This window comes from Aedes albopictus, chromosome 2 (genome assembly GCF_035046485.1).
Source record: "Aedes albopictus strain Foshan chromosome 2, AalbF5, whole genome shotgun sequence".
Classification (NCBI taxonomy): domain Eukaryota; kingdom Metazoa; phylum Arthropoda; class Insecta; order Diptera; family Culicidae; genus Aedes; species Aedes albopictus.
Window position 1 is genome coordinate 114,125,485 of NC_085137.1, and position 72,089 is coordinate 114,197,573.

At 39.1% G+C, this 72,089-nt stretch overlaps 1 protein-coding gene across 1 annotated transcript; it reads right to left on the reverse strand.

Moving 5' to 3' along the window:
* Positions 1-7,224: 7,224 nt before the first annotated feature.
* Positions 7,225-45,876, reverse strand: LOC109420718 (pupal cuticle protein 20). The gene is made up of 4 exons (XM_029852990.2): positions 45,807-45,876; positions 29,001-29,217; positions 7,992-8,193; positions 7,225-7,820 (listed from the first exon to the last, which is right to left on the reverse strand). Exons 1-4 carry the CDS (start codon positions 45,813-45,815, stop codon positions 7,355-7,357), a joined length of 894 nt encoding a protein of 297 aa, XP_029708850.2. The 5' UTR covers positions 45,816-45,876; the 3' UTR covers positions 7,225-7,354.
* Positions 45,877-72,089: the final 26,213 nt, after the last annotated feature.

Below are 72,089 nucleotides of genomic sequence, written 5' to 3' on the forward strand. Positions count from 1 at the left end.
TCAACTTGCTTTTTTATTTTTTCGGTCATCTTCAGAAACATTTCGCCACTCGTTCGTCTTCCAAGGCGGTACTCTCAATTCCTGAAACACCTTAAAAGTGTATTGTATGTATACGTTACATACATTACGTTTCATGTTTTATTAAAGCATTTGCTATGACGAGGCCACAGCCAATTGGTTTTTTTCCACGAAGCTTCACCACTTTTCATGTTTGAACAAATGTTTAGTGTTTGAATAATTTTTATTTTTCAAATTCTTTTTATTTTTGTAAATTTTAGCCTTGAGACAAAACTCGAAGAATTGTCCCATTTTTTGTATTTTTGTTCAATTAATTTTTATTTGTGGATTTCAACGATGGCTAATTCCTCAAACTTTGTTTTAGTTTTTTTTACTAAATAACGGCATAACTGATTCCTACACACGTTTAGACAAAGGATCAAGGTATCTCCTGATTTTTTTTCCTGGTGGAAAATGTTTATCAGTTTTCTAAAAACCATACATTTTTTTTTAAATATCGTATAACCTTTCAGGACGCGTGCCTCCAAGCAGCCAAAACGCAGCGCTCGCGCTGTATACGACGAGTTTGTTTTGGGAGTGTCGTACTTTTCACACCAGCGCGCGTCCTGAAGGGATAAAAATGATTTTTGTGAAATAGAAAACATTTTTTGTCAAGAAACTAAATCAGTAGATACCTTGATCCTACCTCTAAATGTGTTTTAGAACCGACTTTAAAAACATTGCTCCGTTATTTTATATAAAAAAGAACCAAAAAACGAGGAGAAACATTCTAAACATTCTTAAAGCTCTAATTAAATCTTCACGTTAAGGTTTTATTCATTTTCCCTTTGCCTATTCTAAATCTGGCAAAATAACAACGCCGTTTAGCTGCGACCACCAAATCAATCTTGTATATGTAGTTGTTTTTCCAACTTCAGCATAAGTCCTTTAGCTTTCAAACTACTGATAACCACGTATATTTTCCTTTCACTAGAATGTTATAATAACTCTTGGAGCTTGATCTTCTAAGCGATCGTTTAACATACATACTCTCTACCCTCAACTTAGAATAACAAATGTGCAAGAACGGATCTACGCTTCCATCACCAAAAGGTTAATGATATCGCGCTCCTAATGCATCCGATCGTTTCGTACAGAAGAGACGATCGACCGACCGGTAGCACAAACCGTAAAGGAGGTAGCTACTGGTGGCAATAAATGCTAATTGATATGACAGCCGACATTATGTACATGAATAAGCATGGAAGCCTACCAACGAACCAACAAACAACACCAAATAATGCTGTTGGTCGTGAATTGTTCTTTCGGAAATGTTGCGACAACGGTATGAACAAATTGATTTATGTCGAACGAAGGTAAGTTCTACATGATCTTCGGGTTTCTCATTACTGAATGTTTAGTATAAGTATGCGGGATGGAATGGCATGATACGGTACATTTTGTATTTGCATAATTTGTACCAGCAAATTATTGCTTGCCTTCTGTTTAACCGAATTCGTGCTAAAGATGGTTGAAGATCATGATTTGTTTATCTGAACATGCATTTGCATTTTTAATATTAACATCTTTACTGATATACCTATTATTGCACGGAATCAACTCGCTCTCCATATTCTTCTTCTTTTTGGAATAACGTCCCACCTGAAACAAGGCCCACTTTTCAGATTGTGTTCAAATGCTGCTGAATAACCGTGCGTTTACCGCATCGGCTTTAGGACAGAAGGTTGAAGGACAAATGGTCGAAGGGACAAAAGGTCGAATAAACAAAAGGTCGAATGGAACAGAGATTTATGTAGACCAAGTTACCAGCTGGTGTGTCTCACTTATAAGAAAAAAAAAATTCTGTTTGAGAGAAACATTACATTAGTGCTGTTATTGAAAGCATATGCATTTCAGCCACTAACATTTCTATAAAGATTTTTTCCTTCTTTTGTTTATAGGCTGTTCCTTCAAGTTGTGTTAATGAAGAATTTAATGGCAATTTGGTTTGATTTTTCGTTCAAGAGTTTTTCCTTCTCAATTTTACAGGCTGTTCTTTTAAGTTTTGTAACTGATAGTGGATCAAAATTCAACTATCGCGCAACAATGACGACATTGTCGCAACCTGATTTTGTTGCGACATTCTACCCAATGTGACATAGGTTTGTCCCAACTGGAACAGAATAAAATAAAGATCGTGCACCACGAGTTAAGAGATTTTTAAGGCTTGCATTGTGATTGATTTTCGAGCGGTAACTTCGAGTCGGTAAACACTGTAACGCTGCTGAAGATGTATCATCAAAAAAGTTTGATTTTGGGATGGTAATAATTGATTATTAACGAGTTGAAAAGTACGCAACAAATTCAGCTTCCGTTTTGTCTGCTACAAAAATGTTCGAGATCATGTCATCATCTGTTACCAGTTGGGATAAAGAGTAATCGCTACGTCTTCTTTTTTGCTTGTTTTGTGCATCTTTTGTCTGACAATTCTCTTCACTGAAGGACCTTCTGGATGAATCCTCAAAAGGAACTGTTAAAGATATCTTGAGAAGAAACTCCTTAAGTATTTTCCAGATGTTATTTCTAGAGGTACTCCTTGAGAAAAGTATGTACTGAATGAATGCCTTAATGGATATCCTGAAAAATCTTTGAAAACTGCGGAAATAAAAATGAAGAAATTCTTGGAAGAATTTCTTGGCGAAATCTGCAACAAAGGGAATAACTAATGAAATCTTAAAATCTATCTCCTGAAGAACTCTTCAGTTGTGACACCTGGAGCAGGGGAATCTTCAAAAGGAGATTCTGATTTTTAGATGAAGAATCCCTCGGGAAGAACTTCTTTTGTATCTCCTGCAGATATCCCTAGAATGAACTCTTAGAGAAATGCCCAGGGAGAACTCCTCAAAACGATCTCTGGAAGGAATCCTCAGAAGAAACTCCTGGAAGAAATTACTGAAGGAACTCCCATTTAAATCCCCAGTGGCAACTCTTGAAGGAATCCCCAGAGGGTATTTTCGAAAGAATTACAAGAAGCAACTTCCTGAAGGAAATTCCTTTCAATTCCCTAGAAGGAATTCTCTTTAGTTAGGAAACACTCCTGCAAGAACTTCTGTAAAATTTTCCAGGGCAATTCCTGCAAGAAGTTCCCCAAGAATTCTTAATTTCCTTGTGGGAAACTCCCAGCAATTTCTTACAGGGAATCCAGCAGTTCTGACACTTTTTCCCATCGCCAATATCTTCAAAAATTCAAATTCAAAAATTCCAATTTGTGAAATTTACTTGACCGGAGCACCCACCAACATCCAGGGGAAGCATTTCCTATCCGGAAAATCCTTCAGCAGTTCCATCCGATAATATGCAGTCAGATTCTATACTGTTGTTGAATTTTGCTCCTGCAATAAATGCGGGGGGGATCCTCCAGCAGTTGGTTACTCGATTTTCCCTTAGGTTGCTCGTAGCTTGGTCTGTGCCACGTGCAGGTAGGAATAGTAATTGCTGGGCAGAGGCTAATGGATCTCAATGGGATCTGAGTTACATAAAATACCCAGCCTTGCGTAACCCTGAAATGTTTGTATCTCCCTGATTTTACTATTTGCTATCGAAATGTTGGACTCATTCAACTCTGATTTCATCTCTTTGGCAAAAATTTCCGAAATGGAGGAGAACGTGTCTCTGGAGCCGCCCTAATGATACCAGATCTTATTGTCTATCGAGAGAATATCAGTTGAACCGGTCCGATCACCGTCGGTTTCGGAAAATCTGCATAAATAGGCTATTTTGATGGGAGATTCATTAGTTGGAGCGGAAAAGTGAAAGAGACACGTGTATGGATTGCTTTCGGGGATTGTCGTTCGGATGACAGTAACTGAATGAGATCATTCTGATTTTTTGTTTGACCCTTCGAAATCATCTCAAAAATATCTACAAATTATTCCTGCAGCTCTAATAATAATATTTTAACTTGGATTTTCTAGTAGCATTCACTCACATTTTGTTTTCTTGAATTCCAGTGAAATTTGCATTTGGAAATTTAATTTGAAAGAATTTCTTGCAGTATTTATGGTGGAGCTTCCGAAAAATGATGTACAGATTAAAATAAACAGAAAACTTGCAGACGTTTTCGGTAAAGAAAAACACATTTGACAATTTTAATAATCTATATTCATAAACAGGAAAAAATATCAAGTGGGTTTGAGAAAATTACTTGAGCAAAAATTGTTAGGCAAACAACAGTAGCAATTCTTGTGTATAATCCAAAGCCAATTATTCGATAGACAATATGCTTGGCCAGAATTTTATTTAATCTTACAGAATTTTCTACAAAACCTTCTACAAATTCGTGTGTTTTCTTATGTTATATACTATGTATTAAAGTGGATTTCTGAGTGCACACCCCGTTTATCTTTACCGTTACTCTACTTTAATGTTCTGTCCTCGTTTAGAAATTATATAAATAAAAAGATGTGACGATTCCGTCAACAATAAAAACTTGCTGTTTGTAACATCAATAACATTTGTACAGCACTTCGGCACGTTTTAGTATCCATGGTTTAAAATTAAAAAAAATGGTACATGTACACTCCCGATCAAAAGTTTGGGGTCACCCCCTCAAAAACATGTAATTTTTTTAAGCCCATATCTCCGCCAATTTGCGTCCAATTTTAAAATCCTAGGTTTCATTCAAAAGATAATAAGTCAAAGAAACTTTGAACATGATTTAAAAGAAACTTTTTCAAAAAAACTTCGTATGTAAACTTAACCCAAAGTCGCCAATTTAAAAAAGAAATGAATATAAACTTACGGCAGTGTCGCTGGAAATTGGGTTGACCAAATTTAAAGATGAGAGCGGTAATGTAACCTATTTTCTATTAGTTTTCAACTCTTCATGTCATCGACCAAAAGTATGGGGTCACCCCTTAATATGATGCATCAGCCTAAAGTTTGGGGTCACTATCGTAAAACATGGAAAAGTGATTTGGTGATATCTTCGTCATCTATAGTTCAATTCTAATTCTTTTTGGCTCATTTCAAAGATAATTAACTAAATTTACGTTTGATGCCTTTAACTTAACGTATTTAACGATTTTTGTATATAAAAATGTAATGTAAAGTTCACACATTTCACTACATTTAAAAAATGAGGCAACTATACGTTAAGTTTTAGTATGTAAATTTCAACAAATATGTATGGTTCAATGTCTATGCAGTAAGTACCATTCATTATGTTTCAAATAAGCCAAGAATAATTAAAATTGGATGAAAGATGACAAAGATATCTACAAATCAATTTTCCATGTCTTACGATAGTTACCCCAAACTTTTGGCCGATGACATCAAGGATTAGTTTACTTAATAACTTTTTTCTAGATTTTTTAGCTAAGTTCTGTAAAAAGCAGCTGAAAGCTAATAGAAAATAGGTTATATTACCGCTCTTATCTCAAAATTTGGTCGACCCAATTTCCAGCGACACTGTCGTAAGTTTATATAATTTTTTTAGAAAATTTGGCAACTTTGGGTTAAGTTTACATACATTTTTTTTTTGAAAAAGTTTCTTTTAAATCATGTTTAAAGTTTCTTTGACTTATTATCTTTTGAATGAAACCTGGGGTTTTGAAATCAGACGCAAATTGGCGGTGATATGGGCTTAAAAAAATGACATGTTTTTGAGGGCGTGACCCCAAACTTTTGATCGGTAGTGTATTTTTTTAGCAAATTTTGAAGAAAAATGCTTAAAAAAGACCTTTTATCAGCACAAAAAAAGTCCTGCCGTTAATATAAATATGATATTTCAAAAACGAATACCCTTAATGAATGCCTATAGGTCCATAGAAAAATACAAAAATATTTAAAAAAATCAGAAATTGCAAAAATATTACGAATAAAATATTTTTTTGAAAATTTTCATGAAAAAGGGTCATTTTTTAAAAAATCGCCCTGCCGGAACCTCTAAACATTTTTTTTAGAATTGTTCTACAAAAATGCTTCAAATATGCATATCTTTCATTTGAGGGTTGAGCACCTTGACTTTTCGAACATCGTTTTTTTTGGGACAGTCTAGTGTCCACTCATTGATTCAAATGTAATTTTATAATTTCAAATGGATAATAAACCCACACTTGTTTACCAATTCCAACTCACTGGAGCAAAAAAAATGGTTTAATGTACGTTATGCAGTTTTTACTTCACTATAAGTTGGTAAAAAATATAATGCATTGATAGTTTTTTATTATTTTTAGGCTCTTATTACTGGCTATGTTTAATACAAAATAAAGATTTATCGCTACCCATCATGTTGCGTATGCATGTCAGCTCTAGCCCGTATCAGAGCCGACTGTCGATGATAGTGATCGCAACTCGAAATTGGATCGTCCCGTTGTTGCTGCGGTGTGGTTTGGACCTGAACAATTGCTTTATACGATTCATTCGATATTGGAAATTCACTTTCACGTTGTCAAAATGAACGTTAGCTTGCGATCGGTTTAAACATCGAGTATTCTATATTACATTTCCGAAAGGAATTTGTTGTTAACTAATTGTGATTGGTCAACCTCAAGTCCGTTGTCCGAACGGGAAGACAATCCGGAACTTTATATGAACTTTGTGAATCTTGAAAGTGTAATTTGTCATAGATAACGGAACTTTTTGTTATTTGGAAATCTCCTTAAGGACAAACGTTTTGAAATCCCTCTTCAACAGTGCATGAGAACTTCAGACGCACAAATCTCAAGAAGCAAGCTTCAAACAACAGTGAATTTTATTATTCTGTTCTTGCTTTTCGAATAAGAAGATCAGGTCCGCTGGTTTTGTTTACGAAAAGATGTGTGCACTCGAAACATGAGTAGGGGCCAAAGTCGCCTGATAATAAAATCAGATAGTCGTTGATTATAATTATTGATAGTCAGTTGCCTATGGGATCAAAACTTTCAGTATAATTTCCTAGAAACAACACTGTAGTATACTTCTTAGGCGCAAAAGTTGATCATGAAAGCTTTGAACGTGGATCAGTAGCCATAAAGGCTCATTTCCAATTCTTGCGCTTCAATAAGGTAGGATTATAGCGCAGCCAACTAACACAACCATCACCAAGCTTTCATTCATAAATGCGGCGCTGACGGATCAATGAACAGAAAAAAACGCACCAGACCAGACATTCGTAAGCTCTCATCTTGCTACTCACGGCTCGTTACGATCGTTTCAAGTTCAAAGCTATTAAGACAAACAACCAGCTTCGTTCATTCACACATCGTGACTTTTATTTTTCGATTTATATTTGCTCCGCCAGTTTGCTCCATATTTACAGTTCTCAAGCGTATTGCCGTTAATCACTCATAAACAATTGACTAAATGCTAAAATTGTCTAGTACTTGTAGCCCGACTGTGGACTGAACGATCCACTTCCCGAGGGGCGTCCAGTTCCGGGTCGTGCATTGGCCAGTGGTCCTCCCGATGGATAGCCAGCTCCCTGGGCCGGTCCCGAACCGGTCGATGGATATCCACCTGCTCCAGCACCACCTCCATGTCCGCCGGATCCTCCGTGACCTCCAGGTCCTCCGGCACCAGCTCCGGCAGCGGCAGCACTAGCATGAGCAGCAGCATGTTCCTGTTGAGCCTTCAGGACTTCCTCCGGGATGGGCGGTGGAGTTGGCAGATGGTCTCCTTGTGGCACAAATCCATTTTCATCGGCAACGTAGGTCAACGAGATGACTTGTCCTTCCGGAGAAGTGTACGAGAATGAACCCTGAACCGTTTGGATTTGGTTTTCCGAACCCTTGTTTTTCACGTCTCCTTGCTCTTGAGCTTTGATTCCATTGCCCGTCTCGTAACTGGAAAGAGAGTTTGGATTATTTTTAATGTACCAAGTTTCACCCAGTTGTTGTCTCTCGAATGATTTTTAATAAATCGATATTACTAGTTTATACAACATAAAATAACATACATAAAAAGCATAGTTATCGGTCAAATATTACATAAAATTTCAATGGTATTCATCCTACCTAAACTTGTAGCTGCCATCTCCGTTGTTAACATTTTCGTAGGAAATTATCGGAATTGGTGGCCCAGCTGGAGCTGCTGGAGCGGGAGCAGCTCCTCCGAATCCGCCAGATGATGGAGCGCCACCTCCGAAGGACGATGGAGCACCACCACCAAATCCACCAGCCGGTGGTCCGTACGCAGTAGATGGGCGAGCAGGAGCACCTAAATAGGTTGAGATGCATTAGTGAGAACGATATGCAGAAATCATACTAGATTGACGATGTTTCGAAATATTTTCGATCAATAATGTGAGTCCATTATATGTGGTACACTTTGCTCAATTATTGGGGTCTCCAGTCAGCCTAGTGGTTAAGGCCATGGATTGCCAATCCGGAGACGACGGGCTCGATTCCCATTCGGAAAAATTTCCTCGACTCCCTGGGCATAGTGTATCATTGTACTTGCCTCACTATATACAGTATGCGGCAGGAAAAAATGCGAAAGTGTTTTTCAACTTCAAACCTCATTTTCGTCCATTTGAAGTTAACCAATCTATGTTTAAACGTTACAAGATCTCTAATAGGCTACTTTTCTGACAAGTTAATTAAAAATTTTCCCATTTTGGTCACTAACCTTTTCAGGGCGGTGCCTGAATTTGAAGACAATCAAAATTTTCAAACCGCAGAAAAGCACACAGGTCGCTAAATTTCGTATCTGATAAAACAAAATTTTTATTTTTCTCTACAATATCATCAAATATATGTACTTATTTCATCTAGTATGTGAAACTATATTTCTCTGGATCAGTGTGGTCTGGTTGTTCATCGAATTTAAGCTAATTTTTTTAATGTTATAGTCATTTTGTTTAATGACTATTGGGCGCGCAGTTTATTCATACCCGCTTATTAGGCTTACATTATCACATGTTAAACATCAAATATGTTTATTTTTATTTTGCAGTGCTAGAATATAGACATTGACTGATACACTGTCATGAAAAAATAGTCATATCTATCCCATATTTAGCGTGTAATAGTGCCTTGAACTTTTCGCATTTTTTCCTGCCGCACCCTGTACAAATTCATGCAATGGCAGGCAAAGAAAACCCTTCAATTAAAAACTGTGGAAGTGCTCAAAGAACGCTAAGTTGAAGCGAGGCAGGTCAAGTTCCAGTGGGAACGTCGAGCCATAACGAAGAAGAAGAATTCAAAAGATATACGGTGTCAATTATACAGTAGTATTGTTTGTAATTGCTTATTTATTTACAATTATTTACAACAGAAGGATGCATTCGTGTTGGATATGTAGTGGCAAATTTCAAGGTAATTTTTTAAAATACACATAAATTCATTCGAAAGAAAAAATATTGCGTGGTTAGAGGCAAAGTATTGGTGGTTTTTTAATATTCACGCAAACAGTTATGAACAATTCTCGAAGTAATAATAACGATTTCAAACGATGAGCGATAGCTAACGTACTTCATATATGTAAAAAAAAATGTTTGTGCATAGGCTCATAGACGGGAGGAGACGGTATTATAAAGTTTTAGAGCTCAGTTGGCTCCAACTCCCCTAAAAACTATTTTTTGTTATTTTTAAATTAAAACAACTTTTAAATAAGTGGTTATTTACGAAGCTGTCTAGTATTAGCTCTGCATCCATAAGGAACTAGAAATTTAGGGCCCTTGATGCCCTGAAATAGGTGAAATGAGAGAAACAATACACAACGTGAAAATACTACATGGAATGGCAAACAAATAGTTTGTTTAAAAGAAAGGTTCCATAAGAACTGATAAATGGATGATCCATGTATGGGCGACATTTCTGACTCATTCAAAACTTTTTTCCAGAGATTCATTTGCAAATTTTCTTTGAATATCTTTCAAAAAGTCCTTAAAAAAAATTAAAATTCTTCGCATAGCTACAAAATTCCTCCATTATTTGCATCAGCAATTTCTCAAAATTATCTTTTTCGAAATTTCTTTCGAGATTTTAACAGAAATTTATAACACAATGCCTTTAGAAAACCTTTCATCAATTATCTCATCAATTCCTCCATAGGTTTCTTTGGAAAACTACCAAAGGATTTCTTCTGAAATTCAGCTTATAATTCATTTTGAAAATCTTCCACGGATTCCTTTTCTATATACCTCCAAAATTTCCTAGATATTTCTTTTAAAAAAATACGATTTTCTCCTGGTAATCCTCTGGAAGAATTTCTCTGAAGATTCTCTTAGAAATTTCTTCAAAAACTTCTGTAGAAAACCCTCTATGAATTCCTTTCGAAATAAATCCACGGATTGTTTCCATGAACTGCTTTCAGAAATATCTCTATGGATTCATTCACAAATTCCTCTAACGATTCTTTCAGAAAGTCAGAAAGTCAGTACTCCAGTAGTTTCTTCAAACATTCTTCCAGCGATTCTTTTAGAAATTCCTACAGTTTTTTCCTAGAAATTCACACAGAAACGTCTTCAGGAATTTCTTCACAAATTTATTTGGAAACAGCCTTCATGGGATTTAATAATGGATTTCTCCGAATTTTTTCTGAAAATTTCGCAAGAGATTTTTTTAGAACTTCAACTATGGTTACTTTCAAGAAGCCTTTCATGTATTTTCATGTAGAAACCATGTGAAACCTCTCATCTATCAGCAAATTTTCAATCAATCTTCTCCTTTTTTAATCACATGGATGATTAGTTTCGAGCGTTCGTGGATTGTGCACCTATACGGGTCAGCCGGCATCAGCGGAGTAGATACTCTGGAACCACTTTCTTGCATGAAGCTCTGTGAAAATACACCTTTTAGGAGAGCTTTTGAGAGAGAGAAAGAGAGATAGTGTTTCAGGGTATCCTAGGGAGTCCCAAGCAGCACCTGCAACATCATCCAAAATGTTGTTTTCTATGCTTTGGTCTAAAAGAATTGCAATAAAAGCGCACGCAACTTCCATCTTGTCAGTTGAGTTGCATTTAAACTCCGAATATCGTTAAGTTGCAGCTTTGTTTCATAGGAATTACAAATAACATCGTATTTAACATCGATTTATGGAGACGGAGCTTACATATTCCTCACAAGTGGCAAAACAGTCAGCTTGCACTAAATGTGCTATGTAACACACATGAAACATCTTACTCTGGTTTGTTTGTTCAGATTAGGTTCCAAATGTGTTGCGGAAAACTTGCGCGTCTTTTCATTTTGACAGCTTTCTAACTTGTGGCAAAAACGGTACAATGAAGTAACGCGTAACTTCAGTAGCTTTTATGGTGCATTGAGCAGCAAATCTTTCACAGAGCTTCTGGTGTAGTGTGAAAGGTGAGTGGTTAATACTCCTGGTGTCCATGGTTCGGGCCTGAATATATTTTTTTTTTTCATTTTTTTATCATTCCCCCTAGCTCAAGTTACACAACGATTTAAAATTTGCGCTTTTTGCGTTTCAAAGAAGAAGCAATTGTGTTCTGTTGTCCTTAATTTGAACAGTGAATAAATTGCACTGATGTTGCTGGTACTGGCTTTGAAACAAGTCGTGTTGCTTGGGGTTTCAGGGGTATTTAAGGGGCGTTTTAGGGGGATTAAGGCAACCCCAAAGATGTTTCAGAAGGTTTTGAAGGTATTTCAGACATGTTTCAAGGCGTTGAGGAGGCGTTTTAAGTGCTTCGGAGCGGCCGCTAGGAGTATTTCAAAGGATAGCAGATGGTTTCAGAGGGTTTGGTAGTATATCAGAGGATTACAGAGGGTCGTAGGTTTCAGTGGCGTTTCACAGGGTTTTAACTCAAGAAACATAACTAGTTGAATAAGAGTTCCTAAAGCTAAAGTTTGCTTAATAGTGATTTTTTCAACTCTTGTACAACAAAAATGTTTATTGGGAAGTGATTCCATGAGTTTGAGGAAAAGGTCAAAAATAAAAATGCTTCAAGGATTTTCAGGGGCGTTTCATAGGGTTTCGAAGGGCTTCAGAGGCATTGAAAGAGTTTTCAGGAAATTTAAAGGGGATTCAGAAGAGACATGCAGGTGATTTCTAAGGTGTATCGGGTTTTTTGGATATGTAAAGATAAACCCAGGGGTGTTTAAGGAAGCTTAAGGGGCATTTCAAGTGGCTTGGTGTTGACAATAGCATTGCACTGTTTCAGAAAGTTTCTAAGGACTGCTTTTGAAACCTCATGTGATTTTTAAAAGGTCTATGGGGTTTCAAAGAAACTTGAAATGGTTTCAGGAAGCGTTCAGAAGGGTTGCAGTGTAACTTTAGAGTAGCATTGGGCAAGTTTGACTGAGACATCGATTTTTGTGAATCGATTCGAATCGGACCAGCAGAATCGATTTACCGATTTAATCGAATGCTTTGAATCGATGTATTCACATCGATTCGATGTTATAAAATATTGCAAAACCATGAAATGGTCCAATGGTCCATGGAGTACAAGTTGAAGTATTTGACTAAATAAAACGAATGTCAAAAATTGAGATTCATCAATCCGTCTCTGGATGACTTCCTGGGTAAAAGCGTGGAGGAAATCCTAAAGAAATTCCTGGAGGTATTCCTACAGGAATACCTGAAGGAAACCCTGAAGGAATCCTGGAGGAAACCCTGAAGGAATCCTGGAGGACTCCCTGGAATAATTCTTGGATAAATGCCTAGAGCATATTCTGGCAGAAATTTCGAAGGAATCCCTGGATGAACTTCTGGACGATTCTCTAGAGGAAATCTGAGAGGAATCCCTGGAGAAGAAACATCTTGAGGAACTCTTGGAGTAATGCTTCAGGAAATTTCTGGAGAAATTCTTGGAAGAACTTCTGGAGCACTATTAGGAAAAATCGCTAGAGGAATCCCTGAAGCAATTTCTGGAGGAACCTCAGGAGCAATACCTGATGCATCTTCTAGACAAATTTCTGGTAGAATCCCAAGTGGAAATCTTGGAGAAATCCCTACAGGACTTCTTGAAGAAATCCCTGAATGAATCCCTGGAGGAATCTCTGAAGGAATTCTGAGAGGAATCCCTTTAGAAATTTCAGAAGGATTTCTTAAAAGAATTCCCAAGAACTGTTTCTGGAGCAATTTATGGACGAACCGTCGAAGAAATTTCTGGAGGAATGTCTGGAAGATTCCTAAGAGGAGGAATTCCACGGAGTCATGTCAGTCGATCCTGAGCGACCATTTCAAAAATATCTGAAACTTTGCACAGTTTTTCAATTTCATCTAAATCGCCATTTTTCGATATCAAACCTTCATATTCACTCACGACTAACTTTTCAAAAGGGTGTATGCGAAAATAGTTCAAAAATATTCAAAAAGCTGTACAGCAAAAACGGATTGTTCGATTGTTATGAATTTTTCAGCAAAGTTAGATAACTAAATGATGATTCCTTAGAAAATATACACTGTAAAAAATTTCTTTTTTTACATAAAAAAATATGATATTTGTCACAAAAACTCAAATATCTCAAAACCCTATCTTTTTACCAACGTCAATTTTTTAGGGGAAATGGCCCATTATATCAGCTATCTACCATAAAATTTTGGTGATGGTAAACTGATAAACAAAAAAGTTATGAAATTTCAAACGTTTCAGATTTTTTACATTTAGTAACAAAAAAAATTTTTTTCTGTGTAAATTATTTCGAGAATTATATTTTGATGCTGATTTTATTGTAAAGGCTACCGCCTGAATTAAACAAGTTGTTTCCATGATATTTTTGTTTGATTATTCATAATTACTATAGTATCTATTTGAAACTTAGACACGATCCAGTGTTGCGGTCAAAAATATTGAGAGTGTCATACTTTTTATTGTACGTGACTGGTGAAAAAATCCCTTGATAGTGTTGAAAAGCTGTTGATTATAAGAAAAATGGAATTAAACTTATTTTTAAGACGAAAGCTGCATAATAAAAGTTTTATATACGCGTATACGTCTAGTTTATCTGCAAAAAATACCACTTAGAGAACAGACTTTATGATCGGAAGAATGCGAGTAACTTCAACAACAACAAATGCATGAGAGGTACATACCACAGACAAATAGACGAAACGCCTAGAACAATTTTCGTGAAAATCCATCGCCCAGTTCACACTACCACCACCTGGTGGAAATGTTACACGAAACACTGCGTTGTGCAATATCGTCATCAGAAGGCGCTAGTGTGAAACGTCAAACGCAAAGAAAAACGATGGGCACTCTTCTGGTTATGAAAGCCACAACCAAGATTCAAAATGATCGTTAAAGGCGTGGTCAATGAAAATTTCGTTAGTGTTACGTTTGTTTGTCTGTATACATACCATGACAATGCTCACGAAAAAGCAAAAAAATACTACCGCTATGAATATTAAAAATTTTATAGTAAATTTTTTCTTCAGCCAAGCACCGCGAAGCCATGGCAAGTGCACCGCAGCACTTCAAAAAGTCTTGCATATTCAAATTTAAATTTAAATTCGTTTCCCATTTCATGAAAAATAACTCGAATTAATTAGAACAACTGGACTATTGGAAGGTGCATCAAGGGATTGAGAATACAATTTCCATTATTCCAGCCGGCGAGTTAAACTCGGATCCAGCAAAAATCGTCTCAGATATTCGCAAAGAATCATGGAACAAATCTGCCAAAATCTTGGCCAAAGCTCTCTAAATAAATATTATTCTTTTTTTCCAAGATCTCGTAATGTATATTTACAAGCACCCTACAAGGCATCTCCAATGTATCTTCAATGAATGCGTCAAAACAATGTCAGAAGAAATCTTACAAATATTTCTGTGGTTTTGCTTAATACCAGAGAAGGAACTATCACTGTTCTCAAAATCAGTTAATCAAGAATTCTACTGATAACGTATTTATGATTTTCATTGAAATCTCCTTACGAATTGACAAGAGCCTGGAAGGAATTTATCAAAAATATTGTCAATATATGCCAAAGTTCTGAAAAAAAAACAAATAAAATAAAATAATCCATGTGTCTTGCTAGAAATTTTTAAGAATTATGGTAAAAGTCTTGGAGAAACTTTTATGAAAAAACCACACTAGAAATAATACAGTAGAAAGGACTTCCCCGAGGTTCTTGAAAACAAAATACCACTAATTCAGCTGAAGATTTCATTAAGCGTTTATAATGATCTTGTCTGTAAGTTTTCAGAAACATTCCTGAGCAAGAAATTATCCATGTCGAATAACTATGTCACTTCACTATGCTCCGATAAGTGATGAAAAACGTAAGACAGTGCCATAATTCGTGGAAAAAAATAATGACGAGTGTATGCACCTTGGAAATGCTGTGAAAAATACGACAGCCTTTTGACGAATTTATAATTGTTTTTTTACCAATAATGAACTTGTGCACCGTTTAGCGATTTATTTTAAAAAAGTGCACCGTGAGCCGAAATGTCTGAAACCCCCTGATCTAACGAACAACATGAACAGGCGCTTTCTCAAAGGTCTTCAACTCAAAGCTCTCTTGTAGACCGTTTGATGAAAAAAAATGTTCAAAAGAGTTACGAAATCTCACCGAAAGCACCATAGATAAACTGAAAGAGATTGGTTATGCGTTATGCCCAAATTGAATACAAATTTACGCATTTGCACGTCCTGCCGTCTAGACTTTGACAAACGAGCCATCTGTATATCATCGGTAAAGCAGGGCGCAGGAAGTTCGAAAACGACAACAACTGAGAAATTGCCAGAAGTGCTAAGTGCAGAGAGTCATGCCACCGTACCATCAGCGACATCTGTTTAAACAATTTAATCACGCCCCTTTTCAGAAATGATTTGAAATATACTTCAACTTATGTACCCATTTCAATATTTTTAACGTTACAAAACACGCTTTCAACATTCATCTTGAAGAAGAGGGAAAACACTTGTCCTCAAATGTAACAGCAAATTAATGAATAAACGACTAATGCGCGGAGGGCGTGATAAAATCGGAACATTACTGTACATATAATATACATAATACAAAATAAAAAAAGCTTGTTTTACTCACGCAACGCCATTAACAATAAAATCAGCATCAAACTGAGATTTCCGGCCGAAAAAATTTACACTAAAAAAATTTATTACTAAATGTGAAAATTGTGAAATGTTTGAATTGTCATAACTTTTTTGTTTATTAGTTTATCATCACCAAACTTTTATGGTAGATTGCTAATACAATGGACCGTTTTCCCTAAAAAAATACGTTGGTAAAAAGATAGGGTTTTGAGACATTTGAGTTTTTGTGACCAAAATGATATTTTTTAATGTTAAAAAATATTTTTTTTTCACAGTGTATATTTTTTTTAGGAATCACCATTTAGTTATCTTACTTTGCTGAACAATACAATCAGATCATCAAACTGCGATTTCTGATCGAAATAATTTACACAGAAAAAAATATATACCAAATGTGAAAATTGTGAAATGTTTGAAATGTTATAACTTTTTTGTTTATTAGTTTACCATCACCAAATTTTTATGGTAGATTGCTAATACAATGGACCGTCTTCCCTAAAAAAATTACGTTGGTAAAAAGATAGGGTTTTGAGATATTTGAGTTTTTGTGACAAAAATGATATTTTTTAATGTTAAAAAAGATGTTTTTTCACAGTGTATGTTTTCTTAGGAATCACCATTTAGTTATCTAACTTTGCTGAAAAATTCATAGCAACCGAACGAACCATTTTGGCTGTGCAGATTTTTGAATATTTTTGAACCATTTTCACATACACCCTTTTGAAAAGTTAGTCGTGATTCAAAATAAAAATTTGATATCGATAAATGGCGATTTAGATGGAACTGAAAAACTGTGCAAAGTTTCAGTTCAATAGAAAATCATGAATTAAAAAAATTCCTTAATTTTGATGCTGTTGCTTGGAATCGCTCAGAGGAGAAATTTCTGAAGAAATTCCTGGAGGAGTTCCCAGGGGAATTCCTGGAGGAAACCCTGGAAGAAATCCCGGAGGAATCTCTGGAAGAATTCCTAGAGGAATTTCTGAATAATTTCCAGAAAGAATTTCTCAAGGAATCCATGGAGGATTTCCTGGGGAAATTCCTGGAGGAATTGCTGAAGGAATTTTCGAAGGAATTCTTGGAGGAATTCCTGGATAAATTCTTGGAGTTATTCTTGGTGAAATTCCTGAAGAAATACCTGGAAGAATACCTGGAATAATTCCTGGATAAGTTCCGGGAGGAGTTTCTGGGGGAATTCCCGAAGGAATCCCTGGGGGATTCCTCAAAAAATCCTTGAAGGAATTCCTAGATGAATCTCAGAAGGAATTCACGCAGGAATCGCTGTAAAAATTCTTGGAACAATTCGTGGATAAACTCCGGGAGAAATTTCTGGAAAAATTTCACAAGGAATCCATGAGGATTTTTTGGAGAAATTTCTGGATAAATTGCCGTAGGTGTTGTGGAGATATTCCTTAAGGAATTCCTGAAGGAGTGCCTTGAAGAACACCTGGAGAAATTCTTGTAGACATGCCTGTAGGAACTCCTGGAGGAATCTCTAGATGAATCCCACGAGGCATCCCTGTTTGGGCCCCTCCACTTTAAAAAAAAATGTACTCTGATGCTCAAGTTCACCCCCATATTTTGATTGGCATCCAAAAGTGTTTTTCGACTATTTTCGAACTTCAGAAAATCATAACTACACTAAAACTTGTCAAAAATTAATTCCTTCAGCATAAATTGAACACACAAGATTCCTCCAGGAGTTCCTCCTAAAAGTGCTCCAGTTTTTCTTCGAGGAAATCCTCCAGGGATTCATCATACAATGTATAGTATGGTGAAACTTTCAGGCAGAATTCCTGGAGGAATCTTTAGAGGAATTCCTTGAGGTATCTCATGAGGAATACCTGTAGGAATCTCTGGAGGAATTCCTAGAGGAATCTCCAGAGATATTGCTAGAGGAATTCCCGGACTAATCCTTAGAACTTTTAGAGGAATCCATGCAGGAATTCCCAGAGGAATCCTGGTGGAATTGGGGTTTTAAATTAAGAAAAATGTACCGATTTTTTTATTTTATACGGAAGAGCACCCTTTTCTGAGCCACTATGATTTTTTTTCAGATTTTTAGAGCTTTATTTTGGTACCTGAATCAATTTCAAAGAGATTTTTTGAAATCACCTTTTGACAGCTGGGTGACTGTTTGACAGCTCAACCCAGTACAAAATGCAACGAGGGGTGATTCGACAAATCGCTCCCATACAAACTTCAAATTGATTTTTAAATAGGTTCCCGGGCACCAAAATTAATGAAAATTTGGATTTCGGCTCAGTTTCGCATGCAGATTCAGAATATGGAATTATCTCAACACCGCAAAAGAAGCCAATTTATGGAGGAATCTCTTGTGGAAGAATTGCTGAAGAAATCAATGGATCAATTTCTGGGGGAATTCTAGGAGAACTTTCTGAAGGAATCCCAGAAGGAAGTACTGAAACTAAACTTCCAGAAATCCTGAAGGAATCCTAAAAAGAGTAAGCAGAGTAATTTTTGGAGCAATTCCTGAAGCAGTTCCTGAAGAGTAGTGTGCGGTAGTTCGGCAGCAGCAAAGTTTCGCGCGCTCGCTTTGCTAGATTTTTGCGATTTTTTTTCTCTGCGGGGCTTCGACGACGGGACGCCAAGCAGTCAGTAGTGTGCGGTAGTTCGGCAGCAGCAAAGTTTCGCGCGCTCGCTTTGCTAGATTTTTGCGATTTTTTTTTCTCTTCTCTCTGCGGGGCTCCGACGACGGGACGAGTGTGCGCGCGCCGTGGTTCGAGTCGGTTCCGAATTTTTCGCTTCCCATCGGCGCTAGTTTCCAATACACTTTTAGTTGATAATAAATATTTTCTTTCATTTTTTTGCATTTACACAAAAGAGTGAAAAATGTTAGTTCGGGTTCGCCGGTCGAGAAAAAATCCGGGCGCCGACAAGTGAGTCGCGTTCAGTGTATTTCTGTGTGGAATAGACTAAAGGTTTCTGCTCCCTAGTGGAGTGGAGACGCGCGATAGAATTTTCTTTTTGGCTAGTTTTTGCGTCGAAAAGTGGTCGGTTGTTAACGGTGGTTTGTGTATATTGATCCATTGTCAAATCATATCACCAACCATAGGTGACTCCCGGACTGACAATGTACCTTACCCTACTAACAAATAATTCCTTCCTGAGACAAACGTGGAGATGCAGCGAGTCGCGGTCTTTTTAACAACGTTTGTCTTACTAACATTCCCTTCCATCCTCGATGACCGTAAGGACGTGGCCGGCGCCGTTATTGACCTTATTAATGTTGAGAGCTCTCGACTTGTGTACATTGAGAATAGTAAGCTAGTCCCAAGCCCTATTCATTGGTTCCTTGTGCAATTTCGATTGCTCTGGTCAATCACGGAGTAGCAACTACGAATTGTGCGGTCATCTATGCTCATGCTCATGCTCATGCTCATGCTCAATTCCTGAAGCAGTTCCTGAAGAAACCCCGAGAGGAAGCTTCAAAGCAATCCCAAGAGGAGTTCTTAAGGGAATCTCTAAACAGTTCCTGGAGGACATTTAAGATTAATTCCTTTCCAAGGAGAGCTCTCAGAGGCAGATTCAAAATAATCCTGGAAGTTGTTTCCTAAAGAATAACAGAAGGAATTCCCAGGTGAATCCATGAAGGAATCTTGGAGAAATTAGTAAAGAAACCCCATGATGAATCCCGGAAGCAATCACATGAGGAATTCCTTCGGGAATCTCACGAGAGCTTTCTTAACGAATTCCTGGAGAAATTTCTGTAGGAATTCCAGGATAAAAATTTGATGAAATCCATATCCGCAGTAATTTCTGGACGAATTATTGAAAGAATACTTGGATGGATTTCTTATGGATTTTTTAAGAAGTTCCTGGATTAATTTTTGAATAATCTCTAGTAAAATTTTCTAAAAAAAAATCATGAAGATATTCATGAAATGCAGAAATGCTTCGAATAATTCCACATGGAATTATTGGAACAATCTCCAGCGAAATTCTGGAAGGAATATACTATGTAGAAATCCTTAAAGAAATCTCTGCCGAAATTTCTTGAAGGATCTCTGGAGAAATTCTGAAGGAAACCTCGAAAGCAGCACTTGAACCATCACTGAAGAAACCTTTAAAGATATCCCATGTCAAATTCTCGAAGAAATGTATGGTAGAATCCATAGATGAATTCTTAAAGAAATCTCTGGAGGAATTGAAGATGGAATCACTGCAGCAAGCAATTAAAAAATCATGGAGGAATTGCTTATACTCATATGGTTTACGAAACTAGAAACAAATCTTAAATACTCATTTCGATTCCATAAAACTGCAATGCCTATTTGCATATTCACATATCGGGCACCCATGTTGCTTAAAAGTCATCTCAAGTCAGCCCCCTCCTCGGCGCCCTCCAGAAGAAATCCTAACTAAGCCAATGATTTTACGACTCTGTGTCGAACATTTATATAACGTTGAAACAATGCATTCTGAAGAAAAAAAAAATTTAATATGTTTGAATCGAAAGAAAAATCGAATGTAAGGAATCGATTCAGTCGATTTTGTGGAACAACAACATCGATTCAAAAAATCGATTAATCGAAACAAAAACATCGATGATGCGAACATCGATTTAAAATTGCCCAACGCTACTTTAGAGGTATTTCAAAAGTCGTTGAAGGGGTTTCAAGAGGAATCAAAGGAACTTCCAGGAGATTCCGAGGGATTGAAGGAAGCTTTAGTGGTACTTAAAGGGGAGTTATATGAGGGAGTTTTAGAAGCTCCAGGCGGTTTCATGGTGGATCCAGAGGGTTTCATAGAGTTTGAAGAGTTCTTGTTTGGGGATCTAGAGGTTTTCCAATGGTCTTTATGATATTTCAGAAACGTTTCAGAGATTTTCAGATGGATCCATGGGGTTTCATTGGGGCTCCATGGGGCTCCCTGAGTGTTTTACTGAAATCACTGGCTTTTTGGTATTTTTTTACCCAAATCGTACAGTACGTTAGGAAGATGTTGTCAACGTGATGCAATAGCTAAGAGTGTTTTAGAGCGGTTCAGAGATGCTCTAAGGGATCTCAAGCAAGTTCTAGCGGGTTGCATAATGATTTCAGTGTGAGACTTCAGAAAGTTTTAGGCTAGTTCCAGGGTGTTCGGTGAGGATTTAATGGGGTTCCAGGGAAATTCTAGGTGGCCTCAGAGGGGTCTAGGAAGAATCGAGAGGGTTCCAGGAATTTAAAGAAATTGTTGCGGGGGTTTCATGAAAAAAAAACCGCATTTCATTTCATAAATCTGACCAAACTCCACTGAAAAACGACCTTGAAACTTCATGAATTACTTACTATAGAAACCCCCTTAAAACTCCCCTGGAATTTCACTAAAACACTTTGAAACGCTTCTCAAACAACAAGAAAATGAAACCCATTTAAAATTTCTCTAACTCTACATGCTCCCTAAGACTTTCTGAAACCCCTCAGAGACCCCATTTCTACAAATGCTTAATCAAGGGTCATCCTGCATTATTTCTATCTGAAAATTCAGAAGGAAACTTTATCAGATATCGAACCACTATACACGCAAAAAAAAAGCCGTTCCGATATACGTGAACTCTCAGTCACGGCAGCGGGAACTATGCAGAGCAACGATAACAACAATAAGAAATGTGTTGTGACTCCATACTCAATAAATAGACGATACCCCTAAGAGGGTACTCAGAGCTCTAGAAGAGAAACGAGAGATCGAAGCATCTCAACGATTGTAGAACGAGAAATAGATCAGATATTTGTTAACCACGAACCAGAACGGTCTTTTTATTTCTTTCTTAAAAAGTCACATAAATCGCCCATCTTACGCGTTTATAACAGTGGCGTACGAGGATGAACAATTGTGCCATCAAAATGATGGTTTGGCCACCAAATCCTCATATAATTTTGTTTTATTGACAGCGTGCTTTATTCAGTGCAATTAATTGTGAAGAGCAATTTTGTGTTTTCAGTTTGTATGGCGAGAATTTGTGTTTGATTTTTTGTGTAACCATTGTGCTGTGGCATTTTTTTACTCAAACACGATAGCCTACTTTTTGTGGAGCTTTTATGACATAATTATAAATTTGCGTAAATGTGTTTTTTTTTCAATTTTGTGCGCTTTATTTTATTCCGTGATGTTTGTATGCTGATTGCTATTTTTTCGTCATGATACAGTATGACGTACTTTTCACGGCGGCGTGACTTTTGTGTGCGTGTTTTACTTGATTTTTGGATGTTCAGGTGGTCTTTTTCAAATCGACATTGCATTTTTCCCTGACAAAAGTAATATTTTCGTGTCTAACGCACATTTTTTGTTTCGGCTTTATAAAAATAACCGAAATGTATAGAACACACCATTTTAATACCAGGCCATTTTGAACCGCTAAAGATTTTTTTTGTCCAGATTTTTTTCTTTTGGCTGGATTTTGTCTGTTTTTGTTCTATTTTTTTATTTGAGCCATTTACTCATGGTGAGCATGAGCACCTGAAATTATTTCAGAGTATAGGCACGACAACGACGTAACCAACGCTGATCAGTTTTGAGTACTTGAGAGTTTCATGTTCTCGTGAGATTTGTGCCTATAGCCCAGCCAACAGTATAAAGACACATGTGTATGCAGTGCATTTTCATCGGGAGGCGAAAGAGAACTCATCTGATCACCAGCACTCACCGGGTGATAGCAAAGTGGCGATGGGACAGTCGTAACAATGTGATCTCTGCGAAGAGAGCGATCAACACAGTGATAGTAAAGGGGAAACAAACATTTTTTTCTGGCTTGGCTGTGTGAGTCAACGTCGGTTTCTTCAGCTACCCCGGACGAATGCAACTGCAAAATTTGCATTATTTTTTATCACTGTTACGACCGTCATCTACTTGTGCATTTGTTCCCATCGACCTTTTCCATCTGAAGGCACCATCGGCAACATTTGGCCACCGTACTGTAGTATATCTAGACCATTTATGGCAAATAGTGTTGCCTTATCTAATAGGTAATTGTGACAGCCTAAATGACAATTGGCTATTCTATGATTATAGCAGTCAGGTTGCTCAGCACATGCTGACTCCCGTTCGGTCTCTTTCCTGACCGACCGTCGACAAGTGCAGACGCACATAAAGAAACTATTAGAATAATAAATTAATTAGTGATTAACGAATTAAAGTCTTTCGCGTGTGTCTTTATTGATTACTTCCTCCCAGCATTTCAAGTTGGCGACGAGGGTAAAACCAAGTTAAAAACGTGATTAATTACGCGTAGTCGTGGTGTGAAAATTTTCGTAGTGTGTTGATCGGTCGGTAACACGTGTTCGTGAACCTAACCTCAAACGCGGTCAGTCGTCATGGCGAATGAGGCTGGAGAAAATAGTGGTGCGGTGAAAGTGGAAGCAGGCGGTGTGATTCCTGTTGTTCGAGCTGGCATGTTTGGCCAAATCGAGCAATACGTCGTGGGAGAAAACTTTGAAGAATACATCAGCCGGTTGGAGATGTTCTTCTTAGTGAACGACACGCTGGACAACCGAAAAGTCCCCGTGTTAGTAACGGTCGCTGGACCAAGTCTGTACACGATCGCTACCAGATTGTGTGCCCCCGATGATCCTCGTACAAAGTCGTACGCCAATCTAGTTAAACTCCTGAAGGATCACCTAGGCCCCACCACTAACGTCGTCGCAGAGCGGTATAAGTTCAGGAAATGTGAGCAGCTTGCGTCCCAAAGCATCACGGATTTCATCATCAGCCTGAAAGCAACCGCGCAAACCTGTGAGTATGCAGCGTTCCTGTCGGACGCACTGCGAGACCAGTTCGTCGCTGGTATCCGTGACCAGAGCCTCCGGAAGAAGTTATTAACCGAACCGGGTCTAACCTTCGAAAAAGCATGTTCGCTTGCTCGAAGTTGGGAAGCCGCTCTGAGTCAAAACAAAGAAATGTCAAGTCAGTTGCCGCAAAAAATCGGATCGTTCCGAAAGGAGGTCATCGTTCACCAGAAATCGAAGCCCAAGCGAAGTTATCCAGGAAAGGAGGAGAACAAGAGTCGTCCGATTCAGTCGTCGAAACCATGCTTTCGGTGCAGTCGTCTTCATGACCCAAACACGTGCCCAGCGCGGAGCTGGACGTGCTTTTCGTGTGGAAAGGAGGGTCACGTGTCAACATGTTGTCGTTCGAAAACCAAACAAACCAAGAAGGCCGGAGGAGGTAATCGTGTCGCCGAGATGGCCGAAGCCGTCGAAGTCCTACGTCTAAACATGCTCAGTGGTCCAATTGAGCCAGCAGAGTCGAAGTCGTCGTCCCCCGAAGCCAAGTCAGCCGAGGAAAACCATCGTCAGTCAAATGTCAGTCTGGGTCTGGCAGTCCTGGAGCAGGCAAGCAGCAGCCCCCCTCCCGGATCGTTAAACAAGGTGGATTCACCGGAGTTCGTGTCGCTGGAATGCGATGGTCGTCGAATTGAATTCGAAGCGGATTGTGGAGCATGTCGCAGCGTAATCTCTGTAGATACGTGTCGAAAGTTCTTCCCCAACCGTAAGGTAAAAGGTACCTCACTGGAATTTGTCTCCGTTTCAGGTCAGCGAATCAAGCCTCAGGGTACGCTAGAGGTCAGCGTAGCTGCCCCGTCTGGAATCCAGGGCCAGCTGGAGCTGGTGGTAATCCGGACCGACAGGGAAGTCAACCCGTTGCTTGGTCGTGACGGTCTCGATCTGGTGTTTCCGGACTGGAGACGAGTATTTTCTGGCAAGTCTGTAAGTACTTTCGAACATTCCTTCGAGTCAGAACTCAAAACGCGATTTCCGAGAATAGTTAGCGAGTCCGCGAATAACGTCATAACCGGTTTCACCGCGGAAATAGTTCTAAAGCCAGATACTAGTCCCGTCTTTCATAAAGCGTATTCAGTCCCGTTCCTATTACGCGAAAAAGTAGAGCAGGGTTTAGAGAAGTTAGTCGAAGATGGCATTTTAGTCCCCGTCCGATCGTCACAGTGGGCGAATCCGATCGTAGTTGTCCCTAAGAAGGATGGTTCCGTGAGAATTTGTCTCGATGGTAAGGCAGCGTTGAACCGCTATACCACCGTCGAACACTATCCTTTGCCCAGAGTTGACGATATTCTCGCAAATCTTACCAATTGGAAAGTTTTTTGCAAGATTGATTTGTCCGGAGCTTACCTCCAAGTACAATTGTCTGAGTCGTCACAAGTCCTTTGTACGATTAACACCCATCGTGGTCTTTTTCGGTACACGCGAATGCCATTTGGTATAACTTCTGCCCCCGCGATTTTTCAATCCATTATGGATCAAGTCCTGGATGGTTCTCCAGGCATAGCTTACCTCGATGACATTATTGTTGGTGGTGCAACTGTCGATGAGTGTCGACGTAACTTGTTCATGGTGCTTCAGAAACTGAATGACCATAACGTGCGAATTAATGTTCTGAAATCGAGCTTTTTCAAAAGCGAAATCGATTATGTCGGGTATAACATCCCGTGTGATGGTATTCGTCCTAGTGAAACAAAGGTGAGAGCTATTTTGGACGCTCCTCCCCCTCAAAACGTGTCTCAGCTTCAAGCATACCTTGGACTGTTAAACTACTACCACCGCTTCCTTCCGAATCTGTCGATTCAACTTCGTCCGTTGTACGATTTACTACAGAAAAATCGTAGATTCCTGTGGTCATCACAGTGTCAAATTGCTTTCGATAAAACGAAAAGGTTGCTCGTAGACAATGATCTGCTTGAACCATACGACCCCTTAAAACCGATTACGTTAGCTGTCGATGCTAGCCCCTACGGTGTGGGTGCCGTTTTGTCCCACGTTGTAGAAAGAGTCGAGAAACCGATATGTTTCGCTTCTTCTACACTGACCCCAGCACAGACTAACTATGCTCAGGTCCACAAAGAGGCCCTTGCGGTGATATTCGGAGTCACCAAATTCCATAAGTACATTTATGGTGCCAAGTTCAAATTGATTACCGACAACACCGGTATCAAGGAAATTTTCAACCCCTCGAAAGGCATTTCTGCCATAGCCGCTGCTAGATTGCAGCGTTGGTCTTTGATTTTAGCCAGTTACGATTATACAATCGAACACCGTCCTGGCAAATACATGCATCATGCAGATGCACTGTCACGTCTTCCTCTACCAAGTCTCACAGAAGTAGAGCACACTGATTTAGGGTTAAACAGTGTGTTCTCGAGTGGTACAGATGTAGTCAATCTTGACGTCGTCCGTAATCATCAGAAATCGGATCCAATTTTGTCCAAAATTTTCGAGTATGTTTCCCATGGTTGGCCTAGCAATCTGAATCCGTTGTACAAACCGTATTTTCTTATTAGAAATCACCTAGGCATTGATCGAGAAGTGTTATACTTCGATAATAGGGTTGTTGTCCCGGATAGCTTAAAGCTCGCAAACGTAGAACAGTTACATTCAAATCACGATGGTGTGGTAAGAATGAAAATGCTGAGTCGAATGTATGTCTGGTGGAAAAACCTTGATAAGGATATTTCCGATTTTGTCCAAAAATTCCAAGTTTGTCAGAAACGACAACCTGTCCCTAAAGAGGTCGTTGAGTCGAAATGGCCAAAATGTGAACGCCCGTTTCAAAGAGTTCACATGGACCTATTTTACTTCGAAGGTCACACGCTACTGATATTCGTCGATAGCTATTCGAAGTATATTGATGTTCGATTAATGAAGGGTTCAAACAGTCTTCAGTTGATAGAGCAGGTCGAATCATTCTTTGCTAATTTCGGAATAGCAGAAGAAATCGTTACCGATAATGGTCCCCCATTCAACTCGGAGCTTTTTGTTAGATTTTTAGAAGCTAATGACGTCAGAGTCTCAAAGTCTCCACCTTACCACCCCCATTCCAACGGGTTGGCCGAGAGAGGTGTAAGGACAGTCAAAGATGTGCTTAAAAAGTACTTACTTGACGATAAACAAAAGTCGCTTTCAGTCGGTAGGAAGATTAATCGTTTCCTCATCAATTACCGTAACACTCCTTGCACGGTAACCAATCGTACTCCGTCGTCGATGGTATTCACGTACACTCCGCGTACGCTGATGAACAGCATCAACCCGCGAAAAGTTGAATTGGAATCAACTCAATCGAAACCTGTAGTTAGAGTAGATGATCGTATCAATCAATCTCCCCCAGAAATCAAATGTACTTACCGCGTTGATGATAAGGTACTCTACCGAAATCACTTTAAGGAGCTAGTCCGCTGGATTCCGCGTAGAAGGAAACGTTCGAATGGTACACACAAATCAAATCCGTGTATCAGACTTGTCAGATATATTCCATCCAAGTTTGCCGATCGCTCAGCCCGTGCAAGACCGAATCGAGCAAAGCGATGAAAGCACACGACCAACGGATGCGACATCTGTGGGTTCGCGTGAGAAGCAGTCTCAACCAGCCAGCAAAAGCTCGACGAAGCGAACGAGCAAAAAGAAAAGCCAAGCAAAGCGTCGACGAAGCGAGTCAAAATCTCCCAAGGTGCGGCGCTCCAATCGCTTGAGAGGACAACCGAGGTTGAAGTATCCCAAATAGGAAGTTCCTGATGTAGATAAGCTTTTAGATGTTTAGTGTTTGATTGATTGATTAATTCACCTAGAGTAATTTGTATTTTGCTTAAGTTGATAAGTATTGTAACGTTGTGAAAAAATGTCTAGTATGTAAATGTGATTTAAAGCCCGGAGAGCTGTAGTATATCTAGACCATTTATGGCAAATAGTGTTGCCTTATCTAATAGGTAATTGTGACAGCCTAAATGACAATTGGCTATTCTATGATTATAGCAGTCAGGTTGCTCAGCACATGCTGACTCCCGTTCGGTCTCTTTCCTGACCGACCGTCGACAAGTGCAGACGCACATAAAGAAACTATTAGAATAATAAATTAATTAGTGATTAACGAATTAAAGTCTTTCGCGTGTGTCTTTATTGATTACTTCCTCCCAGCATTTCACGTACCATGGGGGATACGGAAGAGGATAGCTGAACCACCGATGAGTTTGTGAATGAGTGTTTTGTTGTTCGTTTGTGTTTTTGTGCTTTGGCTCGATTTCAATGCAATGCATCAGTAAATGTTTTAGTATGCCAGGGCTGGTTTAGATTTTTTTTAATTGCATTTTTTTAATTACGCCGTGATTATATTGTATTGTTTTAGGCAGACCGTATTTTGTTCATTTGTTTGCGTTAGTGTATTGTACTTATTGTGAACTAATTTGATATTTTCAAGCAAAGCAGTATTGTAATGTACATAATGTTTATAAATTTACTTCGTTATTTTTTTTTTTGTTTTTATTACGCTTTTGTATTTTATTTCATTTTATTTTTTGGGGAAAGATTACCTACAAGTGTTTTCTAAAGAATTGAATGAAAAAAAAATCTGATAGAAACAACGGATCATGATAGTGGTAAATTACATAGTTAACTATTACCAGTTTAATCGAATGTGTTAATGCAAATTGAAATTTGCTTTCCGATTAAAATTAGTGATGTCTCAGTAAAATAGTTTACCCTCGAGTTTACCTATAATAAATGTTAATATGTTAAAACATTATCTTAAGGGGAAAGGAGTTGTTGTGACTCCATACTCAATAAATAGACGATACCCCTAAGAGGGTACTCAGAGCTCTAGAAGAGAAACGAGAGATCGAAGCATCTCAACGATTGTAGAACGAGAAATAGATCAGATATTTGTTAACCACGAACCAGAACGGTCTTTTTATTTCTTTCTTAAAAAGTCACATAAATCGCCCATCTTACGCGTTTATAACAAAATGTACACCGTGAACTAGATATCACGGTTTCTAGAACACCCATATTAACAGCTGAAACTAGTTCCAGTTCACGGTTTATATTTGCTTGTTCTCATATTTGCATTTGTTTGTTCACGTTTATCAGAACGGGTTTTTTCGCGTGTATTATTGATTTTGCATTTGGAAATTTTGACCGTTTGAGAGTCGTCTTAAACCAACCCTCCTGTGTAAAAAAATACTAGATATAAAATCTTAAACAAAGTAAAGTGGGAGTAATTTCATCACCCTAAAAAAATCATGGAATTTGCAGAAAACATTAGTTTTGCAACTTTACATACCTCCCGCTCCACCAGGTCGTCCACCGAAGCCTCCAGGAGCACCACCGTGCCCACCACCGCCGGCAGCAGGTCTACCAGGAGCGGGACCAGGTCTTCCACCGGGAGCAGGTGCCGTCAGTCCTGGACCGCCTCCAGACGAGGCAGCTCCCGGTGGAGGCAGATAGTTGTTGTCCAAGCGGGCACACGAACATACTGCCACTAGGGTACTCAATAGGATCTGTAAATGCAAAAAAAAACAACGAAACACAGGTATAATCGTACAATCAATGAATGGCTTATTCTGATGTCGACTGTTTAGAGTGCAATGAGAACGTGGTCACGATGGAACCGTTGTTGCCGTATGTGATACTGATCTATGTTGTTGGAGCAGTGGCATCGCAACAGATGCTAAATTGTTGTGCTACTATTTGCCTACTACTGGAAGGTAGGTCAGGTTTCATTCAAACAACTGCAATTGTAGGTCGCTTTGTGAAGTAAAATATTTTTGCAAACATGGAAAGGCGTAAATGCACAATGATTATTGGATTAATTTTCTGCTCTTCTCCTATATGTTTATATGAATATTTTTATTTATTTTTTTATTTTTATTTATTTTTTACTGTGGAACATAACAGAATTTAAAAAAAAGGTAAACTATGTTCCCAAAAATGAAAATTTAATAACGAAATTTTATAATTTCCTTGTTTCTTCAAAAACTTGGAGCATTTCAATGGTTATACTGTTTTTGAATAAAAGTTAGGATTTATAGGTGCACTCGAACAACTAACCCTTGTTCTCACGCAAACCCATCTGCTTTGTAAGGAGTTGAAGCCATTCTTATCGATCTCCAGTAGAACATTTACCGACTTACGGCAGTTGTCAGACGACGCGACGGTGGCAAATAGAACATTGATTCTGCGCGGCAAATTTGCGCAACAAATCATGTAGCTCAAATTGTGCACTACTTACTGTACGGAGAGGTGGTTGATGGTGTGGCACGATGCGCTTTGGACCCGTAAGTCATATTCTTAACAGCCGGTAAGCGAAGAAGAGGAGAGCCCATCAGGCACGAACTGAAATTATTTTTATGGTTCTGTGCTACAGAACGGGAGGCAACTGGTGCACAGTGAAGTTAAGTAGTCTGTTCAATGAAGTGCATCGATGTGCATGACCTTTACAGAGAGTGAAATTGACTATCGCGATCAACAGAGAAGTTAAATGCTTGATTGGGGAAGTCACGTTCTTGGGCGGTGTTGAAATAGAATATTGATTACCTTATTTTGGATAATGGAATAAACTGAGCAAGTGTTTACTGATTAAGTGGTCTCCAGGCTTTGGATCACCAATCCGGAGGCGGCGGGTTTGATTCTCTTCCTGATCGGGAACTTTTCTGGACTTTCTTGGACATAATGTATCATTGTCCTTGACTCACAACATACAATTTCATGTAATGGCAGCTAAAGAAAGCCCTTCATTAATAATTGTGGTAGTGCTCAAAGAACACTAAGTTGAAAATACGGCAGGCCAAGTTCCAGTGGAATGTGAAGGCGTAAAGAAGTAGAGGAAGATGTTTATTGATTTTCTCCACGAGTTTCGTTCAATTTTCGTCTGACCTCTTGATGTTTCTCATTTCCGATAAAACATGTTCAAACAGCTAGCAATTCACACACACCAAGATTGGTATCTGAGAGAAATCTGAAACACACCATCAGTTTAGCTTGGTGAATTTCCATTGTTTTATTTATAAATAAATAAATAAATAAAAAAAAATTTCAATCAGTAGCATAAGACTATAGCTATTGTCTCTTTTAGCTTTTCAGTCCGATTGTGAGATCAAAAATAACCTAATGTTCTCTTACTGCAACGTTTCGATCCGTATCTGCTCTTTTTCAAGGTTTATGTTGGTTTATTTGTGTTTTTTTTTTCATTCTTACCCACTTAACCTAATTTACAGCTCTTTTCTTCACTAAGGCACTACGTGAGCGATTCCGATTGGCAGCTGCCCTTCTATTTTTGTTCAGTGCCTAAATGTATTGTATTATTCTAATCTATTAAACTGGTTGCTTTTCGCGCTGCTTCCACTTTCTACCCAATCATGGCAGAAAAAAGAGCACCAGGGTGTTGATGTGTTGCTGTTGGTTTTTCCTTTGTCCCGTTCGATTAGGGGTCCGTTGAGTGTCATTTTGGAGGCAAAGTGAAGAGGCCGCTTCTTTTCATTCGGGCCGGCCGCGTCGTCGTCGTCGCCGATTTGACTGTGCTTATCTTCGTACGGAGCAGTTTAGTGTGATTTTGGAGGCAAAGTGAAAAAGCCGCTTCTTTTCATTCGGACCGGCAGCGTCGTCGTCGTAATTTCGGAGAATAGGCCAGTTAGTGGAAGATGCTGCAGCACATACGCACTGGACACTTCGAAGGATGTTTATTGGTGAGCTCGTTCCATTTTATCATAATAATTACTGCTAAAGGATGTATAAAATTCTGCTCTGGTTTTTGTGTATTTTTCTAACAAATATTGAAAAGTTCGTCACGTCATGTGTCGGCGCTAGTTGCCAATGCACATTTAGTTGATAATAAATATCTTTCTTTAATTTTTTTGCATTTACACAAAAATTTGAATGGTTCGTCATCTTCGGTGTCGACATCTGTAATATTTTAGTCAAAATGAATAGATGTTTTGACTCAAGTAAAGGTTGCATGAATCATCACTTACCAAAGTGAATCCAAATCATGTGACTCTCCCCCTCCCCACTAACAAAAACTCCTTCCCATGACAGTCGTGGAGAAAATGAGGTGATCTCGGTCTCTAGTAGCAACGTACGTCATACTAAACATCCCTTTCCTTCCTCGATGACCGTAAGGACGTGGCCGGTGCCGTTATTGACTAATAAAGTCTGGAATTCTCGAACTGTACACATTGAGAGCGGTAGTTACTCCCAAGCTCCGTTTGTTGGTTCCTTGTGCAATTTCGATTGTTCTGGTCAATCACGGAGTAGCAACTACGATTTGTACGGTCATCTATACTCATGCTCATGCTCATGCTCATGTCCCGTTCGATTAGGGGTCCGTTATGGGTTGCCATTCGCTGATGTCGAAGTATCTCGGTCCGTTCGAGCCATGGACTTAGAAGAGGGTCAGTGTAAACTGCTCTCAGAGGGAAAAAACAACTGACGAAAATGCCGGGGTCAGGATCGAACCCATGACTAAGACCATCTTGTTATGGAGCAAACGTGTGACCACTTGCGCAATGGGCCCCGGCAAATGTTATTATAGAAAACACAAGCTAGTCACACGAACACACTACAAACCGACCAACATAAAATCAAACGATATTATATGCCCAATGTTTCGACCACTTGTTTGGTCTTCTTCGACATTATCGTTCTTGATCAAATTTTCTGCATAAAACAGGCAGGCTTCAATCAATTAATTTGTACATCAAGGTTGTGAATAACACAGCGCAACATTTTTTTGTCTCAAGAGCAAACTTATGTGTCTTTGACAGATTTTGTGCCGCTGAATCCGAATCTGGGCTCAGATTTGCTCCAGCACGTCACAATTTTGAGCTATAGCTCAATTTATAGGGCAAAATATGCGCTTTCGGGCTTTTTTGACTGCACGCCATTAAGCATGGAAATATATTTGCAAAATGCAAAATATTTCGTTTTACTAAATCAAATTTGATAGATTTAAGCATTTTATGTCAGTATGTAAACTTGCATGCAACTTTTGGAGTGTGACTTGTATGGGAAATATCGTACCTAACATAAATCGCTTAAATCTATCAAATTCGATTTGGTAAAATGAAATATTTTGCATTAGTCGTAAATTTAGATGCTAATTGACCAATTTATCCTTTGATTGGTTAAAAAAATATTTTCATGCTTAACCCTCGAGCAGTCGCGTCTTTGACTACCTGCAGCGACGCCACGCTCACGCTGTGAACCACAAGCGTGCATTTTCATGGTGCGTATACTCAGTACACGACGCGATCGCTCCCGGGTTAATGGCTTGCAGTCAAAGAAGCCCAAAATCGCATATTTTGCCCTATAAATTAAGGTATAGCTCAAAATTGTGACGTGCTGGAGCTAATCTGAGCCTAGATTGGGATTCAGCGGCACAGAATCTGTCAGAGACACATAAGTTTGCTCTTGAGACAGACCAAAAGTTTGTTTTTGTTACGCTGTGTAAGTGATTTATGTAGGTACTTTTTTGTGTCCACTAATATCGATAACGATGCTATTCACTAAACTCCTGAAGAAGACCAATATAGTGTTCGGAACGTTAGCCAAAATCAAATAATATCGTTTTATTTCCTTGGAATCGCCTCGTCGTAGTAACTAGATTCCTGATCCAACTGAATATTCAATTTAATACCGGTTTGATGACAGAAATTCTTATAGAGATTCCATCATAGATTCTTTAGAGAAAACTAGGCATGGATTCGTACAAAAACTGTTCCATGAATTTCTTCAGAAATTCTTCCCTATTGAGGAACCTCCAGTAATTTCACCAATATTTGTTTGCCAAAATATCTTCAATGCTTAAGAAATTTTTCCGTGTTTTTTTTCAGAAATTTCTACAGATTCCAAATATTCTAACAGCGATTTTTTTTTAAAGAAAATCAAGAGTAATAAATTTCTGCAGGGGTTTCCTCAAAAATTCTTCCAAATATTCTTACAAATATATCTTAGGGATGCCTTAAGATAATTCTCCAGCAATTCACTGACACATTTTTGCCAAGTTTCACTCAGAAATTCTTCAAGATGATTTTTTAATTGATTTAATTTAAACCCCCTATTGCAAACTTTTTGTGTGGGTTATAATATTCAAAATTCCAAAATTCATTCAGTAATTTTTTAATCAATTTATCTACGGCTCCAAGCAAGTATTCCTCCGGGGTTTTCTGCAGAATTTCATACAAAATTCCTTCAGGAGTTCCTCCGGGTATTTTTCCATTTATTTTCACAGAATTTCGTCTAGGCTCTAGGAATTCTTCCAAAGACGCCTATACGAATTTAGAGTTTTTATAAGGAATTCCTCTGATTTTTTTTAGATATTTCTTTACAAATCCCTCAAGGAATTCCACCAAGGGTTTCTGAAGCATTTTTTTTTTCTGGGATTCCTTCATCAACACTTTTTAGGATTTCTTCGGGAATTTCCCAGGCATTTTTTTTCATACATACTTAAAATAAAGTATTGTATTCAGCAGTTCTATTTTCGGTAAAAGTTCGGATTACCGAATGTTCAGCAAATTATTACCGAAGTTCGGCGAAAAATTACGGAACGCTCGGTTACCTATACTGAATCATCGGTAATGTTTATCGAACGTTCGGTAAAAAATAACTGAACTTCGGTAATCTGAACTTTTACCGAAAATAGAACAGCCGAACAAGCGACTCTAAAATAAGTGTGTATATTTCTCCATGGATTTTTTTAAAAATATCTCTAGAGATTTCTACAGAAAATAGACAGAAGATTTATTTAATTTGAAAATCCTTCAAGGATTTTTTTAGAAGTTCATCCACGGATTCTTTCTAAAACTTTTTTGAGGAATCTTTCAGAATTATTCCCAGCAACTAATTCAGCAGTTAAGGATTTTACCTTGAATGATAGCAAGAGATTTCATAAGAAATTCTTCTGCGTTTTGATTTCCGGAAATTCATCTAGAGCTTTTTCGAAAACTCTGAAGCGACAGCGATTCATTTGGAAATTTCCTAAAGTGCGCCTCCAGGAGTCCCTGGAAAATTTTGTCAGGCATTACTGAAGAAATTTCCAAGAACTTTATTTTTGGTACTGCTCCAGCGGTCCCTTCAGAAATATATTCTGAGACTCTGTCAGAGATTCTTCCAGAAATTCATTCAGATATTCTTTTATGAATTTGTACAGAAGTGCTTGATAAAATAACACAAAAACAAGAGTAACTTTTCAAGAATTCCCTGAAAGAAAAACTAAAAGAGTTCCTGGAGATACCATCAAAAAAGACTCTGGAGCAATTTTGATAAAAAAACCTTTGCAGTAATTTCTGCAGAAATCTCTGGGAGATATCTGGTGGAATTCTTCAAAGAGAAAATATTACTTTTTATAAAGTCGTATCAAGTATCAAAATATTGTTAATAAACTATAAGAATTTCATTCAAATCGGTTCACTGGTTTCCGAGATATGACAGTTCAAAAATGGCTCTTCCCCATTTGGCATAATGTCGTTTTTCATAATACGAAGAACAGCCTTCTTGGTAAGAATGTGTATAATCCTTGTTATGCCAAATGGCCATTATGCCAAATGACCGTTATGCCAAATGGCGTTTTTGCCAAATGGTATTATGCCAAACGGCATTATGCCAAATGGGGTAGAGCCTTAAAAAATGAGTTGTCCTTAAAATAGTGATTAATGAGAACGGTTCTAGCTTCGCGAAAGATTAACCAATCCAGCTCAATTTGATCAATGATGCTCATATAATAGGTTGACAAGCAGTCAAAACTTGAGAATTGTTGATGCACTCTATAAAAAGTTACAACATGTTGAGAGTGTGCGGTAGTTCGACAGCAGCAAAGCCTCGCGCGCTGGCTTCGTAAAGCCAGAGTTTTGTAAAGCCACCCGGTCGGCGCGCGTGTGTTCGTTCTTTTTTTCTGCATTTTATCATTATGTGCTGGTGGTGCCTTCGCGGAGCACCAAATCGCAGTCGCGATTTTAAAGCATTCGCGTAGATGCAAATGTAAGGATACATTACATATACAGCTAGTTTATGGCACGCGTGTGTTAGAGCCGAAATTAGTTCCGTTAGGGGTGGTTCTGTCGTGCTGTAGCTAAAGATCGGAGTTGTGCGGTAGCTTTGCAGCTAATCATCCAAATTAGTGAGCCCTTGCCTTTGTGATTTGTTCGATGTCGAGATACACAGACAACCAGCGATGGAGACACATAAATGGGTGAGCTCGTTTCATGCTATTATTTTATTGTGAATGTTCGTTATAAAATAACATGACTTAGACAGTCGTAGACTTTATTTTGTATTCTCTAAAGCACACTTTGTATAGGGTAATTCGCCAATTGTTGAACACTACCCAAATGTTGAACAGTTTTTGAAAATGTTATTATAAATTTAACTTAAGTAGTTTTCCATCAACGTAAACGTATGATCTAGATGCGTATACATGTGTGCCATGATATTGCACCAATAAAGTTACAAAATAATACATATTTCACGTCAAAAATATTGATTGAAAATTTTGTACCGCTGATGACACGAAAACTGTACAATTCTTAAGATTAATTTTAAGAAATTGCTGTTACGAAATAAGCTTTGTTGGCAAATCAACCACAAATATCAAAGTCACATCATAGTTACAATAACTGGAAGGATGTCCTTAACAGTTTAACATTGTTTAAAATCACATTTTCATTGTAATTTCATTTGAAAAAAAAAATATTTTTCTTATCACACTATCATTATGCAGCTAAGATCCAATTTTTGAACACTAGCATAAGGGGCCGTACACAAATTACGTCACGCTTTTAGGGGGAGGGGGGGGGGTTGGTTGCAGAGCGTGACGACCCTTACAAAACATATTGAGGCTCCATACAAAAAGTGTGACACAGGGGGGAGGGGGGTTGAAAAAGGTCGATTTGTGCGTGACATAATTTGTGTATCACCCCTAACCTACGATGTTAGCATGACAGCCAGATGTTTTTTTTTCACTTCACCTTTTTCAGGAGCGATCCACGGGTTTTCAAAGTATTTCAGGGTCGTTCCAGGGGTATTCTAGGGAGTTGACTGGGTCCCATGGGTTTCCAGGGGTATTTCAGGGGCTTTCGAAGGCGTTCTTTTCTTCTGTCATTTCGCTTCTAGTCAAATCTTGTCAGCCATTTTTTTTGTATTTGGTTCTGTTTAAAACGATTATCAGTCCACTAGAACTCTCTTCAAATGGGAAGCGATTCCTTGGGAACGTCTATAAATTACGTCACGCTTTGAGGGGGGAAGGTGAGAGGAGTCAAAGTCGGATCAAATTTTATCAAATGTTGGACCACTGTTGGACCCACATCGGATAACTGTTGAGTCTATGTTGGGTTTGGTGCCCAAAATAAAAACAGGTGAATGATAGGTTTATGTCGGGTTATACGTCATCAATTACGAACAAAGCTTCAACCGTTCAACAATTAGCGAGAACCGTCCAACATAAGGATGAGCTAGCTTAAGGAAGCGTTCAACAATTGGGTTACAGACTTCCCATACAAATGTTCTATTTTCTCTTAGAAAATGGAATTTAAGGGAATACAAATCCAAGGAGCAGTATAAGGAATAAGTAGATCTAGACGTTCACTGGATATTTTTCAACTAAAGTGGAATTATGCACGGAAAAACAAACGAAAACAAAAATGCCAGTACTAACTGTTCAACAATTGGCGAATTACCCTAGTCTGTCACTTCAAGTAACGGCGCTGACTCTTTTTTTTTGCAGACTAGATTAAGATTTGAGAAGAAACATTGATCGATTATCTGACGCGAATGATCCGTTATTTGCTTTCCGCGTGAAGCGAACAATAGCGCGAAAGTCTTCACGGCATGATTCAAAATTAACAAGTTATATGACCAAAGTGAATCATGATCCTACGATACATTCTTTAGTAAATATAACTCTAAGCGTCGTGTTCAATTCATTCCTGTGTGGATTGAACTAAAGACTTCTAGTTCATATTGTAGTGGAGACGCGCGATAAGATTTTTTTTTTTCAGATTGTTTAAGTGAGGAATCATGGTCGAGAGTATCGTGTTGTTCTTTGCTGTGTATGCATTGCTCCTGTATGGAGTGAGTATCGCAGCATAAGCGTCCGCGTTTGCAATTATTTCGCGCGAAAACGAAAACATTAGATGCGCGGGTGTTTAGTATTATGTTGTAACATTTTGTGAATGTATATGGTTTGGTTTATTGATGTGTCCTTTGTTGCGTTCAGTTTATTCCTGCGTGGAATGGTCTTAAAGTGTCTACACCTTGATGGGGTGGAGACGCGCGACAAGATTTCTTTTATTAGATATGTTTTCGTATAGAAAAACGATTGTTCGCGAAAGATAGTGTTTATTAATCCATTGTCAAATTACATCACCAACCATTAGTGACTCCCAGATTGACAATGTACCCTACCCCACTAACAAAAATTCCTTCCTGAGACAAACGTGGAGATGCAGCGATTCGCGGTCTTTAAAGCAACGTTTGTTTCACTAACATTCCCTCCCATCCTCGATGACCGCAAGGACGTGGCCGGCGCCGTTATTGACCTTACTATAATTGAGAGCACTCGAACTGTGCACATTGAGAATGGTGAGCTAGTCCCAAGCCCTATTCATTGGTTCCTTGTGCAATTTCGATTGCTTTGGTCAATCACGGAGTAGCAACTATGAATTGTGTGGTCACCTTTGCTTATGCTCATTCATGCTCATGCTCTATAAAAAGTTACAGCATGTTGAACTTTTTTGTGAGAGAAAAAAAGTTGCTCATCCCAAACATTTTGGCCACCCCTTGTATATGGATATGTTACGCCAAATTTTCAGATAAAAATGTAAAACCTGGGTACCGCATAGAGGAGTGAACCTGGTGTGATCTTCCTTCGAGTACTAGCCAAGGGCTAAAAATCTTGTAAATATTTACAGATACAATATATTTAAATGCATTTTTGCACTTTAATACCATTTGGCCTCTTCAACGTATTTTTGGAATTGGATTTCGATATTTTATGACTACTACACACTACGAAAAAATCAAAATTACTCGTGACGTAAATTTACTGCACAGAACGTAAACAGTTTATTGACGTAAATTTACAGGTCTTTTGACTTAATTATACGTCATTCTTGTAAAATTGCGTTCAGGGTGACGTAAACAATTTGGGAATCGTGAGTCATTACGTTTCATATGACGAAAAATCCAGTTTAATGTGACTGAAAATTACGTCACTTGGGCGTTCAAATTTACGTCATGTGTGTCGCTTTTATATGTGCATCCAAAGTGACGCAAATTTACATGATTTTTTCTAAGTGTGTAAGTATTAAACAGTTCAGTATATCCAAATATTCCCTTCTGATTGGGAAGCTCAATGCTCAGTCGATCGAAAGTTTCGTTCAAACTGATTGGACAGTAGTCTTGGCAATGACCTATCCATCACATTCTTTTTTATTCTAGTTCGAGGCCCTCCATGCAACAATGTTGAAAAAATGCACTGCTACATCATCAAAGCATTTGAACTGTCATGAATTAAAGTCGCAGCAACTCGTCCAAATCCTATTGGGTGACCGAGTGCCTCAAACATAAGTAGGTAGCACGACGTGACGCGACGTCTCGAAGCATCGAATCACGATCACATTTCTCGACCGAGCTTGTCTCGCAGCAGCAGGTCATCTTCCACGCCTTAACATGCCTCAGCAGCAGCCTCGGGAGGCCAACAAAGAACCTGGGAGGATCACCCCGCTTAGAACGTGCCGATTCCCGCGCTCCTTCCTGAACTGCATGTCTGTGGGGAGTGACTCACCTAAACATGTGTGAGCTTTGTACAGGGGATACTCGAAATAACTGGGACAGGTAAAATTTTCACTTTTCAAAAAATGTTCAACTCGCTGTAACTTTTCGAAAAGGGCATCAAATATTCTCAAATTTTTACTGTAAGTTCATCAACTAGTTGTGTATCAGTGATCAAAATTTGGAAAAGATCGGGCTGTTCTACACGAAGTTATAAAGGTTCTAGAAAAAGGTATAGTAATTCGATAGCCAACTTTGAGCTGTTATATCTCCGGATTCAATGAACCGAATGCAATGAAATTTTGATCGTTTATGACTTATATAATGAGCTATTAAAAACATTTGACTAAACTTTAAATTCTTTACACGAAAGAAAATTATAACGATTAGATCATTTTTCTAATATAACACCAGTAATCCAAAACTTCGTCATCGTTTCAAAATTCGAGATAGCAATTATAGTTCATTTAAATTCCCTCTAATATATTTATGTTTCAAAGGAAAGCAACCAAATAGCCGGCATTAAATTGAAAAAGTAATGGGATGCATATGAAAAATAGATAAATTTACTAAAAAAATATAGAATAAATAAAATCGCTATAACTTTTTTTCTTTCAATTCAATTTCAAATTAAGTCAACTGTTTTTCAAAGTTCATTATATTAGTCATAAATGAACAAAATTTCATTACATTCGGTTCATTGAATCCGGAGATATAACAGCTCAAAGTTGGCTATCGAATAATTATAACTTTTTCTAGAATCTTTATAACTTCGTGTAGAATGGCCCGATCATTTCCAAATTTGAACCACTGATACACAACTAGTTGATAACTTACAGTAAAAATTTGAGAATATTTAATCCCCTTTTCGAAAAGTTACTGCGAGTTGAACATTTTTTAAAAAGTGAAAATTTTACCTGTACCAGTTATTTTGAGTATCCCCTGTACCTACTATGCACTCCACAAATCGAGCAGACGACGACGACGACGACGATGATGATGATGATGTCGCCGTCCACGTGACGACTCCCAATGTTCAATGCATAGGTAGCGAACTTTAGCCGGTTCTAAAACATAATTATTCGTACGCTTTTGACATTTATCGAGCAAGCAGCATACGGTGTCGCCAGCTGCCATCAGAACGGCGCAGTCGTGTGCAGTTTCCAATGCATAATATCCACTAAAATGGATTTTCGTGTCAGGATTGGCCTTTTGTGCCTGGGCGGATGCTTGTGCGATGCGAAGGCATCTTTTGTGTGAAATCTCACTCAACGTCACCCGACTGGCAGGAAATCTAAAATTTTCAGATGCACTTTTAGTATAAAATATGGAGTGATATTTTCTCAGTGAGCGATCACTTTATCCAGAAAATGAGGAAATGCATCCAGTTTTGCTTTAAACCGATCACTATGCTTTATGCCTCTTTGCGAACGATTTCGAAATGAAAGGAAATCAGTCAAAGGGGTTTAGGGGAAAGGGGAAATATTGAAGAAAGATACTAATGTCATAAATTTTAATGCATAAACAATAGTGGTTGCATAAATGTTTCTTAATTCTTCAGTAATTCAAATCCTGAAAAAAAAAATCTGATATCGATAAAGTATATTGTATAATGTCTTACCAATCGGGAAAACTTCAACACGTACAATAGGGATCCCGCTGAGTCTGTAGCATGGGAGAGATTTGACTAAGCGAACAATTTCACATGCTGACAGACACGAGACGTTGAAGATATAAATCTGGTATAGTGTCGTTAAGCTAACTGCTCGGTAATTGATATTACCGCTGAGGCGCCAAAATGGGCAATTAGTGTGCATTTTACTGCCTAGCATAAATTGTGATGTCAAAATTCACAAAGAGACCTGGCATCCTGCGGCTGCAGCAGCTAAGCTGACGAGTGATGAATTCCGCGACCATGCCCACCGGTTAAAAAATGGATTTATTGCAGAGGAACGTCATTGAATCATGATAATTCTAACCGAGTCAATCGGATGTAATGGCATCGATCTCCCCGAATCATTCAGCTTGGTTCGCCAGATAGAATCAGATCGTTTTGGAATTGACCAACCAGTTTATCAATGCATTTCATACCCATTGTGCCAACTGGCTTGCGGTTCAAATTTGCAACAATTGGGCGTAACGAATTGGAAAGGTTTTAGGAGTTGGGAGATTATCCGATAGCACGTTCCTCGTTTGGATTTGACGATGCAACTACATCTGTCTGAAACCAAGGCATGAAACGATCACTCGATTTGTACAAATACAGTATACTGTAGGTCCCATGTAATGTTTATTATAGTCGGTAGCACAAATAGAGTATAATTGAGTGCAGTGCTGTGATGGTACTGGTTACTCAAGATTCCCAAATCTGAGCGCTAGTATTACTACTAGTTTGTTAAAAGAATTATTCCGGAGAAACTAATATTTTCACGATATTTGACTGTAATTATTGCAGGTATTACTTCTATGACTTCGACAAGAATTCTTTTATAATTAATTCCTTCTCCTAAACTGTTCAAGAATTGTCTCTATGATTACCTACAGAGGTACCGCCAGGAATTCCTTTACAGATTCTTGGGGAATTATGAAAAAGATTCTCGAAGGATTTCCTAGAATGCTTCAAGCAAGAATTCCCTCAAAGATTGCTCCAGTACTGTAATAAAATTCATTCCTGCTCATGCATTTCTTTGATTTTTTCCAAGAATAACTTCAGAATAACAGTAACTCAGGAATTAATGGAACTTCTTGGGTGTTCTTCACAAGTTTCCCAAGAAATTTATCAAAAGATTCATCTCTAAACCAGTCCATAAGTTTCTTTAGAAATTCGTTCAGCAATTCCTCCTGGTGTTGCTTCAGCGTTTGTTTAGGATATTCTTACATGGATTGCTATCGAAGCTCGTGCATATATCCTTTCATGTGTTTCTTCAAACGTTTCTGTAAGAATTTCCCCCAGCAGATCAACTACCAAGCGAGTTACAAAGACACGGTGGAGAAGCATTTGTGAGAGCACTACACTGGGTCATTATCAAGATTTGGGAGGAGGAAGTATTACCGGAGAAGTGGATGGAAGGTATCGTGTGTCCCATCTACAAAAAGGGTGACCAGTTGGATTGCGGGAACTATTACGCGATCACACTACAGAGCGCTGCCTACAAGATACTCTCTCAAATTTTATGCCGCCGTCTAGCACCGATTACAAGAGAGTTCGTGGGGCAATATAAGGCTGGATTTATGGGTGAACGCGCTACAACGGACCAGATGTTCGCCATCCGCCAGGTGTTGCAGAAATGCCGCGAATACAACGTGCCCACACATCACTTGTTCATCGATTTCAAAGCGGCGTATGATACAATCGATCGAGAACAGCTATGGCAGATTATGCACGAATACGGATTCTCGGATAAACAGATACGATTGATCATGGCGACGATGGATCGAATGATGAGCGTAGTTCGAGTATCAGGGACACTCTCGAGCCCCTTCGAATCTCGCAGAGGGTTACGGCAAGGTGATGGCCTTTCGTGCTTGCTGTTCAACATCGCTTTAGAGGGTGTAATCAGGAGAGCGGGGATAAACACGAGTGGAACGATTTTCACGAAGTCCGTTCAGCTGCTTGGTTTCGCCGATGATATTGATATTATTGCTCGTAAATTTGAGACGATGGCGGAAACGTACATCCGACTAAAGAGTTAAGCCAGGCGAATCGGATTAGTCATTAATGTGTCGAAGACAAAGTACATGACGGCAAAGGGCTCCAGGGAGGAATCACCGCGCCCGCCACCCCGAATTTATATCGACGGTGATGAAATCGAGGCGGTTGAAGAATTCGTGTACTTGGGCTCACTGGTGACCGATGACAACGACACCAGCAGAGAAATTCAGATGCGCATTGTGGCAGGAAACCGTGCTTACTTTGGACTCCGCACAACTCTACGATTGAAGAAAGTTCGCCGTAACACGAAGTTAACTATCTACAAAACGCTGATAAGACTGGTCGTCCTCTATGGGCACGAAACATGGACCCTACGTGCAGAGGACCAACGCGCCCTTGGAACGGAAGGTGTTGCGTATCATCTACGGCGGAGTGCAGATTGAAGACGAAACGTGGAGAATGAACCACGAGCTGCCTTAGCTGCTGAGAGTACCAACCATCGTCCATACCGCGAAAATCGGGAGGCTACGGTAGGCGCGTCACGTCATCAGGATGTCGGATAGCAACCCGACTAAAATGGTTCTCGAAAGTCATCCGCCCGTTACAAGACGTCGTGGAGCGCAATGAGCTAGGTGGGTCGACGAAGTGGTGGACGATATGTTGACCCTACGCAGAGTGCGGAACTGGAGACAAACAGCCATGAACCGAGTGGAATGGAGACGGCTACTATGTACAGCAGAGGCCACCCCGGCCTTAGCCTGATTGGTAAGGTAAGTATGTAAGTTTTTGACCATGAAACTCATCAAAACAGTCGCCATCGTGAATGAACGGCCGCCATCTTAGATTCCGGGCCGCCATCTTGAATTTTGAGCCGCCATCGTGGATTTTCTGGTCTCCATTGACGAACTCCGCACACAAATTGTTTTTATGCTAAAGGTTATAAAAACCGTTGCAATTTGATGTGTCGCATGATGAGGTTTGGTTTAGTCTCATTCATAATGGATCATTTCTAACTGTGTAATGATCATAATTCCGGAACGCTTAACCGATCCAGAACATTTTTGTTAGTAATTTATTAGTAGGGGTACTCACTAAACAGATTGAATTGCTACGTAAGCCATGATTTTCTGTTTATTTGAAATGTTTCATGATTTTGCGAACGAAATAATCAAAGATTGCCTTGGTGATCGCGACGTTTAATCAGTTTAAGCAGTTTACGCCGTTAAGTGAATCCACCTAGTAATCTTTTATATAGCAAATGGTCTTATATTCAAACTTTGAACCTTTGGTTTGCCAGTCCAAAGCCTTACCATCTGAACCATTTCTCATATTCTACTGAGGTACATTATATGCCACTTTTGTCAAGGCAATGTGTACTTGTGCCAACCTGTCACTTGAATCAATGATCAATCATTGCAATCATCAAGAAAAAGCAAAGCTACTATGTTTGACTTTTCTGCCTGCCAGCAGTTGCGTCAACCCCAGGTATCAAAAAACTCAGGATAGCTTCTACTTTTCGATTTTTGTGATTTTTTCCGTAGATCGGATAAGAAAATGATGTATGGCAATATTGTTCAGAATATTGTGGGTAATCATATAATGGTTTGAAACTTTTGATAAAAATTGAGTGTTTGAATTTCGTAGAACAAAAACTGTTGTAAAATGCAACTTTTTAGCATACATGCATGTCTGAAAAACGAATAAATATGATCAAAACATCCTCCTATCAGTACATAATGTTCACAAAAGTTGTAAGGAACATACATATCTTTCATTTAAGGGTTACCACGATATTTTATATGGCTTCTAGCCTCCACGGGCATTTTTTAAAGGCGAAAAATGACCAAAAAACACAATTTTGACTTGAGGCACCTCGAAATCTTCACCAATTTAGCTGAAAATTTGACCAGAAGTTTGTTTCAGCATTAGAATTAAGATGTGGGGGTGACTGGCTGAATTCGAGAAATTTCATTTTTTATGAAGAGGTCTAATAGATATACATACACACACATACAAACACAGGGTCGGATCTAATGGAGGGCCGGGCCCCTACCACAAAAATGGACGTAGCACAACAACCCCCCCTCCCCCCCTTGAGCAGTACGTAATTTGTTGACAGTGCCAATAATTTTTATATATCACGATTTGCAGGGAGAACGGATCATCATATTTACAAATTTATGTAAAACGTAATTTTGGAAGTCCAGTTTCTTGATTATAATTATTATTTCTCACTTTTCTAAAACTTGATCACGTGCAAAGAGAAAAAAACACTTCTTAATCTTCGTGCTTTTCAATTGCTGGGCTGTAATACATATTTAACAAAAAGTCATGCACTACGCTCACTTGCAATGTTTTACTCATGTGATCACCTCATAAATCCACTAGATGAAACACGTTGTAGTCAACTTAGGACTAGCTAATATGTTTCCAGAACCATGCATTTATTTATTTATTCTTTGTAGCATCATTTTTGTTGCCTTAGGCAACAAAGTTTCAAAATAATTCACAGTGATCTGGTTCTTCGTTTTTTTTGCGTTTTTTGTTTCTTCGCCTTTTGTGCACTTAATTAATATAACTAAAACATTCTTATTCCACTTTGTATAACAGTCCTTAGTTCTCTTCATTTTTTTTTGCAACTCCCACCTCTAATTATCACCATGCACCAACACTTACTATTTTCATTTTCGACAGCTGTTCCTATCACGTTATCACTAATCAAATTATCCTGTCCAACACTCGAGATTCTTATCCTTAGAACTCCTGCTTCCACCGCAGGATTACACCTGGTTACACAAATGAAGGCACAATTCGGAATGTACTCCTTCGACCTCAGCATTTGCTTTTTATAGGCATCACGATCAACAGCATCTCCCGAAGTTCTCGACTGGCGGCGGACTGCAAGATGCTGGCCTGCCGCCGCCACAGGTTATTCATTTGTAGGATTGTTTCACTTTTTTTTTTCGCTGTAGCCTGGATCCAATCGACGCAACCCGACGCCGGCCGCCAACACGCCGTCGCCGTCGGAATCGATCCCAACAAACAGTTATCCTCTCGCCGTCGCCGTCGTCACAACAGCAGATGCACTTACCATGCAGAATTACCCTCTCAAATCAAATTGATATCGCGAATCATTGGCACTGCTGTTCGTGTCGCTGCATCGTTCTGGGTTAACCCTTATGTGGCCGACAGGGTACCCGGGTACCCAGCACCCATTTAAAAAGCACGGTGTAGAAAAAAGCAAAAAGTTTGTCGGACACATAACGGTTAAGTATTTTGTTTCTTCTTCGAATCAGCTGGAATTCACCCAGCAAGCGCTCACGCCACCACCCACCCCCTATCATAGGTGAGCTGAGCACTGAGCAGAAGGATGCAGCTCAGTGGAACGACGCGACGCCCGTCCGGCTGCCATCGCCGGCGCCTGATCGAGGGTAGCGAATTTTGAACGGTAGGTCACTTATTCTTGATGATGATGAACAGGGTTGTAACTTGATGGAGCATGATGGACTGCAGGGCCCATAAAGCCACAACTGTTAAGGTATGGGTATAATATATTCATCATGATCATGCTAAGTGTAACGGGTTCTATTCCCAATGGGGCAAGGATTTTCCGCAAAGTAAATTTCCTTGACTTCCCTGGGATAAAGCAACTTTCTGTCTGTCACACGAGAAATACACTACACATGCAAAACAATCATTGGCAGAGAAAGATCTCAGTTATTAACTGTGAAAAAGCTCATAGAACACTAAGATGATAAGCAAGCTTAGTCCCGGTGGCGACGTTCATTTCGAATTCAGTGTTGAATTTTAGTTGCATATGGCAGGTTAAATAAAAAACATGCTATAAACAAAGTTAAAGAAAATCAGGTTAAGTACTGTTTCTTTTAATTCCACTGAGAATTTATACCCTTTGACAGATTCGTATTTCGATCTCGACTGTAAGGTAGTCTTCAGTGTCTTGTACTCAGTACTGTCATGGTAAAATCAGAGTTGGTTGCTAAATGTTTCCAAATCTCAGCTCCTCCTGTACTGGCATGCTTCTGTGGAAATAACTTTTTAATATTGTGCCTTATGCATTCTCCGAGAATGTTTGGGATAAGCAACTTCTTTTTCTCTCACAAAAAAGTTCACCATGCTGTAACTTTTCATAGAGTGCATCAAAAATTCTAAAATTTTGACTGTTTGTTAACCTATTAAATGTGCATCATTGGTACAAATTTGAGCTCGATTGAATAATCTTTCGCGAATCTACAGGGGATTCATGACTTATATATTGAACTCAAGAAAACATTTGACTTAACTTGAAATTTTTAACTGGAGGAAAAGTTATAGCGATTTTATTTTTTGTACGAATTTTTAGCAAATTGGTCTATTTTTAATATGTATTCCATTACTTTTTCAATTTGTTGGCGGCTATGTTGTTACTTTCCTTCAAAACACATTAATATGTAAGTCAATTAGAAGGAAATTAAATGAACTATAATTTGCATCTTAAATTTTGAAACGATGTTGATGTTTTGGATAATTTGGTGTTTTATTATAAAAATAATCTAATCGTCATAATTTTCTTCCTTGTTAAGAATTTAAAGTTAAGTCAACGATTTTTCATAGGTCATTATATAAGTCATAGATGATCAAAATTTCATTGCATTCGTTTCATTGAATCCGGAGATATAACAGCTCAAAGTTGGCTATCGAATAATTATACCTATTCCAAGAATATATATAACTTCGTGGAGAATAGCCCGATCATTCCCAAATTTTGACAACTAATACACAACTAGTTGATGAACTTACAGTAAAAACTTGAAAATATTTGATGCACTTTTCGAAAAGTTACAGCTAGTTGAACATTTTTTGAAAAAAATTTGACTGTCCCTATCATTTTGTCTATCCCCTGTAGAACCATTCTCATAATACTTTTTTTTTAGAAAACTAGTTTTTGAGCTGTCATATCTCGGAGACTAGTGAACCGAATTGAATGAAATTCTTTAAAATATAGGTAGTTTTCACACGTTGAAAAAAATTATGATTCCAATAATTGCTAGGGGAAGGGCAGAATTGCTCCAGATTGCACAGAATCTTATCCCAAGAAGAACTCCCTAGAGATATCTTTAAGATTTTTTCTTTGATTCCTTTAGGTATTCTTCCAGGCATTTATACTGACACTCCTCCAGAGAGAACACAGAAATTACTTCATTTTTTTATCCCACAGGCTTCACCAGGGATTTCTTCAGGCAATCATCGGAAATTTTTTTAGAAATTCCTTAAATAATTCTACCAAGCATGTTTTCCAGGTTTTTCCTGAATAATCAATTCCAATGCATCATCAGTACTCCAGGAAGTATTTATGGCGGTGCTGCAGGAGCAAATTCTGAAAACAATCCTTGTACTAATTTCTTCGAGAATTCCTAAAGGAATACCCCTCGCAATTCTTGGAGAAATCCTTGGAAAAATTTCCGAAGGGATCTCTGTAGGAATTTAAAAAAATGGAGGAACTTCTTAAAATCTCTGTGGTAAAGCTTATGTTGAAATTAGGAAACCCAGGAGGAATTCTTGAATAACTTCCTTGGAGAAATTTCTTGGGACAAACCCTTGGTGGAATTACTAGAAATGTTTGATGAATATTTTTTATAAAAATTCCTGGCAAAATCCATATGGGAAATTCTCGGAGAATTATCTGAGAGTATTCCAGGGGCAATATTTTCACGTATATCTGAAGAAATGCCAGTGAAAAAATTCCAAATGAATTCCTGTATAAATGTCCACGAAATGTTTCTGAATTACCGTAATCCGGGGTCAAATTGATCACTTTAAAACAACTTTTGCGGATGACATCAATGACAATTCAAATATTGTCAAAAGAATTTCTGTAAAACCAGTACCCAGTAGATCTCCATAAAACCATGTGCCAAAATTTTGTTCAACAAGTTGTAACCTGATCTTCTAGCTCAGCTGTGATAAGTAATCATTGCTCGCGCATAATGAGCTACACTCCCGTTCAAAAGTTTGGGGTCACCCCCTCAAAAACATGTCATTTTTTTAGGCCCATATCTCCGCCAATTTGCGTCCGATTTCAAAACCCTAGGTTTCATTCAAAAGATAATAAGTCAAAGAAACTTTGAACATGATTTAAAAGAAACTTTTTCAAAAAATTTTGTATGTAAACTTAACCCAAAGTTGCCAAATTTTCTAAAAAATGAATATAAACTTACGGCAGTGTCGCTGAAAGTTGGGTCGACCAAATTTTAAGATGAGAGCGCTAATATAACCCATTTTCTATTAGCTTTCAACTGCTTTTTACAGAACTTAGCTAAAAAATCTAGAATAAAAAGTTATTAAGTAAATTAATCCTTGATGTCATCGACCAAAAGTTTGGGGTCACCCCTCAAAATGCTGTATCGGCCAAAAGTTTGGGGTCACTATCGTAAAACATGGAAAAGTGATTTGTTGATATCTTTGTCATCTTTCATTCAATTTTAATTCTTCTTGGCTTATTTGAAACAAAATGAATGATACTTACTGCATAGACATTGAACCACACATATTTGTTGAAATTTACATACTAAAACTTAACGTAAAGTTGCCTCATTTTTTGAAGCGTGGTAAAATGTGCTAACTTTACATAACATGTTTATATACAAAAATCGTTAAATACGTTAAGTTGAAGACATTAAACGTAAATTTAGGTTATTATCTTTGAAATGAGCCAAAAATAATTAAAATTGAACTATAGATGACGAAGATATCACCAAATCCCTTTTCCATGTTTTACGAAAGTGACCCCAAACTTTTGGTCGATGACATCAAGGATTAATTTACTCAATAACTTTTTTTCTAGATTTTTTAGCTATGTTCTGTAAAAAGCAGTTGAAAGCTAATAGAAAATGGGTCATATTACCGCTCTCATCTTAAAATTTTGTCGACCCAACTTCCAACGACACTGCCGTAAGTTTATATTCATTTTTTAGAAAATTTGGCAACTTTGGGTTAAGTTTACATACAAAATTTTTTGAAAAAGTTTCTTTTAAATCATATTCAAAGTTTCTTTGACTTATTATCTTTTGAATGAAACCTAGGGTTTTGAAATCGGATGCAAATTGGCGGAGATATGGGCCTAAAAAATGACATGTTTTTGAGGGGGTGACCCCAAACTTTTGAACGGGAGTGTATATGGTGCTCTCAGCCTCGCCAATCAACATAAAAGTTTTGGTTAATGCTATCGTTGTCAAATCATCACACTAATACAACATGTAACAACAGAACATTTACTTCGGATTGATCGTTGTTAATTGTCGATCAATCGCGCCGCATGCCTCAGAAGTATGCCCCGCTGGGCGTAAGCTGCTTATATTTTGTAAAAACATCCACCTGACACCACCGAAAATGTACTTTTTCCACACCCAAAACGGCCCCATAAAATCAATGCTTTAGTATAAAGTGACCAGATATATTTTGCACTAATGCGGGACACAGTTTTACATAACTCAAAATTATTAGCTTTTCAGTGGTTCAGTAACCTTTAAAAAAAATACTTAATAATATCAAAATACAGGTTGCAGGCGTAACAATTTTAAAAGTTAAAATAATTTTTAAGTTTTCGAAAAATGATGAAATTTTTACGAACTTGATTGACATGTTCATCACATATAGATAATGCAAAACAAAGCCCCAAATTTTGAAAAAAAAAAAACACAATCTTGCAATACAACGACTATACATTTGAAACAATAAGTTTTAAATTTAAAGTGTCCATAACATTAACATAAAGATATTAAAAAATGATGCCCCTGCATAGTTCATAAGGATGTTTTGAATATAAGCTTGTTAGAATCCCAACATGGTTGACTTTCGTACCTGCTCACGATTTCAGGCACACAAATCTCGCAAAAAGCCAGCTCTTCTTATTTGAAGCGTTTTTCAAGTGAACAGGGGCAAAATAAAAATTACACTGTCGTCAGACGTTTACTTTTTGAAACTTGTACATGTTGAACTGGGATCCCAAGTCGTTTATTCTGATATTATTATTTTAGGAATCCATGTTTTTTTATTACCATCATTTTTGGTTTTCCTGAAACTTATCTCTAAAAATTTCAAGAGAATTCTTTCGAAATGTCATAAAATGTCAAAAATATCTGTTAAAACATTGAAAAAAAATGCTATGGAAAGAGTTTTTGCCAAAACTGTAACTTTTTTAGAAATCCCTTGATCATTTCTAAAAATCCATCTGTTGACGGGAAATCTGAAGAAACTTTAGAAATGCATAAAGATCCCTGCAAAAGAATAGAAGGAATTTTGAAGCAAAAAATGAAATCTTTTCAGGCATTCCCAGATGAATAGCTGTAGGAGTTTCCGAAGAAACCCTTAAAAAATAGGGAAAATCCTGTGTGATTTTCAAACTACCTTGCTTAAGAAAATCTTGAAGGGACTGTAACAAGTAAATTTCAAAAGTTTCAACAAAGTGTTCGAAAATTTTCCTTGAGAGGCTACTAAGGCATTTTTTAGTATTTCGCTGGAAGACTCGTATCTAACGCAATTGCACTTTGTTCACTGGAATTTTTCAGGCATTACTCAAAAATTTCTCAAAATAATTTTTCAAGAATTCATTTAGATTACCCAATTACAATTCATGCTCGCTTTTAAAGTTCTACTTTTTATTCCACGCATCCAGCAGTCTTTGGCATGCTTTTCTTGAGATTTTATCTGAAGGGATCTGTATTACTCAAATAAATCACCCTATGGGGTAGTGTGGGTATATATATCGATATTTCTGGGAATACTTTTTGGAATATTTTTTTGAAAAAATAAAAAGAAAGGGTGGACGAGTTATGGCAAAAAGTCTTCAAATTCACTTGCAGAGAATTTACAAGAATCAAGCAATATGCGTGAAGAATTAGCATTAAGTTAAAACTCACGAATTAAAAGAAATAGAAAAAAAATCAAGCAAAATGAGCCACGTTGATTCATTACTAAAAGTTATTTGTTCATTTTTTTCTGTTTGCATTTAAAAAGAACAGAAGCAGTTCAACATATTAGTCAGATATATCTATCAAGAAAAAAAAAATATTGTAGCGATTGTTGAAATCCGGGACATTTCCGGGACACTTTTCAATGCGGGACGACTATCTTCAATCCGGGACTGTCCCGCACAATCCGGGACGTCTGGTCACTTTACTTTAGTATCAGAAACCCTTTCTTCACCACACTCATTCTCTAATATGAGATTAACATCCATCTCTCGTGTACCACGAAGACCGATTTCAAATGAGTTCTATTTGATAGTAACTCACGCCGAAATTTCACGATCGAAACTGACAAAACTACTATTATGCCTGTAGAAAGCCATCAGTTGTCGGTTTAAAGTCAATCAGACCGTGTAGTTTTGTGCTTTCTGAAAAAAAAACAACAGTAGTGAGTCGAGTCGTGTTAGGCAGTCTGACCGACGTAAGTGCAAGTGAACATCTATTGTGATCTGTGTGGTTAATTTTGTTTCGATTGTTTCTATAGAGCGTTGTAATTTGTGATGGCTCTGATATTGCGCCTGATGGCTAGTTGGGAGTGAGCCTTATAATTCTTTGAGATCGGTAAGATCCTAGTGAACATGGAAGATCCAGATATCCTCCCGAAGATTTCTTCCGTTGTGAAACTAATATTACAATTCAATGCCTACTTTAGGCCTTTCTGTGATCCAGCAGATTACGATGGATGACGAAGTCATGTTTGGAGTGGTGGTGTCGTGGTGTGGGTACGCCAAGGGCGTGCGAAGCAGCGGGGTTGCCGGCAGTGTGCCGGTGGTCTTCTCCCCATCTGTCCGGACAGGATCGTTTGATATGCAGCCGCCGCGGGATACTCCTCCACACCCCCAACACACACACAACAGAACCTTAGGATTAACATCATAGGAATAAGTACACCAATAAACGTATGTAAACTATCATTGATCACTACATTTTATTTGTAAAATTGGAACTATTCTTTTGGTTTGGAGATGGCTCGTATAAATGGACAGTCTGGTTCCGCTTTTGTCGAACCTGGTTTCTATTACGGGTCGAGTATGCGAGTCGGGGGACCGATACTCATTGTCACTCTTCTAGTATACCATTATTTTGTTTCCATGTCTCATGCGCCCTCTGCAGAGAGGTGACAAAGTTTAAACTTTAAGTTAAATAACTCCAAAAATCAAAAAATTGAAAATGCCACTTGGGGGCGAAATTGATCAGTATACAATTAAGCATCGGTTGGAAAGGAAAATTTTCTTCTCCGCTTCATTTTGCTCTTCTAAATCCGAATAACGCGTTTAAAATCATACAACTAGTGAATTTAATACTTTAAATGCAAAATAAAATATTGAAATTTTCCGTTAAACGCCAAAAGTTAGGCAATTTCATTTAAAATAAGTGGTTTCTATCACAATAAATGACTATTTCATCTTAAAATGAACTTTTGTTAAACTATTTCATGTTCTGATAAGCAACATAACTTCCCAATCAAGGCTCCACAAAAATGTTAAAACAGAGAATTTACAGGAAGTCCTATAAGCAATCGATTGTTTAGTAGCATGAATAAATGAGGAATACATTGCAAATTCCTACAAAAATAAGGCAAAACTAACTTTTTCCAAAAAAAAACAAAAGTCTACACTCATCTCCAGACATCTACGAACCAGATGACTTAAAAAGTTTAAGATCATTACGACACTTAAGAGTTCCTAGTATGGAATTACAAAGTAGTACCCGAGTGATCAATTTCACCCCGCTGATCAATTTGACCACTCAAAGAATCCGTGGAGAAATTCTTCTATATATCCATGGAGGAAATGCTGGAAACATTTCTGGAGAAATTCATAAAGGCAATCCTGAAGGAATCTCTGTGTGAACTCGTGCAGAATTTTCTGAAGGAAGTCCTGCCAGAATCACTGAAAATAATAATGCAAGGATTACTGGAGGTATTCCTGAGCAAATCTCTGATGAGCTTCTTAAAGTAATAACTGTACTAATTTCTGCAGGAAACTCACGAATATTTTCGAAGCGTTGTGTAACTTGGAGTAACCACGATGACACCACTTTTGACTTGATTTGACTTAACACGCTCAGGTTCATCATAATCATGTACTAGCATATCATAAAATAGCACGAATACTTGCACAAATCATGGATGGAGTTGCAAAGATGAGTATATCCATTGCCGTTGCAGATTTCGCTGCTATCCACAATAACACGCTGCTATCCACAGACCTAGTAATCCTACATTATAGAGATCTGCGGAGGCGGCCATTGTAAGCCAATCGTGCAGAAAGAACTGTCAAAGTGTGAGCCAAATGAACAGACTGATCGTTCGTAAGAAGGCGTCGATTGAACGGTATTGCAATCCGAACTAAATAAATTAAAATTATTTATTTTTAATATCGAGAAATTGACGGTATATGTAAGTTTAGTAAAAAGATAGAATTTAATTAATTCTGCTTTCAAAAGCTCAAGCTTATGACGAAACTTTTGTTGCTGCACTTCTCGAAAAAACTTTCATTGCTGCTTCTTGCTTCAGTTCTGCCGATATGTTTAGCTTAACACTTAGCAATAAATTTCAGATTTCGTCGATTGCTCCGCTATTTTTTACAAAATTTTGAAAAAAAAATCTACCATAATTAGAAAATGTAAACAAAACAACTTGAACCACTACGAAGTCACGCACAAAGTTTGAACATCTAGCTTTGCAGCAAGTGTTGGCAGCTGATGTAAACAAAATGAACAGCGTTGCCGAATCGACATATGTAACTTCCGCTTATCTCTATGTAGAGGATTTCTACACAGACCCACGCTTCTCCACACACCCATAAACTTCGAAAGCGCCCAGTACTAAAATGGCTTCCAATAGATCAGTGATCCTCAGGTTTATTTTTTCAACTGCTCGTATTGCAACACCTGGATCAATTTGCGAAACATTCAACACGTTATTCTTTATTAATTCGGGAGTAGAACAACTTCCATAAGAAACATTGCAAGTAATTCTATGGTAACAAAGAGAACTGGTCATCACGTGCGGCCCGCGGGCCGCACTTTGGTGACCGCGGCAATAGATTATAGGATGGCGAAGATAGCGAATAGTCAAAAGATGTTTGGGCATATAACAATAAAATGTACAAATAAGTAATCGGAAAGATCTCAAAAATATCCGTCTTGTCGGATGATCGCACCCACGCTTTGCAAACTTTCTATTCCTTTTGAAGCACTCGGAGCAGCATCGCTCAGGATATCCCCATAGTGCAAATTTCTTATGATACGCCTGGAATGGCACTGGCGATGATATCGGAATCCTCGACGATCCAATCAATTAATCCGGCGAACAACCAATTGCATTACAAACAGCAAGTACTACATTTCACTGATAACGAAGTCTTAAACAAAGTTCCACGAAAGAGCAGCACGCGTACGCGAAAACTCTTCATCATACATTTCACAGACGTGAGCAAAACCGTGACAGAACTTCAATCCCGTGCTGTACTGGTACTTTTCTTCTTATTAGTATCCTTATGCATCTGTCAACATGACTAGAAATGTGTGCCGCCTAGGTTAATTGCTTCACGATACCCAATGGAGTAGTTTTTCGATACGCTACCAAATAAGTACACTTGAACTCTATTCAAGTAAGTTTTTAGGTGTCTCCATTAAAATAACATTACATAAGGCATTGGTTCACTTATTAAGCATGTGGCTCCCATTTTCATCCTACGAAAAACAAAGGACTTAGGCGTTGTTTGTTTTGTTTCATATTTTTGTATTTTTTTGTTAAAAGTTAGCAAGTATGAAAACAAAAAGAACGGAATCAATCGGTGCCGTAATCGTTTGTTTTTGAATAGGATAAATATGGGAGCGTGAATTACTGATGGAACACATACCCTATTTAAATAGAGCTGGAGGGAATTAGGGAGGATGTAAGAGAACGAACGGTGTGGAGACTAAGAATGAGGGGGGGGGGGGGGGGGGGTGCGGCGTGTATTTCTTATGAGACTATTCAAGAGTATGTAAGAATTCCGTTGAATATAGTTCAAAGAACCTACAGGCGTACTTTAGCAGTTCACAACCTCATGCAACTATGCAACTATGTTAAAGTTCCATAGATGTCCCCAAAACTTCTTTTAAATAATTTCAAAAATATTCAAAACATCTTTAGGTAGAGGCATTGCAATGCATAGGCGTACCCAGCATTTTTGTTTTTTTCTTACTCACTCTCCTAAACATACACGATCACTCTCTTTTTCTTGCTCTTTCTTGTTTGAACAAGAAAAAAAGCTGTCTACGCCAATCAAAAGAGATCAAGATCATTTAATGCAACTGATAATCTCAGAATAACAGACAACCCGCCTGAGATTTTTTGAAATCTCATTAAATTCAAAGATTCCAGAAACCTCCATGACACTGTTGAAGTGTTCCTCTAAAGTTTCCTGAGATTTCCGCGAGCTCCCTCTCCCAAATTATCTTAATGCCAACTCTGAAATGTCACAAAATCTTCTGGAAACCGATGTTGATAAACGTTACAAAACTATGAAATAATTAGTTTATAACATGAAATACAAGTTCATGGGATATTTTATATGTCTAAATAAATCCAATATTCAATTTTGATTTTGTACATTGAAAAGTTCACGGTTCTGGCTTGGAAATGGATATAACGTTAGGACAGTGCATTCTGCAAACCTTATGGAGAATTAACATTTTTGAATCGAAAAATAAATCATTTCCTCCCCGACTATCACGTCAGGAGAGGTCATAGGTGGAGCATAGTTGATGAGGTTCGTGAACAAAAATCATTGACTCAGCGTCCTCGAAGTCGAACATCAGTAAGGAACTCAAAGAAGCTTTGCTGAGAATTCCTAAGTCAACGATGGCGGCCATCAAGCAGGACCATGATAAACTCGTGACAACCGCGACAGCAGTAATGCCCCTGAAACTTGCGGGTAGCCCGAAGGGTACACTAGACACAATCGCTTACGACAAACAATCGTACCAGGTGGTGCTCTGTGTCGTCACAGGTTCGGGGAAACTGGAGGAACATCGCCCAAGACTGGCAAAGATAGTGCTTCACTATACGCTGGGTATCAATGTATAGAATTATAGTGGGTATAGTCTCTTAGCCTAGTGGTTAAGGCTATGGATTGCCAATCCGGAGACGGCGGGTTCGATTTCCGTTCCGGTCGGGAAAATGTTCTCAACTCCCTGGGCATAGTGTATCGTTGTACCTACTTATCTCACAATGTACAAATTCATGCAATGGCAGGCAAAGAAAGCCCTTCAGCTTTGGACACTTATTTGAAGAGAGGCTGGCCAAGTTCAAATGCGAACGTCGAGCCATATAAAAGAAGAAGAAGAAGAAGAGGCACGGTAAAGGCTGGGTATGCTGCGCAATTCAGATCCCAATGTGATCCACTAGCCTCTGCCCAGCAACTCCTATCCCTACCTCCACGCGGTACCGGCCGGAAACTATTAGCAACCTTAGGGAAGATCGGGTAACCAACCCCGGTGGGACCTTTGGTCGTAGGCTGACAGGGAAGGGGGGGTTTGCTTCGGCAAACCTGAGCGTCTGTTCTCCAGGAGGAGCGGCTCACAACAGCGTCTGATCCCCATGCTAGGGGCGGCTGATCTACGTCCGAGTGCCAGGGAAGGACTCTAAGCTCAACTGTGCACTATGGTCCTCCCGAAAGTAGGGGGTTGGTGTCAGGCCCTACGAGCCAGCCGTAAAAAAACATTGTAACGGAAAATCAGCAACAGAATAATACGAACCGAGACCAACGGCAACGACCCCAGCGAACAAAAAGGACTTGCGATTGGAAACTCGGTACGTGGAACTGCCGATCTCTCAACTTCATTGGGAGCACCCGCATACTCGCCGATCTACTGAAGGACCGCGGGTTCGGCATCGTAGCGCTGCAGGAGGTGTGTTGGACAGGATCCATGGTGCGAACGTTTATAGGTAATCATACCATCTACCAGAGCTGCGGCAACACACGCGAGCTGGGAACAGCTTTCATCGTGATGGGTGATATGCAGAGGCGCGTGATCGGTTGGTGGCCGATCGACGAAAGAATGTGCAGGTTGAGGATCAAGGGCCGATTCTTCAACTTCAGCATAATAAACGTGCACAGCCCACACTCCGGAAGTACTGATGATGACAAAGACGCATTTTACGCGCAGCTCGAACGCGAGTACGATCGCTGCCCAAGCCACGACGTCAAGATCATCATAGGAGATTTGAACGCACGGATAGGCCAGGAGGAGGAATTCAGACCGACGATTGGTAAGTTCAGCGCCCACCAGCAAACGAACGAAAACGGCCTCCGACTCATTGATTTCGCCGTCTCCAAAAATATGGCCATACGTAGCACCTTTTTCCAACACAGCCTCCCTTATCGTTACACCTGGAGATCACCACAGCAGACGGAATCTCAAATCGACCACGTTCTGATTGACGGACGGCACTTCTCCGACATTATCGACGTCAGGACCTATCGTGGCGCCAACATCGACTCCAACCACTATCTGGTGATGGTCAAACTGCGCCCAAAACTCTCCGTCATCAACAATGTACGGTACCGGCGACCGCCACGGTACAACCTAGAGCGACTGAAGCAACCAAATGTCGCCTCAGCATGCGCGCAGAACCTCGAAGCCGCGTTGCCAGACGAGGGCGAGCTCGATGAGGCCCCTCTAGAGGACTGCTGGAGTACAGTGAAAGTAGCCATCAACGACGCAGCCGAGAGCACCATCGGGTACGTGGAACGGAATCAACGGAACGAATGGTTCGACGAAGAGTGCAGAACGGTTTTGGATGAGAAGAACGCAGCGAGGGCGGTAATGCTGCAGCAAGGGACTCGACAGAACGTGGAACGTTACAAACAGAAGCGGAAACAGCAGACCCGCCTCTTTCTGGAGAAAAAGCGCCGCCTGGAAGAAGCGGAGTGTGAAGAAATGGAACTGCTGTGCCGTTCCCAAGAAACACGGAAGTTCTATCAGAAGCTCAACGCATCCCGCAACGGCTTCGTGCCGCGAGCCGAAATATGCATGGATAAAGACGGAGGCCTCTTGACGGACGGACGTGAGGTGATCGAAAGGTGGAAGCAGCACTTCGATCAGCACCTGAACGGCGTGGAGAACGTAGGCACGGGAGCCCACGGCAACGGAAGGAACGACGACGCCAGTGCAGCGGAGGACGGAAATGAACCAACTCCCACGCTGAGGGAAGTTAAGGATGCCATTCACCAGCTCAAAACCAAAAAAGCAGCTGGTAAGGATGGTATCGCAGCTGAACTCATCAAGATGGGCCCAGAAAAGTTGGCCACCTGTCTGCATCGGCTGATAGTCAGGATCTGGGAAACCGAACAGCTACCGGAGGAGTGGAAGGAAGGGGTAATCTGCCCCATTCACAAGAAAGGTGACCATTTGGAATGTGAGAACTTCAGGGCCATCACTATTTTGAATGCTGCCTACAAAGTGCTATCTCAGATCATCTTCCGTCGTCTGTCACCTAAAACAGATGAGTTCGTGGGAAGTTATCAAGCCGGCTTCATCGACGGCCGGTCGACAACGGACCAGATCTTTACCGTACGGTAAATCCTCCAGAAATGCCGTGAATACCAGGTCCCAACGCATCACCTGTTCATCGACTTCAAAGCGGCATACGATAGTATCGACCGCGCAGAGCTATGGAGAATCATGGACGAAAACGGCTTTCCTGAGAAGCTGACTAGACTGATTAAAGCAACGATGGACGGTGTGCAAAACTGCGTAAGGGTTTCGGGTGAACTATCCAGTTCATTCGTATCTCGCCGGGGACTGCGACAAGGTGACGGACTCTCATGTCTACTCTTCAACATCGCGCTGGAAGGTGTGATGCGAAGAGCCGGGCTCAACAGCCGGGGAACGATTTTCACAAAATCCGGTCAATTTGTGTGCTTTGCGGACGACATGGACATTATCGCTAGAACATTTGGAACGGTGGCAGAACTGTACACCCGCCTGAAACGCGAAGCAGCAAAGGTCGGACTGGTGGTGAATGCCTCAAAAACAAAGTACATGCTGGTAGGCGGAACCGAAAACGACCGGATCCGTCTGGGTAGTAATGTTACGATAGACGGGGATACTTTCGAGGTGGTGGAGGAATTCGTCTACCTCGGATCCTTACTGACGGCTGACAACAACGTGAGCCGTGAAATTCGGAGGCGCATCATCAGCGGAAGTCGGGCATACTACGGGCTCCAGAAGAAACTGCGGTCGAAAAAGATTCACCCACGCACCAAATGCACCATGTACAAAACGCTGATAAGACCGGTGATCCTCTACGGGCACGAGACATGGACCATGCTCGAGGACACGCTCGAGGAGGACCTGCAAGCACTCGGAGTTTTCGAGCGACGCGTGCTAAGAACGATCTTCGGCGGTGTGCAGGAGAACGGTGTGTGGCGGAGAAGAATGAACCACGAGCTCGCTGCACTTTACGGCGAACCCAGCATCCAGAAGGTGGCCAAAGCCGGAAGGATACGTTGGGCAGGGCATGTTGCAAGAATGCCGGACAACAACCCTGCAAAGCTGGTGTTTGCAACGGATCCGGTTGGCACAAGAAGGCGTGGAGCGCAGAGAGCACGATGGGCGGACCAGGTGGAGCGTGACTTGGCGAGCATTGGGCGCGACCGAGGATGGAGAGCGGCAGCCACAAACCGAGTATTGTGGCGTACTATTGTTGATTATGTCTTGTCTTAATGATGTTGAACAAATAAATGTATGTATGTAAGAAGAAGAAGAAGAAGAAGAAGAAGAAGAAGGAGAAGAAGAAGAAGAAGAAGAATAAGAAGAAGAAGAAGAAGAAGAAGAAGAAGAAGAATGAGAAGAAGAAGAAGAAGAAGAAGAAGAAGAAGAAGAAGAAGAAGAAGAAGAATAAGGAGGAGGAGGAGGAGGAGGAGGAGGAGGAGGAGGAGGAGGAGGAGGAGGAGGATGAGGAGGTAAATGTATAGAATTAGAAAAATGTTTCTGACGTGGCCTTACAAAATTTGATCTTTTTTGTAAAAAAAAGTCGATTATAGGGAAATTCAGGTATTTTAGACCGTTACGCGTATATATTTTGGACATTTACAGCAAGATCAAATGGAAGTGTCAAAAATATATACGAGTAACGGTCTGTCCAAATTACCTGAATCACCCTACAATGTAGGGTAATTGATCCGATCATGGAAGAGTTAAGCGCTGGGTTCATGTTTAAACCACAATTGTATCGCCCCAAGCAAACTTTTTACATGGATTGAATTGAAAATAATAAAATCCATCCTTAATCTACGGGAAAATAACGAAATATTGCCACTTTGATGTTGTTATGAGCATTTTATTCGTTTTTATCTGAAAGAACATTGTGTTCCTAATGTTGCGGTATGTGTTCCTAATGTTGCGGTATTTTGTTCCTATTGTTGCGGTATCCCATTGAAATCATATGGGATACCGCAACATTAGGAACACTACCGCAACAATAGGAACACAGCAGCAAACACATTTAGAAAAATATTTTTTTAAAATAGGTTTTTGGGCAAATCTTAAGCAAACAAATGGTGCAATCTCATAATTTAAGCACCATACATCTATTAAAAATACCTTTTGGTAACATTTCAGTCGAAAAAGTGCTCAATTGCCATTACCGCAACAATAGGTACTACCACAACGATGGGAACAGTTACCCTACGTGATAAAATCGATGAAGTCCAGATAGTTATCACCTAGTACAACCCTGGTCATCCAGCTAAATCTTTCCCTGGATCGCGAGTCACCCATCATCGACGACGGTCGGATCCTCATGCACGCGCGCTTCAAACAGGTGAGAGATCGATCGTAGGTAAGGCTGTGACCATAGTGGGTAAGGTGAGATGCGATCGGATGCGATAAGTTATGAGATGAGAAGAGGGATGTTTGATAGGCCATAGTGCATGAGGTTTTCAATGAGGGTGCGCATGTTGTTTTCACATCCTTTTCGCCTGTTTCGTGCGCATCAACGACTCGCGTGATTTGATCGATGAAGTCGCTTGTATGTTGAAGCGCTTCTTTGGATGTGGGTAGTGAAATGATCGTTTCATTTATAAGAGCGGAAAGATAAAATGCACCCGCTTTTTGTTTTGCGCGGGCCGTTTTTTTTTGCTATAACTTAGTCAGTTTTGATCCTGTTGCAATTGCAAAAACCGACCAGTTCAAAAAATATCTGGTGTAACTGTACAAGATTGAGATTATTGGATTAATTATTTGAGAAAAGAATGTATAACATGTAATTATATCCGCGTGATGTCTTTATGTATACACATATTTTTACTTTCCGAACTGGGCTATCTGAGTGTTGATTTCAATTTAAATCAATATGAGACTGTTTTACTGATTTTCGGCATTAAAACATTACTTGATTGTGCTGACCTCGGCAAAAAGAAACAAAAATTCGGCAAGTATGTATTATTGGGTATAGGTTTTTTTATTACAAAATTTTCGGCGATATCTACTAGTAAAGATGTCTCTAATAAGTACACAATATTCATCATAAGGACTGTATCGTTAATTATGAGTACACCTTTGAGGCCCTGCATTAAAAAGACTAAGTTTTATTTTGACAACTGCTGTGTGTGTTGCTAGCGTTGTAAACAAAAGATAGCCTTCATTAAAAGTTAAAGTTGTTTCTCAAGTGGAGCAACGCGAGTGTTTACGGATGAAAAGCGAAAATCGATTGTGACCAGGTACTGCTATGAAAAATGATTATCACAAAGAAAATTAGCAAAAGTTGGAGGTGTTAACGTGTTTTCTGTCCAAAATGCTGTCAAACGATTCGGTATGCGTAACACACTGATAGGCTCACCCGGACGGGACAGAAAAACAGGTGCGTTCAAGTCAAATTTGGACAACAAAATTTGCAAAATCTTCAAAAGAAAAAAGGAGGTATTCATCATAGATTGCGCAAAAAAGTGTGGAACGACTACTGTGGATTTGGAAGAAAACCGAAGAATGAGCATCGCTCAAACTTCACTGCATTACTAGCGAACTTAAGGTGAGATGAGACGGGCTCACCAAGGTACTCAGAAACATTTTTCCGTTGTGAATACAAAAACCAATTTCACATAAAATTCCGGACTTGCTAACTTATTGTACCCATGCGCTTACTGTTTTCAGTAAACAAACACTTTCCAGTTTGAGTTTTCGCAAAAAAAGCAAAAAAAAATACCGAAATGATTTGTCCTATTAACAGCGGCTAGCGTACGGTTTCATCTTAACCACCAACACCACATGCTCACTCACGCAAAATTTGGCGCGCTCGCACTGACAGACCCCCAGGTAGGATAAACTCGTGACTGTCGACACCGCGTCGGACTGAAAACGAAAACATCAGGGATGCATGTCGGGTCGGATGAGAAATGACAAAAAGTTCGCTGAAAACTTCGCTTCGCTAGTCCAACGGGCCTTTTCATTTGACGTCTTGAATCAGCTGATTTTTCGGGCCTTTGACAGTTCTCCTATGAAAATGACAGTTTAGCGTTTGCCCCTTTGTTCGGCAGTTGTAAACAGTGGCATACAGGAACCTGTCAGCTGAAAAGGCCTACTGGCGAACTCCGATTTGGTGCTGCGAGGTCAATATTGGTATGGTTCAGCGCGCCAAGGAGCGTAATTCCCTGAAGACTTACCCAAAACAGAAATTTCCAAAAAAAAAAACAGTCAAATTCTGGCGGATTATGTGAAAACTCGGGCTCGGAAACTGTACGACGATGTTTTGAGCAAAAATTATATGTGCATAATCATGGATGATGAAACGTATGTAATATTGGACAACAAGGCACTTCCAGGGGTACAGTTTTTCACTGTGAAGCATGGCACTCATGTTCCGAATTCGGAGAAATCGATTTTTTGCAAAAAAGTTGGGAAAATGTATTCGTTTGGCAAGCAATTTGTCAAAGTTGTATGAAATCGTCACCTTTCTTCACCGTCCCAAGTATGAACGTCGAAACATACCGGAAGGAATGCCTCCAGAAATCAATTCTGCCACTCATCTGAAAGCACAAAGGCCCTACATTATTTCGATTGGATTTGGCATCCTTTTACTATGCGCGTGACACCTTCGACTGGTATGAAGAAAACAATGTCCAATTTGTGGAAAAGTAAATGAACCCTTCAAATTGCCCGCAAATTAGGCACATTAAGAAGTATTTGGCTTTGATGAAAGGGAAACTACGGCAAAAGGATAGAGGAGCAGAGGACGTCATCAAATTCAAGAAAAACTGGGCCAACCCAAGCAAAACCATCGACGGAACGGTTGTCCAAAACCTTATAAAGAACACCAAGAAGAAGGTGCGAAAGCTGGCAAGATCCACGAAAAGTTAAATATAAAATGATACCATGGGCTTTTCTGACGGTTAATAAACAATGTAATTGAATTTAATTTACAAAGCAAATAAAACATTTTCAGATGCAGCAATTTTCAGGTGTACTCATAATTAACGATACAGTCCTTATATTAGGTAAAAGAGTATCAATCGAAATTGATGTCACACTCTTTTCGTTAAGGGTTTTGCCTGACAAAGAAAAAGCAGAACTTTTCAATCAGAATCCTTTTAGCAATTAAGTTGAATACCATAAAACCGTAAACTTTCTAACTTGCACATGAATAACATGCACTGAACAAACGACCATATCAAACATTGATCACTTGATTCAAATCACGAACAGAAAAATTAAAATGTTTTCTTATACACATATAATAACAAAATTATGATGTAAAAAACTTAAACGATTTGATGGAATACTATTTTATATGCAATGAAATATGTTATTTTACATGGTGATCGATAGACAGTATGATTAATTTTTATTACGTCTGGTCCATCAAAATGCATGTCATGTGAAAAAGCATTGAGTAATGTTTAAAAACAACAACATATTAACGCATTTTATATTACCTACTAGCATTCCCAACTCATTGAATCCGCATTGCTTTACATACACAACGAGCGCAATCATAAAATCCATACCCGACAAGCATTCTCTTGCGTTCTCTTGCGATCACATGCGTCGAAGCAGCTCCATCGCATCTGCGCGCTCATCGCAACTCATCTACTATGTTCGGTTCATGCGTTCTGCATATAGTTTCCACAGAGTGTGCTTCGCCTCTTATCCGATCTCTTTTCTCTTTGCATCGCACCTCAGCCACTATGTGCTCAACGTAAGCCAGCGCATCAATCGGCAAACCGATTACTCCTCGGAGAGGGAGAGTGATTTCATGTTTTTGTTTTCCTCGTTCTTCTGCAGTAACCAACCAGCATCAGGCAATTTGTGACAAGCAAGTTCAACAATCCCCCATCTGGGACGATGGCTCACGTACAGCACGTTGAGCTGACTAGGTATGTACCTACTTCGAATAAGTCACAGTAAACTTCAACGAGCAATCTACGAACGGAGAGTTCGGTGAGAAAAGTGCATCGCCAAAGTCGTACCTACGCGGTGGTATGACAATGAGGAGCATTCCTTCTGATGATGTCTCCTTTTGCTTCTAATGATGTGCGCGCTGTCGCTGTTCCTAATAGGATTTGAAGTTCAAGATTGTGCACTTCTCTCGGTCACCCACCGCAGCACAGCCAGCTAGCATCAGCCGGTGGTAATCGTCTAGATATAACTAGGTATGCAAAGCTGATAAATCTGCCGGAATGGGTCGTTTGTGCGCCGCAATGGGCAAATCTGTGACAGCTCATTGTAATATTTGACGTTATCTGATGGGGATTGTTTCGGATCGCAACACAGATAGTCTAACTCTGATTATGACAACGATGATGGCGACAGTTGGGAAAAGGTTGACAGGGTTTGAGCTTTCAACAGACACACGGTGGTGTGATTGTTTGGGACTCCAATAAAGCACGTTAGAATTTTGTAGCAGGATTTCAGTGATACTGGAAAAACTTGTAATTAGAAGGCACAGAATTCTTCCGGGGAGTTTTTTGTATTTCTTCAAGAAATTCTTTCAGAGAGCTTTCTCTGATATTTCTTCCTAGGGATACATTTAGAAGATAACCCTGGAAGTGATTCTAGGAACTTCTTCACAAAACATTCAATGAGTTTCTTCTGAAATTGATCCATCGATTACTATAAATTTTAAGATTTTTTTTTGTGAAAGTTTGTATAGAACATCTTTGATGGACTACTTCAAAAATTCCTCTAGAACTTTCTTCACAAGATCCGACAGAAATTTATCAAACAATTTCTTTATAAAAACTTTCATGAATTTCCCTAGAAATTCCTATAAAGCTTCTTTTAGAGATTCGTATGGGAAGTCTTTCAGGAAATCATGCTTGGATTTATTCAGAAATGCTTTAGATATATTGCTTCAGAAAATTTAACATTCAGAATTCCTCCAAAAATTTCTATAAGGATTTTTTAGAATCTCTTCAACAATTCTTCCAAACTACCCTTCAGAAATTGTTTATGACACATCATAAATTTGTCCAAGGATTCCTTTAACAAATCTTCTATGGATTTGTTCCAAAGTTGCTCCATGGAATACTTCAAAAATACTCTAGAAATTTCATCCTAAAATCTTCCGAAATTCTGTTAATTCTGTCCACTCCTCCATCGATTTCTTCAGAAATTCTTGCAGAGATTCTTCAGGAAATTTTTTTAAGGCTCCCTCAAAAATTTCTCTAAAAACTCTTAGGTAAATTTTTATGGAATTCTTCTGAAACTCCGCCAGAGATTACTTTACATTTTTTTTTCTAAGGATCCCTTTAAGAAATTCATCAGGAATTCCTCTAGGAATTGCTTCAGAGTTTTCTAGAGGGACTGCTTCAGGAATTCTTCCAATTATTATATTATGAATACTTCAGGAAATTCAGAAGCTCGTAAATATATTTTTCAAATAAATTTATCGGTTGATTTACGGGCTGAACATACTCATTCAGAAGTTAACCATCAATGTTAACTTATTTTCCCGATCAGCCTGGATAGCTGTGTAGTGTCGGTAGCGGTTGTCTCAATTGGCTAAGAATAACACTACGGACCACCTGTTCCGGGGGTAAAAGTCCACTAAACAGGGAACCCCAATCCAAGGTGTCAGGTGACCTGTGCTGATGGATGAATGGTTTCAAGAGTTTTTTCTAGAGATCTTTACAGAAATGTAAGCTCCTGACGCGTCTCCGAAAGTTCCTTCTGAAACATGTCGACAGAAAGCTCCAGGAGTTCTTTCAGAAAATCCTCCAAGCAATTGAACACAGGATTTCTCTAGTAATTTGCCTAAAACATCCTAAACAGGGCCCATATAGCCGAGGCGGTAAACGCACGGGTATTCAGCATGACCATGCTGAGGGTGACGGGTTCGATTCCCGGTCGGTCCAGGATCTTTTCGTAAAGGAAATTTCCTTGACTTCCTTGGGCATAGAGTATCTTCGTGCCTGCCACACGATATACACATGCAAAATGGTCATTGGCAGAGGAAGCTCTCAGTTAATAACTGTGGAAGTGCTCATAGAACACTAAGCTGAGAAGCAGGCTTTGTCCCAGTGAGGACGTTACGCCAAGAAGAGGAGAGAGGATCCTTGATAAACTTTTCTGAAAATTCCTTCAAGGGTTTCTAGAAGAATTTCTCCTAATTTTTCTTCAGGAAGTTTACAGAAATTCCTCCTTGAATTCAACAATTTCCCTGGGACTCTAGAAATTTTAGAGATTTTTACATGGATTCTATTGGACATTCCTACAGAAAATCTTTCAAGGATTTTTTCAGAAATGTCTTAACGAATTTTGAAATTACTTCAAAAAGATCCAGAGACGTTTATAGAATGGATTATTTTCAAGAATTTCAGCAATAGATTTCTTCAAAAGTCGTGCCATTGAATTTTTCAGAAATTCCTTTTAAGAATTCCTAAAAAAAGCCCTTAGAAGATTCTTTTGGAAATTATTCCAATGGTTCTTCAAATAATTTCTTGAGTAATTCCATCAGGAAGTCCTGCAGAAGATCCTACAAGAACTTTTTTTTGGTAATTGCTCCCATGGTTTCTTCAAAACAAGCTCCTGCATTACCTTAGGAGAATTCAAAATTCAGAAAAAAAGAATTGATTTTTTTTGAAATTTTTCCATGAATTACACAAAAAAAATACTGAAAATATACTTGAGAAAAATGCTCAATAAATATTGAAGGAAATCCCTGGGATGTCTGAAAGAATCTCTTAAAAAACCTTTTAGTGTTACCGTTGAAGATTCTTTAAATAAATTCTTGAAAATTTTCTGGAGGGATTGCCGGAAAAAATCCAGAAGCAATTTCTAATGTTATATCTGGTGGAATTCAATAATGAATGCCTGGAGAAATCCATAGAAAAATTTTAGAAGGAATGTCTTAGAAAATTTCTGCAAACAACTCGGTATAAATTAGAGACAAAGGTACCGTCTACCCTCGTTGGTTTGACCGCATCTAATCTGAACACTTTTTAATTTGACCCCCTCTAATCTGCACATCGTTCAAACTAAAAATGGTTCAAACGTCATACTGCCCATGGAACGGGGTGAAACGGAACGCAGAATCAAAATAAAACAGCAAAAAGGGTTACCATCAGTATGTTTTTCGATGTCCACAGGGTTACTAGAAGTTCAAATTAAAAATGAACCCCGTTGGTTTGCATGAGGTGTCGTTTAAACCAACGGGGGTAGACGGTACTGGTGATATTCTTTTTTTTTTTTTTTATCTGTATTAACGAGATTTTTAGCCCTGGGCTAGTTCATCTCGGGACCCACGTTTTACTTCCCTTCCGAAGGAAGAACTTACATTTTGTGAGTTTGTCGGGAATCTGTCAACAATTTTTTTTTGAAGGATTTTTTAAACAAATCTTTGGAAGGCTTCATATAGATACCTCGGGAGGAGTTCTTAGAGGAATTTGTAATATAACTTCTGTATAGATTTCTGCACAACAACGCCCAAAAAAGTTTTGGAAAAAAAAATGTTGAAGGAATTCCTACAAAAACAATAAAAAATAAGAAGGTTTCTTTGCAGAATCACTGAAGATATTTCTAAAAAAATATGCTTTTGAATTATTTTTTGAAAAAAATACCAGGTAGATTGACTAACTGCTAACGACTGTTGACGAGTATTTCGCTAGTTTTACGGATCTTTCAGTCTTTATTAAGCAGATTAAACTCCTTTTGCATTTACTGTCCTACGTTTCGGTGTGTATTTCACCTTCTAATTCCCAGAAGAAGGTGAAATACACACTGAAACGTAGGACTGTATATGCAAAAGGCGTTTTAGCTGCTACAAAAAGACTGAAAGAGCCGTAAAACTAGCGAAACACTACCAGGTAGAACTAGAGGGCTCACTGGAGGTATTCACAAAATCGTTTCTTGAAAACTTCCTTGACAAAAATCAATGTAGGTTCTGCAGGAACTGCTGAGATAATATTTGGAGATATTCTTGAAGTATTACCGAAAAAATCTGATAAACCGCCGAAGAAAGGTTAGTATGTATTCTAAGTAAGAAAGTTCTAGAGAAACCCAAGAGGAACTTCCAAAAGAATCTGAGGAATTATAAGATAAATAGCTAAAAAAAATCCTTGAATATATAATACATGAAGGAGTCTCTGGAGAAATTCCAACAATGATTCCTGAAAGAGGTAGTGGAAAAATATCTGAATTTCCAAAGGAATACCTTGAAGGAACATTTGAAGGAATGTCCGATTCTGAGTAAAATAAAAACCTCCTGGAGCCGGGGCCCATGGCGTAGTGGCTACACGTTCACTTCATAAGTGGATGGTCATGGGTCCGATCCCAGCCCCGGCACTTGCAATTTCATCAGTTGCTCTTGTCCCCAAGAGCGGCTGACACTTGACTCTCTTCTGAGTATATGCTCTGACGGACCCGGAAATATGGATATCGGACTGGAAAAGGAACAATAGCCACACATCAACATCCTCGTGCTCATCATTCTACCATGGACAGGGTAGAAAAGTGACAGCAGTTCAAACGCACCAGTTCGATATCGTAGAATTAGAATAGAGTACATTTTGGCGCTGTACAAAGTATATGTACAGCTGCTAATTGGAATCGCTCACGCAATGCCCTAGTGGACAAAATGGCTGAAAATTAGGTTAAGTGATTTAAGAATAAAAAAAACCTCCAGGAATCGCATCTTTTGAAGAAATCTTTTTAGGAAATTCTGAAGAAACCCCTGGAGTAATTGCTGGATGAATTTCTGGAGAAACCCCCAACGGCATAATTCAGAGGTACATGAATATTGTTAGTATCCAATCTACGAAGCATACCGTAACTACGCTAACGCTAACGCTAAACCTCCAACGGCATAATTCAGGAGGAAATCTAATAGTTTTCCTGGAAGAATTATTCTAGAACATGTTGGAATACATACCGAACTTCTTTAGCAATCCTTGAAAGAATTTCGTACAAAATTCCTCAATTTCTGAAGAAACTCGTGCACTAGTTTTAGGGCATTAAAGGAAGAATTATTTTAAAAATCTATGGAGGAATCTTAAAGACATACATTGTCAGTAATTTATTCTAAAGGAATAATTGAAAAAGGTCTTTAGAGAAATTCGGCTGAAATCATTATCGAAAATCAAACGTGATATTCTTTCTATAAAAAAAAATCCGAAAAAAGGCGAAATAAAAGTATTTTCCACGGAACTCATGCAAAAATGACCACACCCCCCCCCCCTCCTCATAAAACCTTACACCTTTTATTTTAGTTTTATGAAGGTTTTAAGAACCTCTTCTAGTATATTTGATTAAAAAATGTTACTTGGGTTGTGGAACAAATTGTCAGCACAAAGCGCTTTGCGACGAACAAAAATTGTCGGCTACGCCGCTATTTTCAAGCTACGAATACAATTGCTCATTACTGTTTACAAAATGTAAGTGTCAAATCCAAAAAGGTATCATTGACCGTTGAAAACCCCTCCCAGAGACAATTTCTGGCTACGCCACTGCTACCAGGTGATGGTCAAACTGCGCTCAAAACTTTCCGTCGGGTGGTAATGCTGCAGTAAGGAACTCGACAGAACGAGGAACGTTAAAATCAAAAGCGAAAACAACTGACCCGCCTCTTACGGGGGAAAAGTACTGTCTGGAAGAAGCGGACTGCGAAGAAATGAATCTGCAGTGCCGTTCATAAGATATACAGAAGTTCTACCAGAATCTCAGCGCATCCCGAAACGGCTTCGTGTTACGAATTGAAATATGCAGGGATAAGGACGGAGGCCTCTCGACGGACGGACGCGAAATGATCCTATGGTGAAGGCAGCACTTTGATGAGCACCTGAATTGCGTGAAGAACGTAGGCACGGGAGACCACAGCAACGAAAAAACGACAACGCCAGTGCAGCAGAGGACGGAAATGATCCAACCAACACGCTGACGGTGATTAAGGATGTCATTCTCCAGCTCAAAACCAACAAAGCAGCTAGTGAAAATGGTATCGCAGTTGTCTGCACCTGTTGACAGTCTGGATCTGGAAAATCGATCAGCAACCGGAGAATTGGAAGGAAGGGGCAATCTGTCCCATTCACAGGAAAGGTTGTAATTTGGAATGTGAGAAATTCAGAGTCGCCTACAAAGTACTTTCCTAGACCATCTTCTGTCGCGTGTCACCTAAAACGAATGAGTTTGTGGGAAGTTATCAAGCCGTCTTCATCGATGACCGTTCGACAACGGAAAAGATCTGCACCGTGCGGCAAATTCTCCAGAAATGTCGTGAAATCCAGGTTTCAACACATCAACTGTTCATCGACTTCAAGGCGGCATATGATAGTATCGACCACACAGAGCAATACTAAATCATCGACAAAAACGACTTTCCAGGATAGTTCCGAGCACCGGATTTTTCTCGTGTCGTTAAGAAGTCTCCAAGATTGACGAGCATGCAAATTAGTCTTGCATCGTTTCTAAGATTTGTACCACGAATGAGAATCACAATGAACCGTCT

Bases quoted from the DNA above. Each gene is read 5' to 3' on its own strand.
- LOC109420718 (XM_029852990.2), bottom strand. The intron at 8,194-29,000 runs GTATGTAAAGTT...CAACCTATTTAG, and splicing joins ACGACCTGGTGGAGCGGGAG to GTGCTCCTGCTCGCCCATCT. The intron at 7,821-7,991 runs GTAGGATGAATA...CTCTCTTTCCAG, and splicing joins GATGGCAGCTACAAGTTTAG to TTACGAGACGGGCAATGGAA.